The following is a 72089-nucleotide window of genomic DNA, read 5'->3' as shown; positions in this document are numbered from 1 at the left end:
GTGAAAAGGGATGGATAATTTTGGTCCTTAAATCCCACTTAAATTCTTAACTGTACCCCAGAGATGGTTTACATAGCCAGACCAATCTGAAGTTTTGTAAAATAGAGCTCATAATTAATACACACCATATTTCATGTATAGCACATTAAATCTGTCCAACAAATCAAATAAATCTTCAGAGACTGCCTGTTACTCATTTGTTTGTCTATGTGGTAAACAGGTCAGGCTTGTGTCTGGATAACTTCCTGCTGTATAATTGGCTTCTGTGGAGTTCTTTGGAACAGTAGCAAAAGATTAATTTTATGTTGAGTTTAACAGTATGGCAGAGCCTTGTTAACTCACACTTTGATAATCCACACAACCCACAGTCTGCACACCATAAACAGCAGTTTCCCCAGAGATTTAATAGCTGACTGCTGTAGTAAGGTTTCATTTACAAAGACATTTTCATTTTCATTTACATATACATTCATGAAGTATACCAAAGAATATTTACTAATATACAATATAATAAATCATAAATAACTGCAATTTTAGAATCTGTCTCTAAATATCCATGTTAAGAGAATTTGTCACATGCATTCAAGTTGCTTTAGTCCAACCTCATTAGACCTCTAATTAGTTTAATAATGTTTTGTTTTTCTGAACACTATTTAATACCAATGAGGGTTTGCAATGAAACCCATGTTATTTATAGTTGCAAATTGTGACATTCCTTAGCTTGCGGTCTGTGTCTGTCTCCGGGGAACCACCTGAGCAGCGGCTGGTGTGGCTGGCCCAGGGGACCGCCTGAGCAGTCCTGGGGTCAGCCATACTGGCCGCTGCAGAAGTCACGGAGGTCACCGAAAATCATGGAATCTGTGATTTCCGCGACCTCTGTGACAGACATGGAGCCCTAGTTATATGCAAGCCAAGGAATGTCATAAGGAATGCCATTGAATCAAACGGTAAACCCTGTTTATAATGGAAACCACTTCAAGCCAGGGGGTGCTGCCACACCCCTCTCTCCTGTAGTTCCAGCACCTATAGTCCTGGGGCAGTCCCCGGCAGCTGGTGCTGCTGGCTCTGCCCCCCCCCCCCCCAAGCAGCAGCCCCCCGCTACCCCCCACGGCAGCAGTCCTGGGGCGGCTGGAGCACTGTCATTGGCCCCCGGCAGTGGTCCCGGGGCAGCTGTAGCAGCCGCGGTCAGCAGCCTCCGTCAATGGTCCCGGGGCGGCTGGAGCAGCTGCTATTTGGTGGCCCCCAGCCGCTGGTGCCACTGGCCCCAGCCCTCCTGAGCAGTGGCCCCCAGGCAGTGGTCCACAAGCCCAGTTCCCTCAGCCTCTCCTTGTAAGTTATGTGCTCCAGCCCCCTGATCATTTTCGTTGACCTCCACTGGACTCTCTCCAATTTGTCCACATCCTTTCTGTAGTGGGGGGCCCAAAACTGTATGCAATACTCCAGATGTGGCCTCACAGTGCTGAATAGAGGGGATTAATCACTTCCCTTGATCTGCTGGCAATGCTCCTACTAATGCAGCCCAATATGCGGTTAGCCTTCTTGGCAACAAGGGCACACTGCTGACTCATATCCAGTTTCTCATCCACTGTAATCCCCAGGTCCTTTTCTGCAGAACTGCCGCTTAGCCCATCAGTCCCTAATCTGTAGCGGTTCATGGGATTCTTCCATCCTAAATGCAGGATTCTGCACTTGTCCTTGTTGAACCTCATCAGATTTCTTTTGGCCCAATCCTCCAATTTGTCTAGGTCACTCTGGACCCTATCCCTACCTTACAGCGTATCTACCTCTCCTCCCAGTTTCGTGTCATCTGCGAACTTGCTGAGGATGCAATCCATCCCATCATCCAGATCATTAATAAAGATGTTGAACAAAACCAGCCCCAGGACCGACCCCTGGGGCACTCTGCTTGATACCGGCTGCCAACTAGACATTGAGCCGTTGATCACTACCCATTGAGCCTGACAATCTAGCCAGCTTTCTATCTACCTTATAGTCCATTCATCCAATCCATACTTCTTTAACTTGCTGGCAATAATACTGTGGGAAACCGTATCAAAGCTTTGCTAAAGTCAAGGTATATCATGTCCACCACTTTACCCATAGCCACAGAGCCAGTTATCTCATCATAGAAGGCAATCAGGTTGGTCAGGCATGACTTACCCTTGGTGAATCCATGTTGACTGTTCCTAATCACCTTCCTCTCCTCCAAGTGCTTCAAAATGGTTTCCTTGAGGACCTGCTCCATGATTTTTCCAGGGACTGAGGTGAGGCTGACCGGTCTGTAGTTCCACGGGTTCCCTTTCTTCCCTTTTTAAAAGATGGACACTACATTAGCCTTTTTTCAATCATTCAGGACCTCCCCCGATCGCCATGAGTTTTCAAAGATAATGGCTAGTGGCTCTGCAATCACATCAGTCAATTCCCTCAGCACCGTCAGATGCATTAGATCTGGACCCATGGACTTGTCCACGTCCAGCTTTTTTAAATAGTCCTTAACCTGTTCTTTCATCACTGAGGGCTCCTCCACTGTGTTTCCCCGGACAGCAGTTTGGGAGCTGACCTTGTCTGTGAAGACCAAGGCAAAAAAAGAATTGAGTATTTTAGCTTTTTCCACATCATCTATCACTAGGTTGCCTCCCCCATTCATGAAGGGTCCCACACTTTCCTTGACCGTTTTTTGTTGTTGCTAATATACCTGTAGAAACCCTTCTTGTTACCCTTCACATCCCTTGCTAGCTGCAACTCCAGTTGTGTTTTGGCCTTCCTGATTAGACCCCTGCATGCTCGAGCAATATTTTTATATTCCTCCATGATGATCTGTCCAACACGGTGATCTATTCATTATAGAGCCTGAGCAGAATGGTATGACGGACTGAGCATGAGCTTTTAGAACAGGTGGTCATCAATGAGGTCTGGTCCTGTCACATGATGTGGTTGACTGGTGACTGTGTGTGTGCAAGCAGCTCTGGATAATGACACAAGCATAATTTTAATCTCAATGCCAGTGGAAACTAATATAACTTCTTGGCTACAAAAAGGGACTTCTTGTCCTGCAGTATAAATAGTTATAGTTCTGTATCAGCTGTGGTTCAGGTTGAAATATGCAATATTTTTACTCTGTTTCTTACAACATCTGTTTCAAGGATTTTATGTTTTACACAGAGAGGAAGCTAGAATAATAGAGAATTGTACAACCCAAAAATGGAATACAAAAACTTTCAAAAAGCCTCTTTATTATAATGTGTCAACACTAAAAGGGGATTGCTGTATAACTAGGTACGATCACTATTTATATTCTTTATCAAAATAGCATTGTTTACATGCCATGAAATGTATAACAGCAGGCTGAAGTTAAGGAATCATAACTGACAGGGAAGAATTTCTTTATCGGATTGTCTGCAATTTGGAGAAGTATATCTACGGTGAATAGTCCCTAAAAACGCACAGCTGTCACAGCATGATGGAAAATGAGTTTTTCATCCTGCAGAGAATTTTTACTTTTCATTGTAAGCCTTATGCCCTGAAGTCTTAAGACAGTACAACTGTTGGTGAACAGGGAAAAAGAGCAATTCAGAGTTGCTTATGAACGCCAGATGGACAGAAGTTCCACTGGGGGTGGAGGGGCTCTCTGCTCTATTTATTTCTGAGCAAGGGGAAATAACCAAATGGGCCAGGTCTCATTTAAATTTCTATTATGTGTGACTGATTGTGTCATTTTGGTCAAAATTCAGTTAAGTTTTTAAGTGTTGGCATAATAAAATGTTATTACCCCGTTGAGTAATGAAAGCGCAAGAGAACTGGGATGAGGGATTACCGTGACCAAAACTGCAGTCTGGAATAATTAGGTAGCAGAGCATGGACAAAGCCAGAGATGGGAGGTCCTTTCTTCCAATCTTCTGGTAGGAGTGCAACCCAGGATCCTGTGTGTCCTTGATTCTTCTCTTGAGGGTTTTGTGACGAGGTGGCACAGAGGTGGGAGACAATGCAGAGATGGCTCTATGACCCAATGCAATGCTCAGGTGGCTTTCATTGAAGCCACAGAGGGCAGCAGCATAACTGAGTGACTCTGGTGAGGGTACACCTTCCCAGCAATCAATAAAGTGTAATTGCTACACCTGAGTTAGGTGGTAGAGTCCCTGGAGCAGACCAGGTAGCGCATCTCTTGGGGCTGGATATGGATCTGTCTGAACTTTGGACTCCATCAACCCTGAATAATGGACAGTGAGGGGGCGGAGAGATGCAGCAGAGGAGTGGGAGAAGGAAGATGGCTATTGCAGGAAAATATTGCCTTATGGGATGGATACTTACACTGAAATAGAACACTAAATGTAAGACTATTGCCAGAGTGCCCGGGGGTGTGGGAGTTGATTAATTATTACTGGTTTTCCCAAAGTTTACTCTGTGCCCCTTTTTTGCCCCTCAATACAGTTGTCTTTATTTTGCCCAGACAAGAAGTGGGCTGTAGTCCACGAAAGCTTATGCTCTAATAAATTTGTTAGTCTCTAAGGTGCCACAAGTACTCCTGTTCTTTTTGCGGATACAGACTAACACGGCTGCTACTCTGAAACCTGCTGAGCTTTAGTTCATTTGCAAATTTGACACCATCAGATCAGGATTAAACAAAGACTGTGAATGGCTAGCCAACTACAGAAGCAGTTTCTCCTCCCTTGGTGTTCACACTTCAACTGCTAGCAGAGGACCTCACCCTCCCTGATTGAACTAACCTCATTATCTCCAGACTGACTCTTGCCAGCATATTTATACCTGCTCCTGGAAATTTCCACTACATGCATCCGATGAAGTGGGCATTCACCCACGAAAGTTTATGCTCCAATACATCTGTTAGTCTTAAAGGTGCCACAGGACTCTATTGCTTTTTACAGATACAGACTAACACGGCTACCCCTCTGATACTTTATTTTGTAGAACATTCACTGCTTATGGGGGGAAGTATTGCTGATCCAGGGCACCCAGGGGAAATAATTTAGTGTTCCAAGATTTCTGGGTAAAAGATTGACCCAGTGCTGTTTGATAAATTTTCAGAAGGAACTCCTAGATAATGGAACCTGGCCCATTTTTTTTCCTGCTGACAACACCTGGCAGAAAGGTTACATCATCAAAAAAAGAAAAGAAAAAAAAGTAGGGTTGCCAACCATCCAGGACTGTCCTGGAGTCTCCAAGAATTAAAGATTAATCTTTAATTAAAGATTATGTCATGTGATGAAACACAGTGATCCAAGCCAGCCACAATCTTAGCCTACATAACCAAAAAGAAGACCAAGTGGTAATCACTAGAGCTCATCAATAAATTGTCCTGTCTTCCAGCCAGCTCTAGTAAGCACAGTGTTACTTACAGGATAAATTGGTGTGTAGAATATTTTTTCCTTGCAAATCTCTTTGATATCTCCTCTGTGCCTATCCTGCAGGAAATTATGCTGATTAATCATTCTTAGTCTATGTGGTTCCCTGTATCCTACTATGGGATCTGTGTGTATTTGCCTTTCCAACATTTAACATTTTCATCTCTTTTCTTGTAATTTTCTCTTTGGGGTTTTAGTTCCTACCCCAAAAATGTTGCAATAGCTGCTGCTAAGACAATTGCCTCCAATTCAGCCTTCAGTTACTGCATTATTATCAATGCCTATTCATTGTTACCTCTTGATATTCCATCAAAATACAATTTTGCACCAGTTTCATAAATAGATTTGCATTTCCTTCTCTGTATGTCTCCTTTTATTATCACCGGGGACTCGGACATGCTTTTGTGTTATTAGCAGACCTGGCCGGAAAATGGAATTTCTCTCCTACGGAAAATTTAGATTTTTGGGCTGCAGGGAAGTTGCCCTGAATTGGGATAAAAAGTTTAAAAAAAATGACATTTTTTGCAGGAGGAAAAATTCTGTTTTTGAGAGAACTGAAATGTAATTTTTTTTGGCTTGCTGCCCAACTTCCCAAGGAGCTGTCTGGAGGAGTCAGAAAGCCCAGGAGGCAGATATCTAAGCAGTCAGGGAACCAGTTCTCTGAGCAGCTGCCTCCCTGGACTGCCCAATTCCACAGGACTCAAGTAGCTGTGGGAAAGAGCTGCCGAGGAAATTAGGCAGCTGCCTGGGAGTCAGGGGAACCTGACTTGCCAGGGAGGTGAGCTGACCGGTCTGCCTGATTTCCATAGAAAGTTTTAACAAACTGACACATTTTCTTGCAGAACATTTCAATTCCCTGTAATCAGCATTTTCCAATGGAAAAGTGTTTCTGTTGGGAAATTTTTGACCAGCTCTCTTTATTACCTCATTTGTTCTTCTTGATCAGGTAGCTGACCATATTCTGATCCATTTACCTTACTCACTCTCAGAAACATCCTTGGCCTGATAAGAGGACTCTGCACTAGTCGCAGGTTCACCCTGAAGTGCTTCTTTAAATGACTTTCAAATCTTTCTTTGCAAATAGAATTGCCCATATCATTTGCAAATTTTCAGGGACGGAAGCTCTCCTCCGTGCCCCGCCCCCCTGCTTCAGCTCGCCTCCTCTGTTTCTCTCCCCTCCCAGTGCTTGTGCCGCGAAACAGCTGTTTCTCGGGGGGTGGAGGGGGAGGAGGGAAACGCCGTGCGCTGGGGGAAGAGGCGGGGCCGGGGGCGGGGATTTGGGGAAGGGATCCAATAGGGGAAGGGAGGAGGTGGAGTTGAGGTGGGGACTTTGGGGAGGGGGTTGGAATGGGGGCGGGAAAAGGGCGGAGTGGGGGGAGGGCTAGGGCGGCAATTATTTCCCGGCCTAGGGGCGGTAAAATTATTAATCCGCCACTGCTCTGAGGGAAGAAAGAATGTTTGTATTGCACAAATCTAGAGTGATTTCAAGTCTAAAGTCAGGGTTGTAAATAGAGTCATTTTAAAAAAAATTAAAAACAAAAATGTTCATAGAAAAATGGCCTTTATCCAAAATTGATTTTTTTCCCCAAAACATTCCAATTTTCAAATTATTTTTACTTTCTGTGAAAAATTAAGAGCTTTTTTAATAACTGGAGTGCTTTTAAATGAATGAGAAATCCTGTTGAAGTCAATGGGACTTATTTTAACTGTAGTTAAAGTTAAGCACATGCTAGGTGCTTTGCTGGATCAATGCAAAATACCTGATCCTTTTTCTGGGTCTACACTTTGTCTGCTCTGTAGGGGAGGTATTTACCTCCAGAGGTGATATTATGTCTATATATAAAGCTATGATTTAGTCAGGGGTATTTTTAGTAAAAGTAATGGACAGGTCACGGGCAATAAACAAAAATTCATGGACAGTGACCTGTCCATGATTTATACTATAAATACCCCTGAATAAATCTTGGGATAGGGTCGCTGCTGTGGGGGATGCCTGGGGGGGCCACTGCTAAGGGGGGGCGGGGCCAGCAGCCCTGGGACCACTGCCTGGGGCCGGTGACAGCGGCTGCTACAGCTGCCCCAGGACCACTGCAAGCAGGTCCAGGAACCCCCTCTGATCTGAAAGTGATAGCTTGCAATTCTAACACAGTCCTCAATATAACAGAATCATCATCTGGGATGAAAAAACAGACAAAGGTTTTCCAAGGGATTCAGGTTGCAGCCAATCAAGCACTTCAGAAAAGTTTAATGTTCTTAATCCATGTACAGCTCAGCAAAGGGTTGCCATATTGTCTCCTAATCACACAGTTTCTTTACATTAAAAAAAAAAACAGATTCTCAAAATGCTGCCAGCACAGAAGAGTGTTAGGGCTGGTCCACACTAACCCCCCAGTTCGAACTAAGATATGCAACTTCAGCTACGTGAATAATGTAGCTGAAGTCGAAGTACTTAGTTCGAACTACAAGGTACTTACTGCGGGTCCACACGCGGCAGGCAGGCTCCCCCGTCGACTCCGCCTACTCCTCTCGTGGAGCAGGAGTACCGGGGTCGACGACAAGCACTTCTGGGATCGATTTATCGCGTCTAGACAAGACGTGATAAATCAATCCCAGAAGATCGATTGCTTACCGCCGAACCCGGAGGTAAGTATAGACGTACCCTTAGTTCAATGAGTTAACTGAATCTCTGACCCATCTGAATTTTGCCAACTGCAAGTTGCCTCCTCAATCACCGTACAAAACCTGACAGTTTCCCATGCACACTTTGATACTGAGATATTCCTGTTAATTATGATTTTTATGTCTGTTTCAAGCAGTGGCAACATTTTACACTCACTTGCCTTTCCACTGACTATGAAAAGAGCTCTGCTCTTTGTTCTGCTGTAATATGCTCCACCTTAAATCTTTACATTATTTTCTGAGTTATCCCCTGTGTTGGCTTTAATGTAATAGAGGCAGAAAAGTATTCTGGAAAATGCAAGCTATGTTCTAATCCATGTTTCATTTGAGGGCAGATGGGAATGAACTGTAAATATCACAATCAATTAAAGCAGAAGAATGGAGTGTTTTTTTAGATAGCTCTAACTCATTTACAAGACTAAGCTTGGTGCTGAATTTCTCTCTTTTTATGGGGGTTGATTTGCATTGGAAGAAGGATCCATTTGCCAGCATAATGGAGACTGGTACAGAAGGAGTGATGTATAGAGTTTGAGACTATATTTATATTTAGATGATAGTGATAAGCTTTAGTTACAGTTACAGTTTTTCTGTGAATTGTGCAAGCAGAGGAAGCAGCCAGTAGTTATTTTCTTATACAAACTCTGCATTCAGCCTTGCTTTTTCTTTTCTCAGCTATTTGTGCATTATACTTTCCCTGTGCTATTTCATGTTTCCATCAAGTCTTTGTGACAAATATGTTGTATGTTCATGGCACAAAGCTCGCCACTCTTCAAAAACATTATTCTAAGACGACCCTTGTGGTTTACAGAATGTCTGGATATACTTCCTAACCAGAGGCAACACGATCAAATACAATTATATATATATAAATTGTCATTCATAGATCTCACAGTGTGTTACAATGAAGAGTAATTATCATCATCCCTAATTTACAGATGGAAAAATGGAAGCTTAGCAAATCAGTTACTTGTCCAAGGTCACGCAGTAGCTCAGTGACAAGGCTGGGTATAAAACGCAGGACCTATCCACTGGACCATACTGTCTAGCTTTGGGATGTGTGTGTTTCCATTGGAAAAGTCACCACAATTGAAACTGGGTGCTCCAGGATTAATGTTATGTGAGGCCACTCAGGCCAGGTTACCTGATCACATGTGATCAATGAGCTAGCTGTATGAGTAGAAAATGGAAAAAGATCTAACTGTTGTGAGATGAGAGAAGAGACTCAGATGAAGCAGGAAATGTCATGAGTGAGGTCAAATAATAGTACAGCCGCCAGCAGCCATAAAGAGACAGATAAGTCATAGCTTTGTATTAAGAGACCAGAAGAGATGGTATAATCCTGACCTTTGATTTTGTGCACCTCATATGCACACCTGAGACACTCCTTCCCTGTTGACCCTTAACTGCAACCTGAACTACTACTTCAGAGGACTCTGCAAAGCAAAAACTGCTTAACTTGTAAATCAACTTTCCTACACTGTTTTGAGATTATCTGAAACCTCAGCCTACTACAGACTGAAGCAAAGTGAAGTGGAAGAATTGAAAACCCTTATTGCAAATATTTCTGGAAGAGAATCCCATCTCATTCTCTTTTCAGATTAACAAACTTCCTGTTAATGTCAGTGAAGATTAATTGGGTAGGACATTGATTTGAGGGTTTAATTGTCTGGGGATAACGGAATTTTCAAGTTAATTAATTTAGAAAAGTTATTAATGTTAATTATTAAGAACTACAGTCACCTTTTCTGAAATAATCATAGTTGATGAAATAAAATCCATTGATGTGATTGCAATTCACCGGTTGTAAATTGTTAAAGTTCAGATACTACTTTGGGAAAAATTTTGTCTACCAAATGTGTGGAGAACCCAAGAGATATATATACTCTTCCATTTGTGTAATGGAATAAAGGCACATCTAGATAGTGATTTAGTTGTATAATAACTCTGTTTTATTCAGAGAATTGAATATGGACATATTATTAGAAATAAGAACTGTTAATGGAAACAAATATCGTAAACTATCATATTTTTTGCTATAACTAAAAAGATGGGATGGTCTGTAATTTGGGGATTAGAGGTAGGTAAGAGATTGGTTAATGAGCCATGTGGTTAGTAATAATCAGATTTCACAAATATCCTTGTCTTATTGGCTGTAATAACAATGCTAAGGTTGGTAAATATCCTATAACATAACTTGGTGCTGAAATTTTACCACTAGTAGGCAACAGTTACAAAATGATGCTGCATAATTTCTCACAAACTGCTATGAAAAAACTTCAGTCACGTGACTCACAAAGTGTATGACAATCCAATTAATATGCAAAAAATGCTTAGCAGTGCTACAATGTGGAAAAAAGGAGGCTGGGAAAAGTCATTAGTGGATGTCAACACACCTACATGTGAACAAATCTGATCTCTTATAAAGAAGACTATCATACCAACTGTGACAGGGCGGGGCCTTGTTCCTGGCTCTCTTCAAGCTACAAGCAGCTCAGAAAGCTTCTGGCCAAACACCTTGTGGCTTATTTCATCATGTTCTCCCTACTACCTATACAAACTCGTGAAGCTTTGTATTTACGATATCATACATATCACTCAGCCAAGGAATGGGGAGACAGAAGGTATCTGCCCCCTGAGAGAGCTCTCCTGGTCCTGACTCAGAAAAATCTGCCAGTCTCTCTCTTCCTCCTGAGCAATTACTTCCTGTGCTTTTTTTACCTCTTGGGTGATGGGATAATTAGCCTTTTGGGCCTTCCTCAGCCCCTCTCAATCCACCAGCTAAGTACATTGCTTCCTAATCAGGACTACTCCAGAGCAACTACTTGTGGCTGCAGTGAGCAGACTGCTGCACCAGTTGCTGTTTCCCAGCTCTCTGTCATACCAACGCTTCGGTGCTGTCACGGAAAAGGGACTTTGAACAAGAAATGACACTTGAAGGAGTATTCGAGTTATCCACCTCGAAATCCATTTTGTCTGGGACGTATAAACTATAGTAATGATTTTACCAACCTCTGAATGGATGGTATGCTAGTTAGACAAATAGCCATGAATAAAAGTCAGCTAAGAACGCATGTATAGGAGCATTAAGGCTAACCTTTTCTAAAACATCTGCTGATTTTTGGTTCCACAATTAGGATCTGATCCAATACACACTGATGGAAATGGAAAGGCTGCCAATGGGAAGTTGGATGAGGCCCTTAATGAGTATGCAGCACAAGCCACCTGAGTCATTTTGGACTGGGCATCCAAAACTAGTAGATACTTTTTTTGAAAATGTTGCTCTAAAAGTATTACTTCGGGCATGATTCTCAGCCTGGGACATCCATTGTGCTGCCTGCACAGTTGTTGCAATGAATGACTTGGCTGCTTCTATCTAGTTATCCCCAGTACTTGTTCATGGGGAGTTTCACTGAAGATTTTCATAACATCTGAGTTTGGAAGAGAACACAGAATGATGTCTGATTGTGGGATCCCATCAGGCACTTGGACACATGGTAAGATCTTAGTTAATGTCTTGTCCTCAATTGCACTGGCAGTGGGACCCTCTTTGCTTGTAAAAATCATTACCGTGAAGATGCTTGGTGGAAAATGAAGTGGTATCTTATGCTGCAAGACTGGACAGTGGTTAATTTCTTAAATGCCCCCTGGAATCATAATCTACTATTCCATATGCATAATAAATTGCAGCAGTAAGCCCCTCCTCCATGCCATGTGAACCCCTTTGGAGAGATCATATGCTCACAGCTCTGGTCAGAGGGAGGGTTAGGAGGACCACAGAGCCAGCATGTGGCCAGATATCAATGATACATGGGTCCCAATGCCATTGCCTGTGGATTTCTGGCATTGCACGGAGAGTGAGGTCTTCACCCCTGCCTGTTCTAAGCTGTCCTCAGCTAATAAGGGGAGCCCACAGAGGATTTTTTTATATTAAAATCTCCCCTTTGTGGTTTTTAAGGGGGAAGAGAATAATGCCTCCTACATACAAACCCTGCTTCACTGCAGCAGGTCTCCTGGACGTAGAACTACTACACTGTATCTGAAAGCCCTGCTCCATTGGGGTTCTCTGGGCAGTAGTCATTTGGCCAAAGTAGACTCCATGGAGTCGTTCCAGAGCTATTCCAGCAACTTCCCTCGTATCATTTCTGCCCCTGTATATTTTTCCAGCTCCAGGCATAGCTACTCAAGCCAGGCATTGTTTAAGGCTTTGTCCTTGACTGAACAGTAGTGTACTTCCTTCCCTTGATGCTGTGACCCCCCAAAATCTCTTGTGACTCTTGTAAGCATTTTATGTTTCCTATGAAATGTTTATGAAGTAAAATCCCACCCTTCCATCCAGCTAATCTGTGATCTATCAACCCACCAAACCAAGATGGGTGTTTCTATCTGAGTCCCCGTCTATTGCAAATGAATGTGATGAGATTTTTTTCTGAGCGCAGTAGTAGATCTCTGCTAAACCCATGTTTTATTTTTAATTATTTTTACCTTCGCTATGTGGCAGGCAAAGGCATGAAAAGTAATTGCACATTATTTATATGTTCCTGGACCTTTGAATTACATTGTACAGAGACAAGAAGATGACAATTAATTCCTCTCTCCCTGATTTTAGTTCCTCAAATGTATTTTACATTCCTCATACAGAGTTTCTCTTATTTGCAAAGAATTAGATTTTGAATTATGATGATGCCTCTGCCATGTTGCACTCCTAATGCTAAGCTAGATTAAAGGGAGGCATGCAGTAACTGACTGATGCATATGCTAGATGAAGAGAATGTTACAATCCAGCATGCTGTCCTTAATTCAAAATGTGAGTATCTGCAGACCCCAGGCTAAAAGACTGGTAAAGAGACCCCAGATTAAAGACTAGATCCTGCAAACACATAAGATTAGTGAGTACTTTATACATGCTTATGTACATAAGTCCACTCCTGTGATTAAGTGTTTGTAGAATCAGGCCATAAAACGTCGAATGTGTATGGCAATACGTTTATTTTATCAGAAGTCTTTCTACTAATTTACATCTATGTAGCGAGATGGTCACCCTGCTCATGTCCTGTAGGGCTTAAAGCAGCCCTGGGAGAGGGCTGGGGTGGGGGAAAAACTAGGCTGATTGGGGGAAAGCAGCCACAGGTGGGGCCACGCCCCAATCAGGCCACAGCTGGCCCTATAAGAGGGCTGAGGGCCAGAGACTAAGACACACACTCTCACTAGCTCCCTAGAGAGAGAAGGACCTGGCTGCCTGGGAAGCTGAGGAGGGTATCTACGGTGGAGCAGTGCTGGGGAAGGACAGAGGGAGCTGGGGATCTCCAGCCTAGCAAAGCCCCAGGCTGCAGGCCAAGCTAAGGGCTCACAAAAGGGTACTAGGGCTGCAGAGGGGCAGCCCACATATAAACAGAGGCAGCTGGTCCAATTCTCCTTGCTGATAATGAGTGGTTTACCGACTGCCGTCTGCCCCAGTCAGCAGGGGCTAAATAGAGATGGGCAGTAGCCACTGAGGCAAGGTGGAGATAGGGGATTGGGGGTTCCCCTGGGAGGGGAGACCCAGACAGAGGGGGTACTGCGGTGGGCAGAACCCCTGGGCAAAGGGCACTGGGGTCCGGGAGGGAAACAGAGGCCAGCGGCAGGTGAGAGAGACATCAGCTGGCAGAGGGCGCTCCGGAGCTGGAAAAGAGCTAATTCCCTGGACAACCAGCAGGAGGTGTGTGCCGGTGAGTCATTGCCCTGCCACAGTCTAATTTTTCTATGCAAATAATTTACATAAGAATGGTCATACTGGGTCAGACCAATGGTCCATCCAGCCCAGTATCCTGTCTTACAACAGTGGCCAGTGCCAGATGCTTAAGAGGGAATGAACCAGAACAGGGCAATCATTGAGTGATCCATCCCCTGTTGTTCAGTCCCAGCATCTGCAATCAGAGCCTTAGGGACATCCAGAGCATGAGGTTGCATCCCTAACCATCTTGGCTAATAACCTTTGATGGACCTATCCTCCATGAACTTATCTACTTCTTTTTTAAACCCAATATTCTTGGCTTTCACAACATTCCCTGACAATGTGTTCCACAGGGTGACTGTGCATTGTGTGAAGAAGTACTTCCTTTTGTTAGTTTTAAACCTTCTGCCCATTACATTTGTAGACAAGACAAACTTTTTCAAACCTCCCCAAAATAAACTCACTGCATATTTTTTAGGCATCTGTGCATGGAAAAATGCAATCAATCTCAAATGGGCAACTTCTCCTAATGTTTCCACAAACCCTAGTTATGTGGAATATGGTTTTATCTGGCATCCTAAATTCACCCTGTATTTCAATTGGATATCATGCTCTTCTTCAGTGCTCATTCTAAACTGTTGACTAGGATTTCTGTACACTGTAGATCAGCTTCCATGAGGCTTGGTTTTTATATTGCTGTTAAAGAGCTTTGAGATGCTCAGATGGAAGGCATCAAAGGAGGGCAAATTTTGCTATCATTACATATCCAGAAGGATTCATTTGAAATTGGAGATCCATGCTGTATCTTCTTAATAAGAGAAGGGATAAAAGTAAAACATTCTAGTGAGTCTATCCATTAGTATGCGTTTTACAAAGTGTCAGTTCCAAATCATTATCCTCATCATTTTCAAAGGGATTCATCCTTCTCATTAGCACAGGAACATAGTCATTTAGTTCAGGGAATATAGTTTAAATTGATAATGCATATTTAGTTCCCTTTTTGTAAGAGGATCAAAGGTTTGTAAATGAGAATGTGTGAAGAACAGGCAAGGAATGGCATTCCTTACATCATATAGGTATATAATCATGATGGATCTGATATGACGCTATGAACTACAGCTGTGTGACATAGTCTCATTGGAAATCAGGACCACTTGGACTCAGCTGGAGGTTCTCAAACTTCAGCCCATGTTCTTGGGAAGTTTAGGAATACAGGCTGAGATTGTTCATACCACTGCACCCTGTGAGCCCTGACCAAGCTGCCTCTCCTCCACAACCATTGTCTCCACTCTCACAAGTCCAGGAAAATCCCCATCCCACACCAACATCATAGCCTCCTGCAGGACATTCCTCTTGGGGAAGCCACCCATCCAAGTGATGCTGCAGGGGGCTGGATCTCTTCCAATCCTGAGAACCAAACTGTGGGGCTCAGATGGTAGACCTACTGTGGGCTCAACAGTTTCAATAACCCTTATGCTAATGTTTTCCCAAACAATGATAATAAGCTGTTTAGTTCAATTTTGATAATCATCCAGAAGTGCAAATGTTTATTGACGCCCCGGGTGTTGGATAATGGTATGTATGAGACTCCACTGGTTTCAATTGTAGTAATCTCCTTCTAGTCATGGGAAAAAGTTAGGTCCATGTAAGTCAGGAGTAATTCATCATCAGCTTTTGATACTATTGGCCATGTTGTTGATTAGACTGTGGATGTTGGCAGGGATGAATGGGATAGCATTTGAGTGAGCCTGTTCCTTCCTTTCAGAGTGACACCTGAGACATATTCAAACAAAGGGCTCCATTGTGATGAGCTCCTCAGGTTTTTGCTGATTGTGTATGTCAGACCAATAGGAGGGCAGGGGAAAATGAGATTGTTTGGGCCTAGAACCTTCATTGTGTAGTTCCATACCACTCTATGGCTTGTTACCCATCAAAGAAGAATGGCATAGTATCTCTGTTTCATTTCCTGGCTGATCTAGGGGCTTCGATGAGAGTGAGTTGGCTCAGTTCAGACTTAGTAGGGTAGATGGTGCTGATAGTTTGGGATTCGTGGCAGGGCTAGAGCATAGTTGGGATTTTGTCAACCTTTATGAGTGAGTGTGTCACAGAGCAGGGCTTCTCCCCAGCTCCAAACACTTGCGCCATAACTAGTTTCCTTCCTCTTAACACAGGCATGTAAACAAACAGTCCCCAGTCTTTAAACTCACACCTTTCTCTCAGGCTTCAGGGCCTCCCCTGGGTCTCTGCTATCCTACTCCTGGCAGCTTTCCTGTTTGAATCAGCTCTACTTCCTTCCTAGTACAGTAGTTCCAGGGCTGCTTCCCTGAGCACATAGCCCCTTGCTTCAGAAACCCACCACAGGAGTTAGCTCCACTCTACCATGGCTTCCCTTGCCCAGGCACAGCCTGTCCCCATCACTCTCTTCCACTCCCCATTTCCTACCCTCTGGCAGGCCTGTATAGGCCCAGTGTAGCCCTGCTCCCTTTAATTGGCTGGATTGGGTTCATCTGCTCTGACACAGGGGAGCTGGGACCATTTCTACTCAGAAGGGCCAGCTATGCTATGACAGGAGGAGTACATGCCATGCACGCCTATGTGATTATCAATTAAGGGGCAAGTCTGAGTTTTTGATTATCCTTGGTCATCTATACCAGGGGTTCTCAATCTTTTTCTTTTGGAGGCCACCCCCACATGCTATAAAAACTCCATGGCCCAGTGGGGGGCTTCTGCTGGGGCTTGGGGAACTGGGTCTCCAGGCTCCAGCCGCCCAGGGCATCTGGGCTTGGGATTCCGAGTGACCCTGCTTGGCGGATGCCCTGAAACGGTTCACAGTCCCGCAGTGGGCCATGGCCCCCCAGATGAGAACCACTGACCTATCCCTTTTGATGTGATGATTATGACCACTTCTCTCTGATGTGGACCTTGCCATAGTCATCATGCATGTGACCTGTGCCTGCATCGTACCTGGAGTTACTTGAAGGCCACTGAAAACCTACAGCTGGTACAGCATACAGTGACCTCCTTGCTTACGTCAAGATCTTTCTCTCTTTGTCTAGCCCTATCTCTAACTACAATATATAATATATCCTTAGATACATACTGGCACATATGCAGATTCAAGTCCCTGCTCTGCAATGAAAAACTCTGCTCTGAATCAGGTAGAGCAGGGCCTAGAACCTGCATCTTCCACATCCCAAATCCCCAGATGCAATTTTGTTTTCATAAAAATGTTAGAAAGGTTTTGTTTTCATTCCAACGTGGAACAAAAACAAGTTTTGAAACCATGAAAGTTGCCATGAAATGGAATTGTGATCCTTCAATCAGTGCGTGATCCTTTCTCTCTCTCTCTCCCCCTCCCCCACCCCAGCAGGGTCACAATTCTTTCTCTCAGAGGTATGTCTAAACTGCAGTCGAGTGGTATGATTGCAGCCAGGGCCGGCTCTAGCTTTTTTGCTGCCCCAAGCAGCAAAAAAAAGCGCCGCCCGCCCAAGGCCCTCCCGCCGAGCACCGGGCCGCGCCGCCCCCCCCCAGCCGAGCGCCGCACCGCCCCCTGCCGAGTGCCGCTGGAACCCCCACCCCCAGAGCACCGCCCTCCCGCACNCCCCCACCGGGGCCGCCGGGGCGCCCCCGAACCCCCCCCCCCCGGAGCGCCGCCCCCCCCCGCCGAGCGCCGGGCTGCGCCGCCGGAGCGCCCCCCCCGGCGGAATGCCGCGCCGCGCTCCCCCCGTCGCCCCTTACCAGGTGCCGCCCCAAGCATGTGCTTGGGTGCCTGGTGCCTGGAGCCGGCCCTGATTGCAGCATGTGTTAGGCACACCTGAGCCAGCTCCCTAAAAACAGCAGCATTGCCAGGGTGGCGCAGGTGGAAGACTGGGCTAGCTGCCCATGTATGTACCAAGAGGGATTGTACTTGAGCAGCTAGCAAATGCCACCATCCATGCCACCTTAGTCACTCTGCTGTTTTTAGCCTGTGACCAGGCTTACACAAGCTAGCTCAGGTAAGATCCTAAGCGTGCTGCAGTCACACCTCCAAGCTGCAGTGTAGACATATCCAGAGAGACAGACATTTAGAAATCAAATGCGTGGGAAACAATATAAAACCTTTTCAGTGAAAGCATTTATAAATGGTGGTGGACCACTATTACTATAAATTGCCATCAGCTGTTATCTAATGCTACATTACAATGGGATGCCTAGAGAATCATAAGCATGCCATGAATCAGTTCCTCATTGCTAATGTGGTTGCACTGGATTTGAATTTCAAGTGATCGGGGGGTAGGGTGACCATATGTCCTGTTTTGGTCAGGACAGTCCCCTTTTTAAGCCTTGTCCCAGCCATCCTGACCTTTTTACCAAAAGGATGCATTTGTCTCATTTGCTCTTGCTGACTTGATCAGTTGGCAAAAACAAACAGGACTAATGTCCACTTTTGTCAAAAAAGTAGGGTGCAGTGTGGAGGAGTCGAAAGGAGATGCCAACCCCGCGCAGGGGGAAGGCAGGCCTCGGATGTGGGGGAAGCAGTGTTCCAGCATGAGGGGCCACCACAGGGTTCCAGTGACAGGGCAACAGCTTCACGCGGGGGGTGGGGGCAGCGTTCCAGATGGGGAAAAGCGTGGGGGGGGGGGGCGCCTCTGGCGAGCGGCTGGGATTGTCCTGTTTTCTCTCTAGGAAATATGGTCACCCTATCAGGGGGAAAGGAAAAAAGTAGCAAAGAAAGGGAACTTTGTGGCTGTGATCCCAACTTACAAATTCTCTAAGTGTTATTTGCATTCCAAACTACAGTTCATTATAATCATAACTTTCTGAAACAAATGTCTCGTGCCATAATGGGGACTATTGTGAGAAGATACAGAATTGAGAATGAGAATGACAATGAGCATAGGATTTCTGGTGATGTTTCATTTTGGCACATTGGCTCTTAAGACAATTTTAGTATTGCCAAACTGTAAACATTTAGGAACATGAGCAAGAAGCTCATGTGTACTGCAAAATAATGCAAGGCTGCAAAAATATGGAAATAACTCTAAGATTGTGTTATTGGACTGTATAAAAATTATCGACATCTGAAAGGTGGCTTGAAAAGAGCATTTTCAATTTAAGAAAGAAACAAAATAAACTATATCCGATTTTATTTTTTTAAAGAAATGAAAGGGAGATTTTCAAAGACATCTATAGAGTCTGTATACCCAATTCCCAATAATGAGATGGAAATTAGGCATCTAAATCCCCGAGAGAGCTTTGGATATCTCTCCCATATGTAATATTATTTGAGATAATAACCAAGGGGTTAATGCAGGTACTGCTGGGCCAGAGCCGGTGGGCAGCCTCACAGCAGATGGGAGAATAAAAGAGCTGGAAAGCAGAGGTGGGGCAGCTGCCAGAGGAGCAAGCAGACTGGAGAAGGAAACTTTGGCCAGCAAGCAGCAGAGAAGCCTCACAGACAGGGCTGCCTCCAGGCACCAGCCTGTCAAGCAAGTGCTTGGAGCGGCCACTCTGGAGAGGGGCGGCACATCAAGCTATTTGGCAGCAATTCGGCGGATGGTCCCTCACTCCTGCTTGGAGCGAAGGACCTCCCGCTGAATTGCCGCCGCAGATCACGATCGAGGCTTTTTTTAAATTTTTTTTTTTTAATTTTTTTTGAGACTGCTTGGGGCGGCCAAAACCCTGGAGCCGGCCCTGCTCACAGAGACAACATCCTGAGAAGGGACAACTGGATTTACAGGCTGGAAATTCCTGCAGAAACTAGGGAAGGTAGAAAGGTGCTCAGAATACAGAAAGAGTTGGGGAGTCTGTCTTAAGAGCCCTGAGCTAGATCCCATTCGAGTGGGTGGGCCTGGGTTCCCCTAGCAACTCCTGAGAGATTTAAGGACCTGAGGGGGCTTCCAGACCCCCTGAGCACCAGGAGTTGCTGACCTCATCTAGTAGCAGGGGCAAACCCCATACTTCAGTGGAACTCAGGCAAGGGGAACTGACCAAGCCCCCCGCCAGATCAAGTGAACTCTGGTGCAATGCTCCATCTGGCCAAAGGTGCTGTTGCATCAACACATCAGCTCACAGGAACCCCTTAGTTGGGCTTGGATATGTAGTGAACAGATGTTTAACCTTGGGGATAGAATATGTATTTTTTCACTCAGCCTGTCTACAGTTGATTATTGTCCCAATTGAAATACCTAGAAATCTCAGTCTGATCTGAAAAGTAAGAGAAAATCACTTAGCTCCAAAAGATGTGGTATATGTGTGGCCATTGTGGTTACAGCAAGTACTAGCAAACCTGCGTAAGGCAACCGAGATGGTTGAATATTGGAATTTTTGGTATGCTAGCAACTATAAAACATTTAAAAGTTTCATTTGGTTCAAACTGTAAATCCTATTTTTCAAATTTTTGGTGAATTGAAAAGTGAAAAAAAAAAGAGCTGGAATGAAACAATGTTTTAACATTTCCAAAACATTTAGATTTTATTTTTGTGTAGTTGAAGCTATTTGGCAAACTCCACATGAATTTGTGAATAGTTTTGAGTCACCCCAAACTGCATATTTCGGCGAATAAACTATTCGCCCAAACTTTTTTGCCCAGCTCTTGCAATAAATGGTCATCTCTGAGGAATCTGACTTAAGAACTTCAGGCTGTTTATTATGGTTCCCTTCCCTTTTCCCATCACCCTGGCAATGCTGCTTTTCTCAATATAAGGGTAGATGTTGGTGGAGACGTTATAATGGACTATATAACAAGCATGCTAATGATCAACAAAGTGCGGTTTTATCTACTATTTCAAATCCCAGTCTCATTTTCTGATGAATAGATTTTGTTACTTTAAATGGGATTTTTTATGAATGTTACATTTGTTCACCATGCACCCCATTGTCACATGGATGGAACTGGACGCAGACGTACCAGAAATATCGTGGGAACTCCAGCTCAGTTTCCCGACATCAAAATGTTTGAATGGTCCAGATAAACATCCAGATTTTTGAGCACCTAACCTAACTTATTCTATCCTGTAAACCTTTAGAGGTTCACCTAGTATTAATTACTTTAGTGCATGCTCATTGACTCAGAAGATGACAGTATGTTTATAACCACAATCGCAGTGATTATGATACGGTGGTCGTTTCTGTTGATGTCACTAAGAGCTAGTGTAGACTGACCTCACAATGTTGCTTTCTAGTCCTCTTATCAAGAGGTTGAAAGTCCAAAGAAGAGTAATAAAAATGATCAGGAAGCTGAAGGGATGCTTTTGTGAGGAATGATGAAAGAGTTATAGATCTATTGCTTGACTGAGTGATGACTTGCGGAGGTAGTGACAGTTTTGAAGGTGATGTAAACCCCAAGATGGAGAACAAATCGTTAAGGTGACAGAAGAGGATATAAATAGGTATAATCATAAAAAATTAAGAGGAAAAAGATAGGCAGACTGTCAGGAATGCTTTCTTAAAGAGGTTGTGGAAAACTTTTGTAGGAGTTTGTTTTTCTAGACTGGAAAAAATATTTGAAAATCTACTTTAAAGAACTGTACTACAATTGCAGGAAGATGGACTAGAAAACCTAAATGGTCTTTCCCATCTCTAACATCTATGACTGTATGATTTATAGACAAACAAGTTGGGTGAGCTAATATCTTTTACTGGATGAACTTCTTGTGAGAGACAAGCTTTTTTCTTCAGGTCTGGGACAGGCATGCCAAGCGTCATAGCTAAATGCAAGGTGGAACAGATTGTTTGGCATAGGTAGATAGCATATATTCTAAGGAACCATTGCACTCATATATGATTCATATAAGGCAATTTCATTCTTAATGCCTGTGAGTGGTCTCACTAGTCATTGATTGCAGGTGAATTGTTTAAACGAGCATATTCTCATTCCTCTAATCACTGTTTTACAAAAGAATTTGATATAAAGTCTAGCTTTGTTTTGTATTCCTACTGTTTTATGTGACTCAGAGGTTCATTTCATGTCATGCTATAAACCCTCAGCAACTGAATCATCATTAACCTTCCATGCCGAGTCAAAAAGATTTGAGAAACGACTCTAAATTGAGCTGCAGAAAGCACATTTTGGCCAATTACCTGCATCCCAGTGAAATGTTTTGGTGCAATTTCGGCACAGAAAAAAATAATGTAGAGTGTCTTATTTACTGGAAGCATTTCCCTCCTTTTCATTTTACTTGTCTCATTGAAATCCTTTTAGCGAAACCTGAAGCTTGGTATTTTCTCTTCTTGATGAGTAGTAGAAATATTGTTGAAACGTCTACTCTGAGTGTTTTCAGGGAGCATTTCAGGCAAATGTGTCTTCTGATTTGTACCAACTCTTGAAGCTCTCCATCTCACACACTTCTGTCAATAGCTACTCATCATGTTCAGCTCTGACATTTGACAGCAAGAAGTTTTGATAACATCAGCTTATTTTGAATTTTGTTAATGGTGATGGCAAAGCGCAGGTGTCTGGACTCTTGCATGTACAAAATATAAGACCCATTATCCCCCTCCTCCCGTTTCTTCTAAACCTCTGTTTGTGCTTTCCTTGTAGTCTGTGCTTGCACTGGTGAAGAACCATGACAAAATAATATACAAAATATACATAATATACACACAATAGCAGATTTAAAGGTAGCCATCCTGCAGCAAAAAAACGTCAGGACCAGACTTCAAAGAGAAACTGCCGAGCTTCAGTTCATCTGCAAATTTGACACCATCAGCTCAGGATTAAACAAAGATTGTGAATGGCTAGCCAACTACAAAAGCAGTTTCTCCTCCCTTGGTGTTCACACCTCAACTGCTAGAAGAGGCCTCATCCTCCCTGATTGAACTAACTTTGTTATCTCTAGCCTGACTCACTCTTGCTTGCATATTTATACCTGCCTCTGGAAATTTCCATTACATGCATCTGACGAAGTGGATATTCACCCACGAAAGCTCATGCTCCAATATGTCTGTTAGTATATAAGGTGCCACAGGACTCTTTGCTGCTTTTACAGATCCAGACTAACACGGCTACCCCTCTGATACATGCCAAAATTGATTCTTGTGGTATTTCTGGCCCAACCAGAAACAGTGGCCAAGGGAAAATTCCTGAGAAAGCTGCTTCTTGTGACATTTCCAGACATATTTTGCAAGCTCAGGAGCAGAACTAGTCAAATTATTCACTAGAAATATATTACCTGATGGATTTTGCCGTTTTGTTCTGTACGCAATTGATTTCTGCACAAATCCTGATAACTGTGTGTTTTACAAGTATTCACTAACTAGTTTGGATAAACCGTTTTCAGCCTGTGGGCTGTCTGCAAATGTTTGTTACTCATTTGTGGTGTGTGAGTGGTTACCAAAGTCGCTTGGGTTTTTATTTTCTGCCCTCTGATTGGATGAGTAAAATATTTTATATAAGGTAATCAATAGGGATGAACGAATAACAAACACTCTTGTTAGCACGTGAATACTCTCGTTCATAGGTGTGAATACAGGCATTCAAATGAAGAACTGCCATTCTCAAAATATTTATGTAAAGAAACTCCCATTAATGCACATGTCCACAGACAGCAAATAAAAAGCAGTATGAATGTTCTGGAAATGAATAGTTACTGTGTTTTTGAACACTGGGTTTTGCAATATTGAACCAGCTCTACTCAGATGGGAAAGTAAGCAATTTTTCAGTAATTCTGTGCTGTGACACTTTTGTATTTTATGTCTGATTTTGTAAGCAAGTAGTTTTTAAGTGAGGTGGAACTTGTGGGTATGCAAGACATCACTGTTGGGAGTTGGGGAATGAGGTAGTGGTAGAGATTAACTGCAGGGTGGTGAAAATGGTGGAGTTTCTAGTACAATTACTACATTTAACTTCACAAACTTTGACTTTTTGGCTGCCCTGAAGTTATTCTGGAAAATGTATTGCTTTCGATTGTAACAACCTTTTCAATGCCTCACGATCCCTTGATTGCCTTTTGTGACCCCACCAGTTGAGAAGCACTGAACTAAATGAACCATAGGTCTTTCCATCTGTAGTCAGTAAGCCAGATACTAGATGCCCTTGCATGGGAGTGCAAAGAGGCGAGAAGGAATCATCCTTAAGGGATGGGCAATTAGAATCCCTCAATTTGTATTCTTTGGCCCTGATCTGAAACTCCTCAAAGTCAATACAAGTTTTCCATTGTCTGCAATGGGCTTTCCATAAAGCCCTTTGAGAACATGGCGCAGGAGTGTTAGGACCATCAGAGATGCTGTATACCTCACAAGAGATGTGGCTGGGCCAGGTTGGGGATATGGTCATCCCCATCTCTTGCACATAGACTGGTCGTCCAAGGTCACCACTAGGAGGAAGTGCATTCTGCACAGGAGAATTGCTGCTCCTCAGCTTGCAGGCAGAACATCTCTGAGAGCCTCTGTCCTCTGCAGGCAGTTTGCATCCAGCTGCTGGCATGGGGCACCTAGGCACTCACGCATCCCCATGACAGCTGGTGCAGTGAAAGCTACAATATACTATACTGTATGATCTAGACTTCCTTTCCAAAACTGCTTTTGCAAAACGTAGCCGTATGTGTTTCTCTTAACTTTTATAACTAAACTATTACCTGCCTGGCTTCATTGCTGGAACTGATTGCATGCTCTCTGTCATTAACAATACTCTCCGGGTGAAATTCGCTCCTGTGCAGAAGGCCAGCTCTAGGCCAATGCACCACATGGCCTTAAAAAGCTGAAGTGAGACTCACATAATGCTTTGGCCTTGTGCTGTTCCTCTGCATACAGTGAATTTCACCCTAAGAAGCATTAGCTCAGCACACAGCACTGACAGTTCAATGAAGCCCAGTGTTAAAAATATAAAGACGACTTATGTTTTTCTAATCACACAATTCTAAATAAAGCAACAGATGTACCAGTAAGTAAGACAGAATGGCCCAAACAATTCGTGGCTTTTTGTGTGTGTGCACATGAATGTGAAATAATAAGATGCAAATTCTAAGTGTATTATAAAGGAACTTGATAGCGTGTGAAATTAAAACTACAGACACTTAACTTATTGATAGGAAATCAAATAACACATTTTGTAATTGTATTACACTTCACATTTAGATGGTTGTTCTATAACAAATTTATCATGATATGCCTGAACTCCTTTAGTGGAAACAATTGAGATAACTGAAATTTCCCAGCTAAGACGAAATCGACCCTGTATAACTACCTGGCTATTCACATGCCTTTTCTGGTTCACACATCGAGAATTGTTAACTAAATACCCCTGCATAGTCTTTATGTTAAATTGATTGTACCAATAATACACCTCAACTAAGTCAGGGTAGCGTTTGATGATGTGTCATCTAGGATGGATAGTCTTGTGGTCAAGGCATTCCAGTTCTTCCATAGACTTTTTGTATGATCTTGAAAAAGTTCCTTAACCTCTATAATTCAGGTTTCAGAGTTGCAGCCGTGTTAGTCTGTATCCGCAAAAAGAACAGGAGTACTTGTGGCACCTTAGATACTAACAAATTTAGACTCTCGTTGGAGTCTGTTTTCGAAGTTTTTCTGTTGTAAGATAGCCACCCGCAGGTCTGTCATTGAATGGTCAGACAGGTGAAAGTGTTCTCCCACTGGTTTTTGAACAAATCTGTACAGACACATGCCTAGAACCCCGACCAGGGGTATTCTATTTGCTACCCAAGATCCATAAACCTGGAAATCCTGGATGCCCCATCATCTCAGGCATTGGCACCCTAACATCAGGCTTGTCTGGTTATGTGGACTCTCTCCTCAGATCCTATGCTACCAGCACTCCCAGCTATCTTCAAGACACCACTGACTTCCTGAGGAAACTACAATCTTTCAGAAAACACCATCCTGGCCACTATGGACGTAGAAGCCCTCTACACCAATATTCCACACAAAGATGAACTACAAGCTATCAGGAACAGTATCCCCGATAATGTCACAGCTAACCTGGTGGCTGAACTTTGTGACTTTGTCCTCACCCACAACTATTTCACATTTGGGGACAATATATACCTTCAAGTCAGCGGCACTGTTATGGTACCCGAATGGCCCCACAGTATGCCAACATTTTTATGGCTGACTTAGAACAATGCTTCCTTAGCTCTCGTCCCCTAATGCCCCTACTCTACTTGTGCTACATTGATGACATCTTCATCATCTGGACCCATGGAAAAGAAGCCCTTGAGGAATTCCACCATGATTTCAATAATTTCCATCCCACCATCAACCTCAGCCTAGATCAATCCACACAAGCGGTCCATTTCCTGGACACTACTGTGCTAATAAGCGATGGTCACATAAATACCACCCTATACCGGAAACCTACTGACCGCTACACTTACCTACATGCCTCCAGCTTCCATCCAAGACACACCACACGATCCATTGTCTACAGCCAAGCTCTAAGATATAACCGCATTTGCTCCAATCCCTCAGATAGAGACAAGCACCTACAAGATCTCTATCAAGCATTCTTAAAACTACAATACCCACCTGCTGAAGTGAAAAAACAGATTGACAGAGCCAGATGAGTACCCAGAAGTCACCTTCTACAAGACAGGCCCAACAAAGAAAATAGAACACCACTAGCTGTCACCTTCAGCCCCCAACTAAAACCTCTCCAGCGCATCATCAGAGATCTACAACCTATCCTGAAAGATGATCCTTTACTCTCACAGATCTTGGGAGACAGACCTGTCCTCGCTTACAGACAACCCCCCAACCTAAAGCAAATACTCACCAGCAACCACACATCACTGAACAAAAACACTGACCCAGGAACCTATCCTTGTAACAAAGCCCGATGCCAACTCTGTCCACATATCTATTCAAGTGACATCATCATAGGACCTAATCACATCAGCCATGCCATCAGGGGCTCGTTCACCTGCACATCTACCAATGTGATATATGCCATCATGTGCCAGCAATGCCCCTCTGCCATGTACATTGGCCAAACTGGACAGTCTCTCCACAAAAGAATTAATGGACACAAATCTGACATCAGGAATCATAATACTCAAAAACCAGTGGGAGAACACTTTAACCTGTCTGGCCATTCAATGACAGACCTGCGGGTGGCTATCTTACAACAGAAAAACTTCAAAAACAGACTCCAACGAGAGACTGCTGAGCTGGAATTGATCTGAAAACTAGATACAATCAACTCAGGATTGAATAAGGACTGGGAATGGCTAAGCCATTACAAACATTGAATCTATTTCCCCTTGTTAGTATTCTCACACTTCTTATCAAACTGTCTGTATTGGGCTATCTTGATTATCACTTCAAAAGTTTTTTTCTCTTACTTAATTGGCCTCTCAGAGTTGGTAAGACAACTCCCACCTGTTCATGCTCTCTGTATGTGTGTGTATATATATCTCCTCAATATATGTTTCGCTCTATATGCATCTGAAGAAGTGGGCTGTAGTCCATGAAAGCTTATGCTCTAATAAATTTGTTAGTCTCTAAGGTGCCACAAGTACTCCTGTTCTCTATAATTCAGTTTCCCATCTGCAAAATGGAGTAATAATCCTTTCTTTCTCCTAGGCTTTGTCTGTCATGTCTAATTAGAATGTAAATTTTAGGGGAAGAGATGATCTCTCATCATATGCATATACAGACACCATGGGGCCTTGATCTCACAATAACTCAGAAAGAACCCAGTTTGTCTTTCAGAATCTGGATCTGTTTGCATTCTTCCACTTGCAAGTTAAGCAATGAGAGGAGCTATATATGCAAAGCCCTTACAGCATCAGTTTATTGGGATAAAATAAAAGTATATGAAAGACAATAATCATAAATCTTCCACCACCAAGCCATGCCTAGAATCACTTTTTGAAGTAGAACTATATTTTAAGATTTCCAATATATTTTGCTTGAGCATCAACAGCTACCCTGAATTAGAGGAGGTTTATTATTGATACAATCAATTTAAGAAAAAGAATATGCATGAGGATTTAGTTAACAATTCTCTAGATGTGTGAACCAGAAAAAGCATGTAAATAGCCAGTTAGTTATAATAAAAAGAAGTGTAAAAGTTAAACTGTCCAAGCTCCCATCCCCAGAACGTGCCTGTTTCCTTTTTGCCTGGCATGAATTAGTCCAAACAAGCATTTGCTTTAAGAAATCCCTCAACCTTAGAACTTCCTTTACTGACACTGAAAACGAACACAAGTAAATCTTATTTTTAGGGTACATCTTCACTACCCGCCATATCGGCGGGTAGCAATCGATTTATCTGGGATCGATATATCACGTCTCGTTAAAATGTGATATATCGATCCTCGAACGCGCTCACCGTCAACTCCGGAACTCCACCAGAGTGAGCGGTGGTAGCGCAGTTGATGGGGGAGCTGCGGCCCCGATCCCGCGCCGTGTGGACCCCAGGTAATTCGATCTAAGATACTTCGCGAATAGCATAGCTGAAGTTGCGTATTTTAGGTCGACTTACCTGGTTGTGAGGACGGCGGTGAGTCGACCGCTGCCACTCCCCCGCCAACTCCGCTTCCGCCTCTCTCTGCGGTGGAGTTCCGGAGTCGATGGCAGAGCGATCGGGGATCGATTTTATCATGTCTACACTAGACGCGATAAATCGATCCCCGATAGATCGATCGTTACCCGTCGATCTGGCGGGTAGTGAAGATGTGCCCTCAGGGTGTCTTTCCAATTCCTTGGTTTTTCCCTGGGAGCTTATTTTATGCTGTCTGAGTAGCCTTCGATTCCCTGCCCAGGGACTACGTTTTCCATTACAGACCTCTTCTCTAGAGGCATAAACTCCTTTCCTTCCTTCCTGGGGAAAAACCCTTTAGTCAGTTCAGACAGCCTTCCTTAGAAGGATCAGGTGCTTCACCCCTAATGGCCAATAAACTACCACCTGGAGTTCCCAGTTACACCTAGGGGTAGCTCAGAGTTTTGACTGGCAAGCAAGGCCTTTATGCCCATTGAAGAGTCCCTTGCCCCCTGACATAGACCCATTAGTTATCATCCAGCCAAGATAACAGAGCTAAATTGAGATTTTTGTGGAGTCCTTCGCTCCCAGGTTACAAGGCCTATCATGCCCACTTAATTATAATTATTGCACATGCAAACACTAAGTGTATATGCATAGGCCAATTATATGCACAACTGACCAGTTGAGCTCACACAATTGCAAAAGGCTGTGTCTACGGTACAAGCTGGGGGGGGGGGGTACAATCCCTAGCATTCATTAATTTTAAAAGGCTTTGGCAGAGCTTCCGAATTCCTGTGCAAACAAAACCCGCAATAAAACAGACCTGTCATGTTTTTTAAAAGTCTCCGAAACCTCCCAACTCCCCCCATCACTTAAAGTCACATCTAAATACATTTTTGATATTTAAATCTTTTATTTTTAATTATGCTATTAATTATTATTTTTATCTGACCCAGAAGGCTTAAGAGTGATGGTGTGCCGTGCAATTCATCACAGAAGAGACATGCTCTGGTGATGTATAGTTCTAGGTGCCATCACTCCAGTGATGTATTTTAGTGTAGGAATATAAGAATGAAGTTGAAAAATGAAGGGCATATATTATGTATTGTTGAAGGATGCTGATGAAATCCTAGGTAGAATCATTATTTATCTCAACATGTGCCAGACTCAGGGAACCGGCCTGCTCATAAGAGCCATTTTGTAAATCAAGTGTTGAATTAATGAGAATTTCTGTATGTACTTTCTATGGTGAAATTACGCTTATCCTTGTTCACACTCACTCACTTTTATATATTTATTTATAATGTTCCCCTCTTTCCACTTCTAAGCAAGTCTGTATCATCTTTAAAACATCAAATAGTCAATTTTTTACATCAAAACATGTCAAATTATGAGACCTACAAAGAAAGGACCTCTGAGCAAAAAAGAAAAACAAGTTCAAACAAATTATTCAGACCTCTGAGCGAAAAAAAAAATTCAAACAAATTATTCAAATCCCTTTTCAAAAATATCCCCCGGGAAAAAGCCTGAGAAACTAGCAAGGCTTTATAGCATGCCCGACAGGGCAACCAACTTTGGCTATGAAAGCCCCTTCCTTCAGGAAGCAAGTTCGAGTTGAAGGCCTTCTGCTGAGAAGCTGCTTTGTCCAAAAACCTAAGCCATACAAATGTAGGGCAAATTTTCAAGAGATCTGCACCCACATACCATAATCCTCAAGACAGAGATGCATTTGCTCAATAATACTCTAAGATCTCTCTGAGGAAAGAACGGAGTGATTCAAGTATAAGTGTTACAAGAAATTCTATTTGAACACTTGGAACTGTTTTAATGAACTTTTGCAATTATGTATTAGAAAGCCTCTTTTCCATACTAGACTCACCTGGGACCCTGACCTTGTGTAGCTAGACCACTCCACCCATTTAGCTATATGAGAAGGGTAGGTGGTCACATCTCCTTCACACCTATTTGCCACTCCCAGGTTGAGAACCCACATTTGATAATTATTGTTAGAAAAGATGAGCCGGATTGTCTCCTGCCTCCATGAGTAAGGAAGATGGAAACCTAGAAGATCCCTTTTGTGAGTCCACAGAAGAAAGATTTCTGGGAGGATCTTCTGGTTTGTGGGGCCAATACTCTGCTTTTTCCGTGGAGTGAGGCAAATTATGACCCCACTAGCCAGCAGTGGAATGATACCAGGGAAAATTCAGCAAAACAGATGAATAATTCCTACATAGGGCACAAATTGACCATTAATATATTAATATCAACTTGTATTTATTCCAAAAATGATTTATTTCATCATAGTTAATGCACTACAGCACTTAGGATATTTAATTTTATCAATTTTCTTTTTTTAATTGGGTGCATCTAAAGTACTGTTAAATAAAAAACTTACTAAAAATTGCAAATGCCCATGTAAACAGTATTTTAAGAAGAGATTCAGAGGAAAATTTCTTTCCCACAAATATTAACCCAAAATATATTTTGACATAAAAATGTTGCTTATTTATAGATCGATCATATAAAGATACAATGGATTATCTATCTATCATGCGTCTAATGAGCCTATTGCTGTAGTATCTAGGTATATTACATTGTTAGCATGTGTGATCAATAAGTCAATAAAAGAACTGATTCAAAGTGATCTAATGCGGCCTGGAACTGAAAATGTACTGGGAAGGTCCAAAAACTGTTAATTTGTATCCATTAAAATATTAATTTCAAATATTTCTTCTGAGTCTTTCTGATAACTTATCTCCTGGTACTTAAATGCTATTGCAATCTTATTACATCAAGATAATACAGTTGTTAGACAGCAGGGAAAGCTCTGGGGTGTAGTCTCAAAACAGAGATTAAAGGGATCCATTCTTGCCTCATAAATGAACCAACCAAATTAGTTTGTCTAAAAGCTCTTTTTCCTGGCAAACGTCCAGAAGATTTTGGAGAGGAAATGCACCACTCCAAAAAACAGTGCATTAATGAACTAGTAGCTGAGATATGCGACCAGTTCAAACAAGCTAGTTTGATAATGATGCCCATCTAATAGCAGCCACAACTCAATCTAGGAAGGACAGAAGTGAGGGAAAAACCCCTTTTCTACTAACATTAACTTCACCCATCAGTGAAGGCATCAGACTTCAAATCACTAAGGTGGTACAAAGCCTCTAGGTCATGCTGGACTGATCCTGAAGATGAAGATTGGCACAGCAGTGAGGACTATCTTAGGCCATCTTTTACTAATCAGCAAATGAACCCTCTCCTCTCAGAAGAGGTCTTAAAGTCCTTAATGACTGAGGCCACCTTCAATCTTCAGCATTTGGTATACACCCGATGACCATATGACAAGTCAAACTGATGAAGATACGTCTTTACAACCCCATAAATATGGACCTTGACTTACGTAATTCACATATAGGAGAATATGGATCTTTCTGCTCCTCCGGTCTGATTCACAAAGAGATTTATTAGTATAATTGGTACAAGCTTTAATGTGTGTGTGTGTGTGTGTGTGTGTGTATACTCATTAAAGCTTGTGTGTATACACACACACACCCCTCTTCTTTTTATATGTGTGTATATATATCTATTTATAGATATATATACATGTATATAGTGTGTGTGTGTGTGTGTGTGTATATATATATATATATATATATAGTGGCACTTTCAGAACAAGGAGTTTTGGTAACCATATCACTACCTAACTATGCATTTAAAATGCATAATTTCAAAATTATTCATTTTTTAAAGTATATTGCATGCATTGATTCTGTTTCATAGTGTATCTTACTAAAATTTGGCATTTGCTACTCCCTGTTATTAATCTTTAAACATTTTGCAGGGGTAAGATAATTTTCCTTTTATGTATGCTTGAAGAATCTGAAGCACTGAGATGGTGATAGCCAGTATAACTTAATTTCAAAGGTAATTAATGAGGCTGCATTTTAATGAGCTTTTTTATATAGTATTGTGAACTGGGCTGTTTCATGATGCCATTGTTCTCTCACTGCTAGAGGGGAAAAAAGCAGAACTTTGTGAAATTAATCTAAAACAGACGTATCCCTCTGTCCCCAAAATAATCCTATGCAGCAGTTTGCATTTATTTTTCTTTACAGGTGATTTTTGTAGCAAATTGGCTATTATTTCAAAGTTCTGATGGGGGAGTTGTAGATTCCTGTCATACTCTTGTTTATGACCTTTCGTTCATTATTTTGTGATTTAATATTCCGTTTCCCCCCAGTTTGCAAAGGAATCAGGTCTAAACAGAATCAGTGGTGGCTAAAGGAAGTAAGCAAACCATTATTTTTATGGCATAATTTATTTTCTTCATCAAATGATTTCTGAATCGTAGTGTCCTTTAACTCTTTGTTAATAGTTTATGCAGAATTACCAGTATAGTGACAAGGTGTGTGGGGGGGATAGGTTATGCATTCTAATGTTGAAATTTAATGAATACCATTATCAACTGTATCTCCTAATGACTTATACGTGGGTGTAAACATAACAGAAATACGTGCATAATAGTTTAGGGTTGGGAAAACCCAGAGCTATTTTGTTTCTAATGTGGGATCTGTTGTTGGCAAGAATGCTCTGCAGCAATCTAGATATGATCCAAAATCACAACCTCGGCTTCAAACTGGTTTGTATTCCAAAAGATTCAGATTCAAATCTCTGGAGCCGTACCTGTCCCTATTGCTATGGATGGAACTTAAGACAGAAGGGGCATATTGTCCAGTTCTAGTTTGGATGCAGCTGGAATCTCATAATGAAGGCCAATCTCGTGACACATCCATGATCTAGTCTGGTGGAAGTCTCCCAACAGCTGCTGAGTTCATAAGATTTCTGCACTTTGGGCCAAAAATATGCAAGAACAACTTGAGAAATTTTGGTGCAGTCAAATCTCATTTTAAACACAAACCCTAACCCTTGTTTGGCCTTTTATATTAGTTATATATATATATTATATTAATATATTGGCCTAAATGGTCAAAGGTGCTAACAGGATCCTGTCACTGTCTGATATAAAACTGGTTTAAACAAGGTTTGGGGTTTGGTATAGAGAGACCTCAGCACACTTAATACCATGGCAAACACACCATTAAAATTATTTAAAACCTTTTAGTAAAGATTCAGAAAAGAAGGAAAAACGGTTAAAGCATTTGAAATATAAAGCTCTACAACATGTTTTCATATTAGCAACATCCCTTGTTCCCTTTCCCTTTAGTTGGAGAGAGTTTTTAGAAGGAAAATTTCCTTTGTTTGACAGTCTCCATGGTATCAAAAATGATAAATATCCTTTTGTGGGAAAAGAGGAGTTGAGGCAGGCTGGAGCTTTTGTTAGTACTGTTGTTGTTCAATTCTGATCCTGTTTCCTAAGAAGACAAAACAAGACAAACACACAGAAAAGGGGAGGAAAAAGAAAGCAAAGATAAAAATGCAGCTTCCATCTCAGTTGCTTTCCCTTGCAGCTTCACTGCTGGAGAAACAAAGACACAGCACAAGGTCGTATCAGCCACTCTAAGACTTGGCAAACTTGTACCAGCACTGACCTGTTTAGGGCCAGGACCGGCTCTAGGATTTCTGCCGCCCCGAGCAAAATCAATTTTGGCCACCCCCATTTTTTTCTTACCCCACCCCCCGGCCCCGCCTCAACTCCGCCCCTTCCCCAAATCCCCAGCCCTGTCTCCTCCCCCCAAGCTCTCAAGCCTGGGAGGGAGGGTGAGCAGCGGCGCGCGAATCAGCTGTTTCGCGCGCCGCGACCTCTCGGATCACCTCCTCCCTTCCAGGTTTGAGAGCCTGGGAGGGAGGGGGAGCAGTGACACGCGAATCAGCTGTTTCATGGCGTGGTGCGTGGTGGCAGCAGCGGAGGTGAGCTAGGGCGGCCGGGGCACATTTTTAGGGGCAGCATTCTGGCGCCGGCCATGCCGCCCCTAAAAATGTGCCGCCCCAAGCACTAGCTTGTTTTGCTGGTGCCTAGAGCCGGCCCTGTTTAGGGCATTGTTTTTAGCTGCCTCTCTGGTCAGAGGCTTAAAGCAGTGTTGCAAAGTGTGCAGTCTTGGCTGACTAAGCCAGAGTCTTATTAGATAGAAGGCAAAAGGAGAGGGATAAGAAAGAGAAGAAATAAAATAGGGAAGGAAAAGGACAACTGGGAGTATAGGGTGAGGTGACAAAGTCTCACATCTCAGGTGATACTTGGGATTTAGCTGAAGCCAAAAGAGTTGACAATATCATCTGACAGGTTTCAGAGTAGCAGCCGTGTTAGTCTGTATCTGCAACAGGAGTACTTGTGGCACCTTAGAGACTAACAAATTTATTTTTAGGCCCACGAAAGCTTATGCTCAAATAAATGTGTTAGTCTCTAAGGTGCCCCAAGTACTCTAATATCATCTGAGTCTCTTTCTCTTTCTCTGGCCCCATCTGGTCAGGACATCTCTTAGGATCAGGATGACAAAGGCCTGGGTCCAAACTGATGATGGGATTGGCAGCCATCAGGGCCAGCTCTAGCTTTTTTGCTGCCCCAAGCAGCAAAAAAAAGTGCCGCCCCCCAGGCCTCCCACTGAGCGCCGTGCCGTGCCGCCCCCCCCCCCCAGCGCTGCACCGCGCCACCGGTACCCCCCCCCACCCTCCGCGGAATGCCGTGCCGCGTTCCCCCCACCGCCCCTTACCAGGTGCCGCCCCAAGCATGTGCTTGGGTGCCTGGAGCCGGCCCTGGCAGCCATGATGGTGAAGCTCACTCCAGTAACCATTTTTTTCCCCAAAGTGTTTTTCTTTAAGGCCCCAAAGGGAGTGATGGGTAGAATAGCCCATCCCCTCATTTTGTCTACCAATTAGACCTAATATCTGACATACTGATTTTGGTTTATTCATTTTCAGTCCTCCCCTCCTTTTGTTTACCAGGGATGATCTAAGCACAGTCCTTGAGTTATGTCAGGGGCCCTTTGTGTTTGGACTAATTCAGTCTGCCTGTCTTGTCTCCCTTTTGCAGCTTTCCCCATCAAAATGTATTATGTGTTATTATGACAGCTAATGAACTTTCATCCACTTTTTTACACTGGAGCTCACAGTTAGGGTAAATTTGTAGGCCCAATTATTACACAAAGCCTCAACCCCTGAGTACTGCATAAGGCTACGCTGGATCTGAACACTAGCTCTTCAGTCCATTTTCAACAGAAATCAGAACTTGCAAAACCTAAACAGTGGACAGAACATAGTGCATAATATGGAATGTGTATGCAATGCCACTCTTTAGGGGTCTCCGTCAACCAGGGCCAGCTCTGGCTTTTTTGCCGCCCTAGGCAAAAAAGCCACCCCCCCCAGTGCGGCAGGGGAGGGCGGCGAGCCCGGCCACGGGCCCGCAATCCCCGACCGGCCGGAGCGCTGGGGGGGAGGGCAGTGAGCCCGCCGCGGCTCCACTCTCCCCGGCGGCCAGAGCACCAGGAGGAGGGCGGCGAGCCTGGCCGGGGCTCTCCACTCTCCCCAGCGGCCAGAATGCTGGGAGGAGGGCGGCGAGCCTGGCTGGGGCTCTCCTGTCTCCCCGGCGGCCGGAGCGCCGGGGGGAGGGCAGCGAGCCCGCTGCGGCTCCGCTCTCCCCGGCGGCCGGAGCACCGCGGGGAGGGTGGCGAGCCCAGTCACGGCCCCGCTCTCGGGCCGGAGCGCCCCGCCGCGCCACCCCCCTCCAGGCGCCGCCCCAAGCACATGCTTGGTGGGCTGGTGCCTGGAGCCGGCCCTGCCGTCAACAGAGAGCTATTATAATGCTTAATGTGTGAGAAAAGAAAATGATTTCCCTATACATTGTGTTCTTGGAGGGTATAATAGAGCCCATGCCATCTCTTTCTCAGGGAATGTGGGATTAATGTTTGCATTTTGTATGGCTTCTATCTTTGCTTAAAATAAAGAACTATTAGACAATTTCTCAGAGTGAGTGCCATATGACTTGCGAACATGCCGTGGCCAAGAAGTCTCCATCTTCAACTGCTAGACTATCAAGACTGTTGGTTTAATCTACCCCACTCTTTAGTCCACAGCTAAGAAGCAGACACAGTCCCACAGAAATTTCACTTTGTCGCACTATATATTTGTGCTTAAGTCAAGCTGGCTGCTACATGTATGAATCGTTTTCTGTTGAATAAAGGGAATGGCTTATATGTGAAAACTGTATCATGGTATTACTATTATGATTTATGATTTGTATTACTGTAGTACCCGGGAGCCCTAGTCATGGGCCAGGAGCCCACTGTACATACAACAAAAAGACAATCCCTGTCCCAAGGAGCTTACATAGAAGCTCTTGTCATAAAAGTGGAATCTAGCTGTTCTCTGCCATTAACACTAGGCTTCAGGCTTTAGGCGGTGAAGGGAGGAAGCTTGTCTTCTACTGGAAACTGGGAACAGAAGCTAGAGAGAAAGTCATTACTCCAGCTGGACTTTGACAGGGACACTGAGGGCTGGTCTACATTTAAAACGCTTTAGCGGCTGCTGTAGTGCTTCAGTGAAGCTGCTAGTATGTTGGAGGGAGAGCTTCTCCCATCAGTGTAGTTAATCCATCTCAGCCAGAGGCAGTAGCTATACTGGTAGGAGAAGCCCTCCCGTTGACATAGCGCAGTCTACACAGGGGATTAGGTGGGTATAACGCAGAGTTTTTTCACATTTTTTCACAACCCTGAGCGACGTAGTTTTACCCATGTAAGTTTATAGTGTAGACCGGGCCTAAGGCTAGCATCCCTGTTCTCATGTGAGGTAACATATTTTCAGCCCTCATAGAGGCCTGGATTGATATGGGCAGTTTGGAAGTGCACCTCCAATTTTAAATTGAACAAAACGCACAATATGACAACATTTTAAATGTGCTACTAGGATGCAAAAATAAACACTATTATCAAAAATGTGGCTTGAGTCTAACACAGCCCCCACATGCATGGCTCAGTGATTTGCACACATGTACCCAGATGAATGTGCAGAAGTAGGAACGTTTAGCATGAGTGCAAAGGCATACCTCTTCGGGCCCTAAAAGTCAAGCACAGAATTTTAAATGATCATGAATAGACATGACCTCAGTTCTACATCTCACAGAGAGCAAAAACCTCTAGCAGCTATGTACCTGCCAGCACCTGGCTTCAAACAGTTAACAGCTAGTTTGATAACATATTGATAAATGCTTCACACTTCTACTAATTTTATTTTCTAGCATCTGTGTTTTGTGATTGTCAGAGGCAGAGCTAAATTGTGTGAGATCAAAATTACCATTCTAGCAACATAGTAGTGTGTTTTAAATGCTCCAAATAGGTTTAAACAGATTCCTGAATGGAAAATATAGCTTTCTAAGAGATATTTTAAAAGAAATTCTTCACAAGACAATTTTTGCCAAATAGTTTTAAAGGTTTTTGAAAAAATAAAGTTTTTTAAATACTAATACTGTGTCAATGAAAATGGAGCACAGGTCCTTGTAATATGGAGATTATAGAATGCAATCTGCTACTAATGGGGAAAGCCTCTTAAAGTCACTTTGCTAGGTTTGAATTTATCTGTGATCATTACCAGGAACGGGCTCAAACCACATAATTCACATCTGGAGTTTGAACACACCGAGGTGTGAAAGTGTTTGGATGTTCGGATTTGTTTCAACCCATGGGAGGTGGAGAGCAGAGGCTTAGGAAAATTCATATCCACATCTGCCTTCAGATTTCAAACCTGCTCAGAGATGGGGATATAGTTTGAGTCCATCTCTAGTAATTACCAGAAATCTGAGATTCTTAGGAGCTTTCTTAACTCAATTCAACAAACAAAATGAAACCTTGGTTGGTAAATACATGGAAATGTCTTTTAAAATGACTAAATCCCACTTTATCACTCATTGCAGGGCTAGCAGACCCTCTCCCAATCTCATTAGTTATTACTTTCTGTGCTCTGTAGGGAGCAAGGCTTCTAGAGCATGTACAATTTGCACACAATATGCAATCTTCACATCACAACCCTGGGTAAATGCAGCTGTGGAAGTTAAGAGGGGGTGGAGATTACTCTGGGGTGGTTTCCACTCTGTTTCAATGTTGTAGTGTTCCAGTTACACTCAATCACACATGTGGCACTCCTTAATTCTAAAAGTAATAGTGATAAATGATATAGGGGTAATGTCTATCCCCCCTGTGTAGGTAAAGAGGGGAAGGATTTGCGGAGGTAACACAAGGGAGGTGAGGGACTGTACACCTCAGATCTTTGGAAGCACCCTGCATACTGTTTCTCCGAGGGGATGTGGTACGTAGCTATAGAACTGTAGGATTTTTTTTCTTGTGTATTGCACCTTTACATTTTTACAAATCTTTCTACGTGCTGGAAGTAGCTGCCCTTTTGTACTCTGTTCAGATGTGATCTGTTGCAGAAGAGAGGTACACACTGTGCCATCTCAAGACTGGACGTAGGTTAATTTGTGGCTCTGATGATATTAATTTGTGTGGCTCTGATTATATTAAACATTCATTTGGGTTCTTAAATAGTGATTGTAATTATTATCCACAAAAAAATTAATGCCAAACGATGCTTGAGCCCCAATCCTACAATTTCTATATGCACACGTGTGCGCACACACACACACACACACACAAAAACCTCTCATAAAAGTCTACGGGTTTTCTGAGACCCTTTCATTTTGCATATGCAGCTCTGGGGTACCTTCTTGGAAATTTTCCTTACTCCTTAAAGCTCTCTGTTGGTTAATGGAGGCATAGATCAAAAAGAGCTTTAAGTTAAAATGAGTTTTTGAAGGAAAAATGCTCCTTGTAAGAGCTCTAGGCGGTCTTTGAAAAGGGAGCAAATAACAACCACAACAAAAAATTGCATTTATTTAGCACCCATCACAGCATAGCTATCCCTGGGCACTTGACAAAACTTGCTTGTTTGTATTAAAGAAAAGCTGAGAGATCACTGAATATGAATTTATGTAAATCACAATTTAAACTTCCAAACGACTGCTTATAACAACAGTTTTATTAAGTCACTCTCTCTTTGAGTTTAGGGGAAGAGGCAGGTCACATTTCAGAGTTTTCTTTCTGCTTTCAAATGTATTTGAGTTGTGTGCCACGACGTGTATGAGTTTGAAGAATTCAGGCTTGGGAAGGTATTTGGAGATATCATCGGATTTATAAGAGTGCCTCTGCAAGTTGTCAAGAACAGGAATGAGCAGGAAGGTTTGTTTATTTTAAGGAGACACAAGTTGCTACTCCTTGCCTTTTTTTAAGCTGTATTCTTCAATAAAATCTGATCATCGCTTTTGGGAGACTCATGAAGTTTCCATCTGTACCGCAGCCAGTCAGAACCTGTCAACACAATTTTTGGAAACTGTATGAAAAACATTAGCGGAATTAAAAGCAGTCTAAATATATAATCGGGGAGCATGTGGATATAAAAGGATTGCAAACACCTTATTTTTTTGTAAACAAAGAAAAGGATTTGATATTGGATAGATTTGAATGGCTAGGCAGTGTTGGAGAACGTTCTGTGTTGATCACAACATGTAAAAACTACAGTAAACAAGATGAATTAACTCTCCAGTTATGCCAATATATTCAGAAGTAGCCAAGTCACTCTTACTATCAATCTTTCACATTGTTGTGAATTACTGTGCGAATAAAGGGCCAAATTCCTGGTCCATAGGGGATTTTGGCCAGTCGACCTGCACTCTTGCAAATCCTCTGGCCTCACCCCACAGCTTCCAACTGCCCACTCATTTACCATAGAGGGAGCTGCTGCAGAGTGCTGGTCCTTAGCATGCTCAATAGGGGGTACAGGTTAGATTCATCCCTGCTCCAATGCAGAGCCCAGCAGAGATGTAGCAATCTGGTGAGACTGTTACATGGCCTCCTTGTGCCCAATTTGCAGAAGACATGAGTCTGTTAGAACCCCTGCGTCTAGAGTGTGGCTCTTAAGCTCAAGCAGCAGAGACTTATCTGTTCAGCTTATGGTTCAGTCCCCTTGTGCCAGTCATCACCTAAGTGAGGCTTGCTCAGAGAAAAAGTGTCTCTGTCCAGAGGGAGTTCATAACCCACAGGTCGGTGTGTGTTAATGTCTCTTTCTGACCCCACCCACAGAGGCTGTGGGTCTGCGTGAGCTTGAGAGGCTGAATCTCCAGCTCAAGCTGCAGTGATTCATGCTTTTAGCTGAAGAGGTCCCCACTTTAATCCCCAGTGTTGGCCAAGATGGTGGTCATCACATGGACCAAAGGGATGCAGCTTGCACCTTTCCTATCCTAGGGCTGCCCAAGGGCCAATCCAATTCCCAGTGCAGTTAGGGCAGTCTTGAGGGATGCTGTAACTTGAGCCCTGGCTGTCATGGCCTCTGTGGGCTTTGTTACAGCCAGATAATCGCTGGCTACCACTTCTGTTGCCTGGAATTCATCCTTTCGTGACCCCAGCATTTCTCCAGAACTATGGGCTGCTGTGGGGAAGACAGTACAGAGCAGGCTATGTTGGCTCTGTACATAGTGGAGAAGGCCTATTGCACTGGGCCTATTCCCCAGTGGGGAAACAGTTTATAGCTGCTATGGTACTATTTGGACCAGCTTATTGGGCATAAAGGGCCCATAGGACAATGAAGAATTCTGCCCATAGCCTCCATTCATACATCCCGGCTCCACCCAGTGGCTTTTTGCTGAATTTAGGATCTTGCTCTGATATGGCAGGGAGGCAACCTTGGGTCCCAAAGTGTTTGCTGAATATGCCAAGACCCCTTTCGTTCTATGTGCACTAAGTGGAGTGATGGAGATTGTTGATGGATTATGTATGTATTTTGTGCTCGTTACAAACAAAATGTCATGACAGAGAAGTGTCACCTGCTAACATCTTCCAGTATAAGATTAGTGATTGAAAGGAAGGGGAATACAGTCCTGTGAGTGATTGTCAGATGAAGTTGAAAGAATTTAACAGGAGGGGGAAGAGGAAGGAGAACATTTCACATGTGATGGATTTTTGGTGTTTTGATAATAAATATTTAATAAATTCCAGACCCTGCAAGTTGTAATTCCCAGCTCAAGGATGTGCAGCTATGGCAGCGTGACTGGTGGGAGGGGCTAAGTGCCCCAAGTATAATCCTGTCCAATACCATAGGTACGTAATCAGGGCATCCAGCCCTGCCCACCACTTGCACTGCCACAGCTACACTTCAGTTTTTAGTGTGGTAGCTCAACCAGAACTAACGAGGGTATGTCTCCTCAAGTTGGCATTTACACCTTCCAGCTCCCATGAAGACAGCTCCAGTGTAACAGAAAAATCAGGATGCTTTTGGTGGTGACGGGGTTTCCCATACAGGGCGAGTACAATTTGCACTACAATTACTGCACAACACGTGGTATGGTAGACACTATGTAACATGCCCTGCACATAAAAACCCATGAAGGGGAAAGAAGACTCTAGAAGCACCCTGTGCTTGTGGACTTTCCATCAGAGGTTACATTTGCTGTCAAATTGTCAGAATGTTCAGTCCCTGACCCATAGATTTCCCCCAAGCTCTATGGGAAACTTGGAAGGACCCACACAGATCTTAGGAGAACCACTGAGCTCAAGAGCAGCCACCTGAAGGCCCCTTTCCTGAGTACTGTTCTCCTGGCCTCCATGGAAGTACAGTGACAACGTCACACCGAGCAGCCTTCACCTCTCCTACCCCACCCACAATGACATGAATACATGAATGAAAAGAAATGAGATCAAGTGGTCCTAGGCACGTAGATACCATGGGGGACAATGCCACAGAGCCAGCATTCCACCCCTTTCCCTTTCTTCTTCCCTCAGCCAGATATGTCTGTCTATCTAGGATTTTATACTAGGTTTCTCACTATCATATCAGAGTTTTTAGCTACACGTGATTTGGTTCCCCTTCACTCAGGAAAGTAGCTGGGACCATCCGGCCTGATATTAGAGTCCAGTTACCATGCAAAAATCACTGAAGTAGTGCCAGTGTAGCTGATAGAAGACTTTGGGATGTACCAATAAACAAATAATAGCCTGTTAACATTAGAGTTGAAAATGAAAATGGCATTTCAGTATATAGGGGCTCAGACACTACCATGATGGGCACTAATACCAAGCCCAAAGATTGATAATACAATAAAGGAACAATTTCTACAACTTCTCTATCTTTAGCTATTTCTACTGGGAAAAAATAAAACCAACAATTTAAGCGTGAGGCTAAAAAAATAACACAAACACCAATATCTCTTTCATGTACAGAAATGACAAGGAAGTCATGCCACGCTGCACAGTGGAACAAATTACAGGGTTACTGAATCAGCAAAGTACAACACTATTTGTAAACAATGCCATACTGGGCTCTGGAGAAATACAGAGGGAGATCTTTTGGCACTATTTGATGGCCTACAAAAAATATTAAATCATTAGTTCAAGCAATCAGACAGGGCAAATAAGTGAACAGACTTTCTGCTAACTGACAGTGATGTTATGTGCTCAGTGTTGATTAGGGTCTTAATTTTAATCAGCTGAGAAATACTGCAGGGGAAATATAAATACAACAATAATTTGTTGTTTTGGAAAGAGTTTTTCTTTGTGGTGTTTCAACAGATGGTTATTTTTGTTTACTGGAGACAGTACATGTGCAAGCCATTTATGCTTTGATTTAAAGTGGAAGGTTGGTGAGGCATTTCTGAAATTTGCTTCCTCCCACCCCTCCAGTATAAATTCTTTGCATTCTGATCTGGGTTCACACCACTGATGCTGCAAAGAGAGGAGTAAAATGAATGCAAGCATCTGTGCAGATGCACAGTGTACTTGTGTGCTATGTGTCAATTCTATAAAGAGCTCCATAAAACAAAGCAGACTGAATATTACTTGGGCTTATTCTGTAATGTTTGCTGTGCCAAAAATTAATAAATTCACTTGTTATGCACTCATAAATTTCAGCAAATTAGGCTGAGAAACATGCCAAGCGTAATGCCACATGTTCCTACTTCCTACCTCCTCCAGTGTCCTCAGACAGGAATAGATAACTCAAGAGAACCTTATCTAAAAACTCTTTTATATTTTGAACATAGCCTGAGGGTCCTTACTTTTTTTTTATGCGGTTCTCAGGCAAACTCACACTGAAGTAAAAGCTGAGTGAGGACTTTAGACCACTGTCAGGGGTCAGCACCGCCATGTTGCATGACGAACACGTGACAAAATTACCATACTTACTGACAGACATTGCGGGGTTTATGTCATTCAGTCATTCAACGTTTCTTGAAAAATTACCATGGACCTCAACATTTTTACCACAGACACTTTTGTCTGTGTACAGACACATTGCTGACCCCTGACCACTGTATCTATACTTTACTGCTGGTAACATTAAGCTAAGCTGGCTGTTGTATGTTGTTTTAATCTGCATACCACATCTCGTGAGAAACAAATGCCCAAGATTTTCAAAAGTGATTAATGGCTTTGAGGGCTCGATTTAAGATACCTTAAAGAAGCCTGGTTTTCAGGAAGTGCTGACAGCCTGCCCTCTGAAAATCTTGGTCCTTTGGGGCATCTCAAGTTGCCCCTGCTCGATACTCAGAATCAAGGCACTGAAACCACTAGTTACTTTTGAAAATCATGAGTAATAATTGTATTTAGAAAGTGCCCCTATTACTTTACCCTGCCCAGGGGTCTGCACCAAAAATGTAAAATAACTTCATCTCATAAAATGAAATACTCCCAGTTGCTGGCCCAACTGTGCTCTGTGCAAGACTAGGGGAAGGGTGGGGAAAGAAAGATCCCATTAGGTCACATTTATATTCCCCCAATCCTGGGGCCAGCTGCAGACCATTTCTACTACTGCTGCAAGTGAAGATACATCTTCCCTGCAAAAAAAAGGGTGTGTTTTTAATTCGGGTTAAAAATAGCAGTGAAGACTTTGTGGGGAATGTCACAAAAAGGGTTTTAGAATTTTTATCTTTGCAGAACCATAGAGTTTATCACTATATCCTGCGAGAGATGGAATAAATCCAGGGAAGAATGACAGATATAACTGAAGAGAGGGCCACGGTAGTAGTAGTCTTCTGCCTAATCTCCTTTCTTATCTCTCTCTGTTTCTCTCTGATTTGAGCTTTTTATAGTGACTCTTGACCTGCTCATACAAAATCATAATTCCTCCTGTATTGGGACTTATTCTTTTGGGCTTAAAAAACATTGTTCATTTCTTAGGAGAGATTTTCTGGGCATCTAAGTCTGTAGTTAAGACATACATCATTAGTTTTAGCTTCCTTTCCCTTTGTTAACCTCGTGTTTTGAACATACATTAGCCAGAAGGGTAATTTCTTTGATTCATTTTGTTAGCCTTTGTAAATAAATCCTTATTGCTTGCCTTGTTGTCTATTTTTCTATATTAAACAGCTCTACATGTCCTGCAAGATTTTCTAGGGAAAGTCTTTATATTGCATATTAAGCTTGTCAGAAGTCCCTTCATGTTCCAAGGTTCACCAAGTGCTGTTACTTATTGGAATTAAACCACTGTAGTATTTTATCCTTCTTTGTATGGTTGCTTTTGAACTTTTTAATTGTTTCTCTTTATACACATAGGTCAGTGTATGATACTTCCTTTGCATAATAATAATAGTGACATTTCTGTAGTATATTTGTTGTGCTTTGTTCTTACCCTTGTGGAAAAGGTCTATAGAAATAAACAGAAAATGAAAACTTTTCTACAGGTGCCTTATGCCATCCACCAGAACATCATAAACAATTATATCCCCTGTTGTGGAATTCTATAGGATTGTTAAAAAACTATTCAAAATGTATCATTCTCTATTGAACATTATGGGATAGATCCTCAGCTGGTGTTGGCATAGCTCCACTGAAGTCAAGGAAGATATGCTGGTTTAGCACAGCAGAGGATTTGGTTTTGAGGGTTTTAAGAATATTTTCTATGGAAGCTTATTTGATTTCTGAAACGTCCTATTGCTCTATCCCTCATTAAAGTGTTTGCTCCCCAACTACATTTCCAATATTAATGACAGTCCAAGGCAAACTATATAATAATTCTGGGTTTTCACTTGGTGGGGATGGATCCTATCAGCTGTGGGAGATCACCCAGGTGTCGGATTCCACTTCTTTTCAAACAGGATACAGCTTCTATGTCAGGGGACTGCAGACACTAGGTGGGGCCACCTAGCAGACAAAGAGGGGGAAATGAGTAAAAAAAAAAGTTTTACTTTTTTCTTCCCAAGTGAAATCTAACAAACTGATTACTTTTCCCAATTTTCTGTTCCTTTAGAAAAAAATGACAGAAATGTGATATTATGACCCAGAAATTACACACACACACACACACACACACACACACACACACACACACACACACTTTTTTAGGAAATAAGGGGTCTTCATTAACCAACAAGTTTGGGAAAGTTTGGACCTGTCTGTTGTTCCTTTGTTTAACCTAGCGATCAGTGAGCCTAGAGACTTAAGGAAATAGGTCCCACCCAGGCAAAACTTCCTTTGTAGCTAATGAGAGTTTTGCCAGAATTGGGACTGCAGAGTTGGGCCCTTGGTTATCAGACATATACCAGAAGTATTCATTTGAATATCATGAATGATTTAGCTTCCTATGTTTATGACACTGCAGTAATTGGAAAGCCTACTCCTCATAATACAGAATTATTAATTACTATTTTCTCTCCCATCTTACTATAAGTCATTATTCATATCATGCACATTATCACAGCTTTCTTGGTTTTTCTTTTGCTTTCATGGAATTCTCCTTAAGGAATTTAGCTATAATGCAAACTTTGTACATTTTTTAATTAGCAAAGTATTCTTTAAACATGACTTACAACAAGATACTTGATGCAGAAATCACTGTAATAGGTTTTAAAGGTGGCTACTGGATTTTAATTGCACGCTCTGATAAATCTGTAATCACAACACATCAGCTAAATCACACGCAATAGATATGGAATAGAATTCAGGGCTATCGTTGGGTGAAGGGTTTAAGATTTGGTGAAATTGTTGATCTACATTTTGGGTTCATATAACTTATTTGAGTTCACAACTCCTTGTAATTTAAACACATGAGGCCAGACCCTTAGTTGATTTAAATCAGAGAATGAGCTCAATGGAGCTATGTCAGATTATACCAGCTGAGAATCTGGCCCATTTTTGTTTTTCAATAGACACTGAGTTTTAAAACAAACCAGCATATTTTTCTAGCTGAGGATAAATCTGTGCTCTGTATGGTTGTTATTACCTATGCAGTACCTAAGATGTGCCCATTGCTTTACATACTGCTATTTATTTCGTACATTAAAGAGCTTGCAATTAAGACCCAGATAGTAAAATGGGAATCTGCACAGAGTCTCCCCATGTGGAAGAGATTGCAAGATCTGCGCCTAAATGAAAACAATACCAATAAGAGTAGACGACACAGCAAGGGATTATGAAAGGAGGAGGCAACTAGAGTGAATCAATATGTCAAGCAGTATGAGGGCTAGAATGGCCCTCTTCATCCATACACCTTTTAGGCTGGCACAGGTGGGTACTTTGTGTGGCCAACCTTTTGAAAAAGTGACTAGTGATTTTGGATGCCTCCATTTTTAGATGCTCCTTTTGAAACAGCTTACTTGGTCCCGAACGTCAGGGGATGGGTGCTGAGCCCCTTTTGAAAATCAGGCTCCTATAAGGTGCCTCAGGTTGGACACCCAAAATCATTAGTGACTTTTTGAAAATCTTGAGCATTGACATACTCTGTTTAATTATTCTCATCTTCTCTCTTATATCCACACTTCTTGTATTTGTCATTTTCCACTCTGCCTCCTTTCCTCTATGTTCACACTCTTTACTTAGCAGAATGTGAATCCAATAATGTGTAAGTCTATGGCCAGTATTTAAAGCTATGGTGTTTGTAGGGGGTTTGAAATAGGCAGTACAATTTTTCCTACCCCTGCTTGCATTATATCTCATAGAAATGTTATGTTACTCTTACTCTGATGTACAGTGATCACCATTAAGAAATCATTTGCAATGGTACCTAAGACATCACAGTACTCCCTAACAGCTAAAATCACTGCAACATCTCAGCTGTTGTAGTGTGGTAGCTTTTGCTAAATGTTGACATTTTAATGGCAGGCACCATAAATTCAGGCAGAACAATAATGAGAATAGGAAGGAACTCTGGCCCTGATCATGCACTTTCTTTCATCTATAATGTTTATTTGCTTATAATTTAATTAAAGTACTTTAAAGAAAGTTTAGATTTTATACATCTGACATTGTGCTCCATACACTCAGTCCTCTATCATGGAACTAAAAGGCAAATTTTATTAGTGGTTGCAAGTGATTATTATTATTAATAGTTTGTTCCACACAAAACAAATATACAAGGCCTCTTGCCCTGAAGATCTTCCAGTCTCATTTAAAGATTGATTTAATCCACATTTCTAGTTTAAAGATGACACAATGAGGGAAAGAACAAACAAACAAAAGAGGATAAGGGATGGGAAAGACAGAGGAACATAAAGAGATTTATGTGATGACTTTGGTCAGTTTGTGTACATCTAATGGACCATAAGCTTTTAAAAAATATATCCTCTTGTTTAATTTGTTTACTGTGGCTTTGCAGCAGAAATAATTTTTTAGGAAAGATATGAATTAGCAAAGTGTGGATTGGTTTTGGGATGGCAGTCCAAATATAAGAGACTGCATGTAAATAGGCACAGGTTTATTCGTAAACCCTTTGCAGACTGGCCACTAGAGGGCAGTAATTCATGTACACACATTAATTATAATCAAAGCCGTGAAATTATCTCAAATTATTTTCTATTTCCTTAAAGGTATCCTTATCTATACTGTACCCTCTTACAGCAAGTATTACATAAGTTCACTTATTATTTGAAAAGGAAGTGCAACAATTTAGGTACTTAGCTAATTAGACATTTCTGTCTTTTGCTTTTGACATTTACATCAACTTGAAATTTAGCAGAGTAGATTACTGAAAGAATTTAAATTGAACGTTCTAGTGATTAAGCATTTAAAACTGAATACTAATGCATTTCAAACTGGGTTAGAGCTATAATGAATATAACATATTTAGTGTTAAAGTGGACCAATTAACAACTAAGTTTCAAGTGGAACTTATTTACATGTGCATTAAAAAAAATCCCCAATTACAGACCTAAAAGTCACAATACTCCAACAAAAAAACTTCAGAACCAGACTCCGAGAAACTGCAGAATTGGAATCAGTTTGCAAACTGGACACCATTAAATTAGGCTTGAATAAAGACTGGGAGTGGATGGGTTATTACATAAAGTAAAAACTATTTCCCCATGGTAATTTTCCCTACTGTTACACCTTCTGGTCAACTGTTGGAAATGGGTCATCCTGATTATCACTACAAACGTTTTTTTTCTCCTGCTGATAATAGCCCACCATAATTGATTAGTCTTGTTATAGTTGGTATGGCAACACCCATTTTTTCATGTTGTCTGTGTATATATATCTTCCTACTGTATTTTCCACTGTATGCATCCAATGAAGTGGGTTTTAGCCCACGAAAACTTATGCCCAAATAAATTTGTTAGTCTCTAAGGTGCCACAAGTACTCCTCGTTCTTTTTGCTGATACAGACTAACACGGCTACAACTCTGGAACCCAATTTTTGAGTGGCTAAAGTTGAAGTTGTCAATTTGGCACCTCTATGCTGTTGATGGGAATTTGCTGCTCCTCTAATTTCTCCAGATGCCCTACCACTATCTCTTATCCTTCTGAGGGGTCTTCTCCATCCCCTGGAGATTCTTTCCAGCTCCTCTCCCCTAAATCAGAAACTGCTCTAGGAATAGAAGATAGGGAGGTCCATCCAAACAGACAGAATAAAAACCCATCATTTCATTAACAGGAAGGCCATAAGGATAGACATTAAGAATACTTTACAGATGTGTGTGTGTGTTGGATGAGTTTGACTGGCTTGGCTTCCATTAATGATTATGGGGCAGAGGCTGCTGCTGTTACTCGCATTGAGATTACTACACAGGTAGTCCCATGGATTTCAGTGTAGATACTCACGGAGTAAGGGAACTATACACAGTGAGAAAGGGTGTCAGTTTTTGGCTCTAAGTGAATAGCTTGGATAATCCCCATTTATTGTTTTGAAGATGTGGACATTTTAAACTTATTTACAAATGGAGACTCACTGAGAGCCCACCTGGCCAAAGATCATCTCTTCTCCTGCAAAGCCTTTCTTTGGCCTAGCCTTTACTCTGCACAATTCCTGGAGGCACTGGAAACTTTTGACAAAAGACAGGTGTCTTTTGACAGCAGTATCTTCACAGGGTGCAGCTGTGTTAAGACTGGCCTAGTTGTTTTTGACTCAGTTGCAGGAAGCCTCATGTTATCTTTCGCAGCATATACATAGAGAAGTTAGATAAAAACATAAACTACTATTGCTGGAAGGCTGCAACATAGCACAACTTTATTTCTTAGAATTCAGAATTACACATAAGAACCCAAAAACAGAGAGATCAAAAGTAAGGTGCTCCCTAAAACACCAAGGAAACTCCCTGAGAATTTAAAGTGATAGATCACAATTTTAAGAGTTTTCAATAAACCACACCTAGGAGAAAGGCATACCTCTTCACCTCTCCCCTCATGGGACAGTGGTAACCTTTATTTTACTCCTCCTCCATCTGTACTCAACTAGCACAGAAGAGGACTAGGAGGTGATATTCCCTTTAGAATACATTTGACACCTATGTGGCACTTTATAATTGTTGAATTCCAAGAGGATTAGCACAGTGTTGGCCCACTTGTCAAGTAAAAACACCAGGTTTAGTTTGCCCCTGGACTAATGCTCTGAATGTATACACTTTTACACTAATATCACTAGACAGGTTTCCACAAACATATTTTAATTCCAAGGGAAACAGGGTTTAAAAAAAATAAAATAAACATTCCTCCTGCAGCTTCCATTCATAGATTTTTTAGGATGCCAGGAACCACTGTGATCATCCAATCTGACCTGCAAAATACACGCCCAAGGATCTCATCCAGTAATTTCTGTATCTAGCTCAGAACTTGTGTGATCCACACACTGCAGCATTGAGTTATTACATAAGACACTGAAATGGAAGTTGATTGGAAGCTAAGTACAGGGAAAAGTAAAAAATGACTAGTTCACTTTCATTGTCCAAGTTGAAGAGAAACGATGAAGGGTAAACAAGGAGCAGAAACCAATGATGAGTAAGATAGACTTTTAATTTTTTTTTGTATTGATTTTTTTAACCTAAAAGTCTCTGATTCTAATAGAAGATAATTGAAGCCCCCTGATATGTACTGAAATAATTTAGCATTGGGCATGACTTGATCCCCCAGTTCCATGCTCCAGCCTTGTTGATTGGCAGGAGATCTCCCCCATTTATTCTCTTGGCTCATCTAGCAAGGCCTCCATCTGCCTCAGCCTTCTCTCTTTTAGTTCATGGCCAATTTGCAGCCTTGACATCTCTCTCCAGTGCTTACCAGCTGTAACCGTGCAACTGCTTAACAGAGCTTGGGTTCTGTTCAACTCCAGCCTTCATATCTGTCATCACTAGAGCATCTGCCACACCCCAATAAATCCGGCATGACAGCTCAAGGTGGGGGCTAGAGCATATTTAACAAACGGGCTAGACTAATGAGATGATCTGGAGCACACACACCCTGCTGCTGTGGGGTGCAGGTAACTTTGTGAATCTAGGGGAGATGCTGTGATTCTGTATTCTGGGCACTGCCCTCCTAAATGGAAGGAGATTCTCTGCCCCTCTGCTGGGAGGGTGGAAGAAAGGGATAGTGCTGTGAATCCTGCACTGAGAGAACATCACCCGGTGCACATAATCTCTCACTAGGCTTTTTTCCTAAAATAGGCAACATATTATTATTTATTATTTGTATTATTGCAGGCCCAGATTCACAAAAGGGCTTAGGTACCTAACTCCTACTTTAGGCACCTACATTGAAAATCGGGGTGTCACTGAGATCCTCCAAACCCCTGCTCCTCTGCTACTTAATCCGGTAAGTGCCTAAACTCACAACAAAATTCCCTAGATGTCTAAATTTCTGCCCCTGGGCAAGTGAGAATGCCTCACTCTAGGCATCTGAACACCTAAGCCCCAGAGGCTACGTCTCCTTAGTGATAATGAAACCTGTGACTGGCCTGGGTTAGTTGACTCTAAGACTCCAGAGCTGAAATATTGCTGTGTAAACGCTTGGGCTTGGGCTGAAGCCCAAGCTCTGCAATCCTGCGAGGGTGAGGGTCCCAGATCTCAGGCTCCAGTCCCAGACCAATCATCTACACATTGCAGTGATGTTTAGTCCCGTTGAGACATTCCCCAGGGTACAATCCGGATCGGTGAACAGCTGTGTCTCCTACATTCTCCAGCCTGGGGTGCCTTTTACACTGCTTTGCTATGGGAGCAGCCACTCCTCGTCTGTTCATGCCCAGCTTCCAGCATGTAAATTACTCCCAGCTATACAGTCTGAGTGCCAGCTACTCTGGAATGACAAGAGAAATGGGTTTTCTACGAATGAGGAGAGCTGGTGCTTTACATTAAAGGCTATTGTGTTTTCATGTCCTTACAGATAAAAACATGAGTTTGAAGAGTCAGCTGATAGAATCAAAAGGGACCTGATTCTTCGGAATGACACTGGTTTGACACTGCCATCACTGCACTGATAGGGAGACCGCATGGTCCAGTAAATAATGCACTGATCTGAGTTTCAGGAAACCTGGGATTTAATCCTGACTCTACCACTGACCTGCTACGTCATCTTGGACAGGTCACTAAATGTCTCTGTAGCTCTGTTTCCCTTCCTCCGCTTCGTCTGTCTTGTCTATTTAGAGAGTCACCGATTCGGCATGCATTGTCTCTTACGGACCACAGTGGAGCTCTGCTCTCAGTTGAGACTTCCAGCAGCTTCTGTAATACAAATGAATAGTAATCAATGGAGCTATTCCTGGTTTAAGCAGAATGGCTGAATGAAAAATCAAGCCAACTGAGTTGTTTAGATTGGTAGCCTTTCAAAAGACAAAAAATCCCATGTTAATGCCTTATTCTTCCTTTGGCATGTCACCCACTCTAGAGTGTTGTGAGCACCCACAGCACTGTATAAACAGTACATCGTTTGTATCATTGATAGAGTAGTATAAGCATACACACAGCCAGACTGCATTGATCTCTGCCAAATACCAGGCACCTGGCCCAAAGAAATCTAAAGACAAACGTAAACACTACCAACCAGAATAGAAGGCACATATTGTGAGACATGACGACTCTAGCTATCACATCTTAATGAAGAGGTGGGGATTGTTTTGAGTAGGGAGTGAGAGGTTTCTTGGTGTATAATAGATAGGAAGCCATTTCTCATGTATGAAATAAAGCATGGACTAAGGACCTGAAGCAAGGAAACATGCACAAATCATAGGAAGCAGAAGGAAATGCAGGAGGAGATTAAATATAAGCAGGGTGAAGTAACAGAGAGCTTTGAACATAAGGAGCTTGAACTTCATACAGAAGGAAAGTGGAGGTTAGTATAGTTTTAGGGCCAATCTGTCAAAACAGACAGGAGTAACTTTACTCATCTGAGTAGTTATTTTACCACCAAAGGGTTTGCATAATGGAGGCTTTAGAATAAAAAGTACGAGGATTGATTTTTCCCCCCTTCTCTCTCCTATCCTGTTGAAATTCCCCTGTATGTGATTCTTATGTCATTTATTTTGACTTGGTATTATATATACTTTTTCTGGAATTGCTGCATTTCTGCATTCTTTTCCATACCCCTTTTCTATTCCTTTTCCCTCTATGTTGATTATAAAAAAGCATTGAAAGTTCTAAAGGTGATAAAAATCACAACTCGTTTCTGCCAAGTTTACGAGCTTATAATAAGTCTTAATAAACGTAAATGGAGAAGTTCAAAATACCAGGGAGAGAAAAAAGAAGATCTCAAGAAGGAAAATTTGATTTTAGTTGTGTGGTGAATATTTTCTTAGGGATGCTTTCAACTCATTCCAAGTAAAGGAACTGGCATTGGAGTGTTCTGCAGATGGATGGCTCTCTGTTGGCTGGCATACACACAGCTGGGAATGTCTAACAAACAGGTGCTTCAGTTTGTAGTTGTTAGCAGGCAGAGTGGTGCCAAAAGTTTTGCATACACTCTCACTGTGTTTGCAAAGCGGGTGGTGGGGGGTGGAATTACTGAAGAGACAGCTGGCAGTGTTATTGTTTGGTTGGTTTGTGAAGTTATCTATGAGTGAGTGAGGTGAGAGGTTGGGCAAGTTGGTCATGAGTTGCCGGGTTTACAACTGAGGTTCTGGTTTGGGTCATTACTAGTGGAAGGCAGAGACAATTTATTGCTCCTTAGGGCAGATCTACACTTACAATGCTGTATTGGCTCAGGTGCAATGCTTAAGTGAAGATGCTCCCGTGCCAACAGGAGAGCTTCTCCCATCAGTGTAGTTAATCCACCTCTGTGAGAGGCAGGAGCTATGTCAATAGGAGAAGATCTCCTGCTGACAGCACTGTCTACACGGGGGAGGGGGGACAGTGAGGTTGGTATAGCTACATCAAGAGCGTGTATTTTTCACACCCCTGAGCGATGTGATTATACCGATATAAGTGTGTTGTGTAGACCCGGCCTCATTAATTTAGGCTTCAGAGAGCCCAAGAGTAGCGCTGGCTGGGAATTATTTTTTCCATGGAAAATTTTTGATTTTTTTTTTGTCGAAAGCCCCCAAATCAAAAGCCTTCAGCCAAAACTTTAAAAATCCATTGGGAAAATTGAAATGGAATATTTTGTGTCAGGTTAACCTAAACAGAAATATTTTCATTTATTGAACTGAATTGAATTGCTTAGTTTTTGGAGTTAGTTTGACATGCTCCCAATTTCTCCTGTATGCCAGATTTGATCTTCCATTGTGCACCACAATCTCAAATCATTGTGACCTGTTGCGGTGTATCATAGGACTCATATGGCTGAGATTCATCAGGGAAGATGTAGTCTGGACAGGGAGCCTGGCCCACAGAACAGAGTGGGGACCTACGGCTCCCAAACTACAGCTCCCATGAGGGACCAGGATTATTCAGGAGGACGCAGTTTAATGTTGAACTGAGCTGGAACTAAACATTTTGATTCAGGAACACTGAAATATTTCATTTTGATCACAAATATTTAAACCAAATGTACAGAAATTTCTGAACAGAAATTTTGCTTTTTGTCTGAAACACTAAATACATTCTTATAAGAGTAATACCTATTTTGAGTAACACTAACACATAAGTAAACTGGTCTGGTCTCCAGCTATGCGTTTATCAATTCTTAGCTAATGCCTGCAGTCTTGGCAAGAGCTGGCATCTGGCCCGCCACACTCCTGCAAGAAGAATCACACGGTCCTCTACTTAGCTGGGATTGAGAGCTAATAATAGATGACATCAAGCAGGCTGAGGTATTTAAGGCCTATTTTGCTTCAATCTTCATTAAAAGGTATATTGTGACCAGATACTTAACACAATTAATATTAACAACAAGGAGGAAAGAACACAAGCCAAACTATGGAAAAAGCAGGTTAAAGAATATTTAGATAAGTGAGATGTATTCAAATTGGCAGGAGCTGATGAAATTCATCCTAGGGAACTTAAGGAACAAGCTGAAACAATCTTGGAACTGTTAGTGGTTATCTCTGAGAACTCATGGTGGACTGGTGAGGTCCCAGAAGACTGGAGAAGGGCAAACATAGTACCGATCTTTAAAAAGGGGAAAAAAGGAAGACCTGGGAAATTACAGACCAGTCAGCCTAACTTTGATACCTGGAAAGTTACTGGAACAAAGTTTTAAACAATGAATTTGTATGCAGCTGGAGAATAATAGGGTGATAAGTAATTTGCCAAGAACAAATCATGCCAAACCAGCCTAATTTCCTTGCCTGACAAGGTAACTGGCCTACAAGATAGGGGAAAGCTGTAGGTGTGATATATCTTGATTTTAGTAAGGCATTCTCATAAGCAAATTAGGGAAATGCATCTAGAGGAAATTACTATTAGGTGGTGTCAAGGCTGATTCCCCACTCTGGCACTTCGAGTGCAGAAGGTGGGGGCCCGCAAGGACTCTAAAAATTAATACAGGCTTGTATTAAACTCCCAAGGTTACAGCTTTTTCTGACATTGGATTGGTAAATGCTGCTATCACTCAAGTGCAAAACCCGTTTGAGAACCCAGGAAGGTGTGCTTGGGAATTCCTTCCTATGGGGTACTCTCAAGCCTCATCCTTTCCCCCTCTCTTTTCCTGGGGAAAAGCTGAGAAAGAAAAACAAAGGAAATCAGCTGTTGCCACCAGCTAATTAAATAACGTGCACAAACTTCTTAGGACACAAAAACCCAATCCTGTTCTTAAAAAAGGCAAATTTTATTAAAAGAAAGAAACTACATCTGGAAACTCAGGCTATTGCTAGATTTAAAAAAAAAACACTTACAAGGATTAATCATCAAGAATAACTTTCTTGAGGTTCAGCTTAAAGGTTACCAGCAAAACAAAAGCATATGGGGTTAGCACAGAAGAGTCCACAAGCCATAAAGGAATAAAAGGAGGTAAACCTGATTGCGTCTTCCTAGACATTTCCTGACCTACTTACATATCTGGGGTTTCAAATGAGTAGTTTCTAGGTATGATACTGATGATTTTTCATACCTGGCCCCAAGTTTCTTACAGCATACCCTGTTTCCCCGAAAATAAGACATCCTCCGAAAATAAGGCCTACTTACAGTTTTGCCTCTCGTTGTAATATAAGGCATCCCCCCGATAATAAGACCTCCCCGATAATAAGGCAAAAAAATGTGTACCGTATTCTTCTTCATTGAAAAATAAGACATCCCCTGAAAATAAGACCTAGCGCATCTTTGGGAGCAAAAATTAATATAAGACACTGTCTTATTTTCGGGGAAACAGGGTAGTTGCTCTGTGTCGGCTTCTCCCCAAGAACAACAGACAGACAGATAAAAGGGGAGTCTTGTTTCAATTTTAAAAAGTTCTAGCCTTCCCATTGGCTGTTTTGGCCAGGTGCCCACTCACTTCCTTTTACCTATGTATCACAGTGACTTTTAACCCTATACAGGTAAAGCAAGTAGAGAACTGCTACTAAGAGGGATTTTATAGCTAAGTGGCTGGCTGGGTCCTTAAAGAGAGCTGCTCTCCCCTCCTTCATTTATCACAGGTGGTATCATGGTTCAGTTGAAAGACTGTACTCAAAGAGTAGTTGTCAGTGTTTCACTGTCAAACTGGGGGCACATATCTAGAAGGAATGCTCAGGTCCTGGATCTGGCACTATTCAATATTCTCATTAATGATTAGGATAATGGAGTAGAGAGTATGCTAATAAAATTTGCAGATGACACCTTGCATCTGAAGAAGTGAGGTTCTGACCCACGAAAGCTTATGCTCCCAGTACTTCTGTTAGTCTCAAAGGTGCCACAGGACCCTCTGTTGCTTCATGCTAGGAGGAGTTATTAGCACTTTGGAAGACAGGAATAGAGTTCAAAACAACCTGGTCTGAAATCAACAAGATTAAATTTAACAAAAACAAGTGCAAAGTAATATACTCAGGAAGAAAAAAAAATCAAATACACAACTACAAAATGGAGAATAACTGGTTAGGTGGTAGTATTGCTGAAAAGGATCTGGGGGTTATAGAGGATCACAAATAGAACATGAGGCATGAATGTGATGCAGTTACAAAAAAGGCTAATATAATTCTGGGGTGTTTTATCAGGAGTGTAATTGACCTGCGCTAGTCAGCACTGGTGAGGTCTCAGCAGGAATATTGTGTTCAGTTCTTTCAGAAAGATTTGGACAAACTGGAAAGAGTCCAGAGGAGAGGGACAAAAATTATAAAATCTTTAGACAAACTAACCTATAAGGAAAGGTTAAAAATAACTGGGCATGTTTAATATTGCAAAAAGAAGACTGGGGGGAGAAGGGGGAGGCTGATAACTGTCTTCAAATATTCTAAGAGCCATTATAAAACTATGATCAATTTTTCTCCATGTCCACCGCAGGTAGGACAAGAAGTATTTGGCTTAATCTGCAGCAAGAGATATTTAGGTTAAATATTAAGAAAAGCTTACTGACTATGACAGTGTTTCTCAAACTGGGTTGCCGCTTGTGTAGGGAAAGCCCCTGACGGGACGGGCCAGTTTGTTTACCTGTCCCGTCCACAGGTCCGGCTGATCGCGGATCCCACTGGCCGCGGTTCACTGCTCCAGGCCAATGGGAGCTGCTGGAAGCGGTGCGGGCCGAGGGACTTACTGGCCACCGCTTCCAGCAGCCCCCATTGACCTTCAGTGGCAAACACTGGACTATGAAGATAGTTAAACACTGAACTAGGCTTCCAGTGGAGGTTGTGGAATTTCCATCTGGTGATAGATATTAAAACACCTACAATTATTTTATATGTTAACAAAATTCCTATTTATGTTGTGTATCCATAAATTTACTGCCTATACCTATTAAAACTGTAAAGTTCTCCATCCTTCAGCTGAGCCCCTTAGTATGTGAAGGGAAACACGACTCAGAAATGGACTGTGTGTAATCTTTTACCCTGCTCTTACTTATAGCCCAGATGTTCAGGAAAGGAACCCTTAGTGTTAACAAAGAGTGTCTGTCACTACAACACGTTATAATAATTGTTATAATAATCTAGTTGTGTTGTTGTGATTGATAAGGGATATTTGTTATCTTTGAAGTTTGCTTCATTTTACGAAATAATGACCCAGTGAAAAATGTTTTTAACTCATTAGGACGTGCTTCTTGCAAGAGATGTTCTGAATAGTAATAACTGAATTAGAACTCCCATTAGCTTATCAATCATGTAAACTGAGATATCATAAAAAACCCTCCATAAGTAATGAGGTAAACAGATCTTAAGAACAGATCAATTGTGGGAAAGTAACTTTTCCCTCCCCAGAAAGGAATTTCTTTGTCTCGCACCCTATGAAGGAAAGAGTTTTTGGGGAGTTAATTTGGGAATGAATAAGCTGCCATCATTCCACCACTTACAAATGAAGGAATCAAACTGCCGTCTCATCACCATTTACACAGAGTGGTAAATATACCTTTTTTCTGTATTCTGTATAGTGCCGTGTTAATCTTTGACTAATCTCTGATTAAACAATTCCAATTGAGCTGATTATTTTGACATCTTTAATTGTTCTTATTAATTACATTATGATTATTTAATTTGATCATTCAACATATCATTGGACGTTTTAATGAACAGGTTGGACAAATACCAATCAGGGATGGTCTAGGTTTACTTGGTCCTGCCTCAGCACAGGGGCTGGACTAGGTGACCTATCAAGGTCCCTTCCAGCCTGACATTTCTATGATTCTATGGACAGACTTCTGGTGCTGTGCAGAGTTCTGCTAACTTTACTGGGGATCCATGTGAATGCAGGGAACAGCCCAGGAAGTTTTTTTGCAGGATCAGGTTTTCAGAAATTTGTGTGGTTACCATAGACTGGTAACAAAGCTAAAGAAGGTGTGTGTGTGTTCGGGCGGGGGACTGGTTTTCAAAAGATTCACTTTCTTGTCATGGGATCCTCTTGGGAGCAAAATAGTTTTATCTCCATTTTTACTCTAGCAATACAATTTATAAACAATACTAATTTGTCATGATATAGCTTATTTTAATGTATTATGTCTGATTTAACAATATTGTAGCAGGTCTCACATTTGTAAGAGCTCAGTGAATAGACAGAAGAACTTTAAGTGCCCAAATGTCAAAAGCATATATGCATTTGTAGATTAATAAGAACCTCAAAGGTTTTCATGCTAACTAATTCTTTATGAGCTATTATTAGAGCAGGTCAGTCATTTTTTCATAATGGAGCTAGCTAAATATTATTGCATATGTGATGTATTCACTTAATTTTGCTATTTATTCAATAATTATTTTGCATTATTTGACCTTCCGTTAGCTGATCAAATACTATTCATTAAGTGATTCAGTACATATTTTTATTAGATTAGGTCTAATTATGGATTGTGTTTATTCATATTAATTCACTCTTCTTTTTGGTTAGCAAACCATTTGCAAACTGATCATTGTTTACTTTGAACACGTTCACTGTTTTAAAGGGTATATTTAATAGCTTCAACAATTGATTTCTCCATGTATGGGCTATTTGCAAACTGCTCACTTTGACTGTTTTCCATTGGTTATTCTTGTTGTGTGGTTGGTCACTTAAGTCACGTTATCATTTTTGTTCCCTCTTTGAATGATTGAAACTTTTTAAACATGAAAACAAGTAACAAATAGCAAATAAGGCACTTCCAGTATGAATTCATGGATGAATATTATTTTGTGCTAAGAATCCAGAGAACCAGGAGTTGTCCAAGTTCTTGTAAATAAGAAATAATGTGACACTATGAATCACAAAAGGCTGATTTTTTTTGCTTTTATTTGTGAAAATATTTGCAAATATTTTTTTATTTATTTAGTACTATTTGATCAATTCTAGCTGTTACCAGCTAATAACAGATGGGCTCCGTCTTGCACTGGGACCCTTCAGTGGATCATAATGAAAAGTTGTACAAGTGACTGCAGAATCAATAGAAAATGGTTGGTTATGGCAATTCAATTAACACTTTCCCTCAGGGCCACAGGGTACATTTCCTGGTTGATATGACTGAAGCATGGGAACTACATCACATTCTCATAATTGAACAAGACAGATCTGTGGATTTACAGCTTTGTCCTATAATTGTAAGGAAACAAAGGGTTAGTTTCAATGCAATGCTCACTATTTCATTTTTAAGACTAGGATTTTTAAAGGAACCTAGAAGAATTAGGTTCTAATAAAGGAACCCAAACCACGCTGACTTTCAACAGGAGTTGGGAGTTCAACGCCTTTGAAAATCCCAACCTAAATAATTGTTTCTAAACATACCCCAAGAAAGAGCCTGCACAGTTCCTAAATAATTAGAATAAAAAACCTGGTCACTGTTTCAGAACCATGGCTGTACTATGGGTTTAAGGAAATAAGGACTTCAGTGAAATTGGTGCTTCAAGTTTTTTCTCTCCGATTGTCTTTAGCACATGTCATTTACTGGGATATTGTGTTTCCTAATGATGCATGCCATCTGCTTTACTATCCTAGACTTTAATTCAGAGGCAGTGATCACTCTTTCAACCTATTCAGCAGAAAAGTGGTCTTACTGCAGGGTCTTCTTAGCCAGTTCTGAAGGTCACCCTGAATATCATTAAAATATTTCTCCCTCTTCCTTTGTCAAGTTCTTAGGCTATGTCTACACTGGCGCACACACCTGAATACTGGATTGTATTCATGCTCACATGTGCTCCCCTTACTTATGCCTGAGAGCCCATGTATGCCATGCTAGGCATGGGTAAATGCAATCTACATGTGTATACTAGCATCCGTGCTGCCTCTGTTGGTATACAATGTTAGTGCTACTATTTCAGGCGTGGTATCCCAGGATTCTGTGCATCACAGGAAGACACTGAAGGAACGAACCTCTTTGTTGTGCTTTGTTGGTACTATTCCCTGCTTTCACACATTTGCCAATGCTTGTTCCTGATCATGTCATGCCACACTTATCCCTGCAAAACTGGATGGAAAACATGGAGCAAATGGATGATGATCTGGTTCTGGTTCTGCTCCTGCTCCTTTATGTGGGAGAAATGGCTATGCAGTGGTGTAGATGCTTGTCAAGATGTTGGATGGAATTTGGGCAGCATTTTCTGACACATCAAAGAGGGCTGACCTTGAAGTACATAACAATTCATTCAGATCACACTGTACAGATATAGTGAATGCTGGTATTTTTACGGTATGCCCCTTGGCTGACTGTCACTTCTGGTGTAGGAGAACCAGCACAGTGGTGGGATCACATTGTTTTGGACACCTGAGATGACCAGCAGTGGCTTCAGAACTTCTGAATGAGGAAACAGACCTTCATGGAGCATGAACCAATCCTTCAACACCAGAACACTCAATACAGGGAAGCCATACTGGTGCAGAAGAAGGTGTCTATTGCTCTGTGGAAGCTGGCAACACCAGACCACTATTGATCCATTGCAAACCACTTTGGGGCTAGAATGCCAGTGTCAGGGTCATGGTTGTGCAGATTTGCAAGGCAGTTAACATTGTGATCTACACATGGGTAGTTGCCGTAAGAAAAAGTTTCAGAAATAATATCTGGATTTCAGATGATGAGGTTTCCAAACTGTGCAGGGATCATCGATGGCACATGCATCCCAATACTTTGCTCACCAAATGGGGCAATCTAATATGTGAACCAAAAAGATTATTATTCTGCAAGGCTTAGTGGACCAAAGATTCATAGATTGCAATGTGGGAAACACTGGAAAGGTTCATGATGCCAGGCTGCTGGGGAGATCAGAATAGTACTTGAAGTGGGAAGGAGGGACTTTATTCCTCAGAAACAATATGGTTCTCTATGGTGTGGGTCTGTGCCAACTGTATTTTGGGTGACCTTGTATACTCACTCCTAACTTGGCTCATGAAACCATGCCCCAACATCAATGACCCTGGAAAAAGGGAATTGAATTACAAACTGAGTGGCTGCAGAATGGCTGTGGAGTGCACTCAAGGTAGGCTGAAATCTAGTTTGTACTGCACTGTGCTGCTGTAAGGTCTCCCATTTTGTTGCTCTATGCTGATGGGAGAGAGCCCTTCCATTGGCATAATTAAACCACCCCCAATGAGCGGTGGAGGCTACGATGGCAGGAGAACGTCTCCTGCCGACATAGCGCTGTCCACACTGGTGCTTCTGTCACTGAAACTTATGTCGGTCAGGGTGCGGTTTTTCACATCCCTGACTGACAAAAGTTTTACCAACTAAAGTATAGACATAGCCTAAGATGCGTCATCTCCTGGACTAGTTGTTTAAACGAAACTAACTGCAAGCACTTAGCATTGTACAACCAAGGGAAAGAATATAATGGACCATTAAAGTTAATGGAAGACACTGAAATGGAAAAGAAAACCCCAGTACTGGAAAACTAAGGACGAAGGAAGTTTTCCCTGCTCTGTGTAACCATGAATTATTATAGTCTGAGGGCAAGTCAACACTTAAAATGCTGCATCGGTGCAGTTGCACCAACACAGCTGCACCACTGTAGTTGTTTAATGAAGACACTCCAAGCCGATGGGAGAGAGCTGTCCGGTTGGCATAGTTAATCCACATCCCCAAGAGGTGGTATTCTCCCGCTGACATAGCGCTCTCTACATGGGGGTTAGGTCGGTACAACTATGTCACTCAAGCGTGTGGATTTTTCACACCCCTGAGTGACCTAGTTATACCAGTATAGGTGTGTAGTGTCGACCAGACCTGAGAGAAAGGGGGGAAAAAATCTTGCAAACTCTTAAAAGGGAAGAGGGTTTGATGTGAAGTTGATCAAGAAACTGAGAGCCAGCATCTAAGCAGAGTGCTGTCCAGTGAAACACTGGATCCCTTATAGGGCAGAAGGCATGCTGGAAAACTGTTCAGAGGCAACAGGTAACTTGTATTAAAAAGAGAATTTAGGCAACATAGAATTGTAAAGCCTGCGATTGGATCTTTACGTTTATTTTCTGTGTGTGTTGTATATGTTTGCTTTTCCTTAATATTTCATCTTTGAATCTATGATTTTCTATTAAATACACTTTTTGTTTATTTTTACCCCAGCCCGGTCTCTGTTGTGCAAACTGGTTGGAGTGTGGGTGTGTCAAAGTGAACTGATAGCTGGGAGGCAGGTTTAATTGCGTCAGGGGTGATGAACCAGAAGGGAAAAGTCTGAGTGTCTGGTAGTTAAGAAATTGGGGAGATGGATTTGGGGATCACCCAGACCAGTAAGGGTTCTGTAACCACCTGCCTTGTAACTTTGGGTGCCTTAATGCTCTGCTGTTGTGGCTTAAAGCTCTGACACCAATAGCTAGCCTACAAGCATAAAGGTCTCCACCCTGGCTTCCACGTGCCCCGTTAACTCCTTGCAGCATGACCCCACTAGCCCTTCTGGTTCCAAATCCCCTCAAATCCATTTTCCTGAGCTCTTAACTACCTCTGAGACATTTCCCCTCTGGTTCAGCTCTCCTGAAGGAGTGAAATCTGCCCCTAGTTATCAGTTCACTTTACACATGTCACACAGGTTGTGACTGATGTGCTGGTTTGGGGGTCTTGGCAGCAGGTGGACACTACTCTTTTGGTTCCCCGTTCAATTAGCCTCTCCATTGGGAACTATTCCCGTTTCCTGAGGTGTGACTCCATCTCCATTAACTGGTTCCTAAGTGTCTCCTCCTGCTGAAGAGACCACTCTTCCCATCCCCTGAGAAATTCAAATTGCTTCTGGTTTCTCCTGTACACCCCTCTGAGTAGCAGCTCCTCCATTGTCCTTCTCCATCTGCTTCTGCTGTCTCTGGGGTGCTGCTTCTGCCTCTTGGTGGCATGGTTTCGCTCTCAGGAGCCGAAGGTGCTGCCAATGCAAAGAGAAGGAGATCATTATATTTCTGGCCTTTTGAAGAAGCCAAGATATCCTCCAAACAGGGGTGCTGGAACAATTTGTATAGCGGGGGTGCTGAGAGCCATCGAACCAAACTGTAAACCCTGGATATGATGGAAACCACTTAAAGCCAGGGGGTGCACCAGCAGCCCTAGCACCCCTAGTTCCAGCACCTATGCCTCTGTAAGTTGGTCGTGGAAGGCCATAATTCTGATACTTTTCAGCATTCCAGGAATGTAACTGTCCTATCCTTGGTTCAAGATAATTTTTGCAACCCATGAGGCATGAGCAGAGGCTGGTAATGGTAAGAAAACTGTATTTGTGTTTTTAGTAATGTACAATGTTCATACTTACTCAACAGGAATAGGGGGAGATGGGGCAATTCTTTCAAATGTTACCCATTTACAATTTCTTCCCTGAAAGTCAGCCAAAACTCGGAGAACATAGCGGTCTTCAAAGTTCCAGAATGGAAAAGAGAAGTGGCTTTCCAAGACTGCAGAGGAGATCAGTAATCTGTGCCAGAAAGATGTTTCTGCTACTGGTCACCCTACTGCATATGGCTGAATGGATTGGTCTGGTCAGCTTTGAAGGTCGACAAGGCAGATTTGCACTGTCAGTAAACCTGAAGAACCAGGTGGAGTTTTGCTGCAACAGAAATTTGCTGAAATATGCTTGCACGATTGGGAGGTAGTTCAAATGGAAATTGACTACATTGTCAGCTACCATATGGAAATTTCATGCAGAAGGAGATCTGAACCACCAACCATCACCACCTCTGGGTTTACCAGAAATTTTTGTGCCTGCATGTGGACAGGAAAAGAGAGACATGCTGCAGCTTCATTTGGTTTCCTGAAGATTCAGCTCAGCATCACAACCCTCACCTTAGACAACTGGAAAGTGACACGGTTTTGTTGTCGAAAGCAGGCTCAGCAAAATGCGGTGGGCGGGACATGTGGCCCGACTCAGTGACAACAGATGGACTGCAGCTATATCTGAGTGGTATCTGCGAGAACTGAAACGGCCACTCGGTCGGCCTCCAAAGAGGTGGGATGATTTCTTAACAAGGAGATATGGACAAACATGGCAAAGGATGGTCAGAGCGACAGAAGATTGGAAGACGTGTTGTGATCGGCTCAGTCTTAACCGATGAAGGACCGACAGTCTACGCAGCCAGACTGGATCTTTCTCCCACCCCTGCTACAGCTGGCTTATATAGCACGGCTCTGTGAAGGCAAAGAGACAGAGAAAGACTTTGTAATCTTCCAAGGGAGAAAAGACTGCTGTAGCTAACTTTTCCTTGGACAACCAATTTGTAGGTTTTCTACAACTGCGTTCTGTTCCCTTCCTCATCTGGGACCTTCCCTCTCCCACCCCATCTCCTGTTCTATGTGGCTCTTGTTTGGAAGGAGACAGGTAGATCAGGGGGGTGGGAGAAGCCCTGAAACTGTGATCGTTAAAGGGAGAAAAAAGACTGCTGTAGCTAACTTTTCCTTAAACAACCCACTAAGTTTTCTACAACTATATTCCCTACCCCAACTGGGATCATTCAAAACCCCAACTCCCCGTCTGTGCGGCCTCAGAATCAACACTACCTGACTGCCAGATGAAAAATGCACAGACATGGGCACACTGGTTGTTTTTCTTTTATAAAGTGTTTGGAAAAAATAGCTTTAGTTATGTAATGCTGTGGGTCATCAGAAATAAATAAAGTAATTGATTTATAACTGTCTCCCTTGAAGGACCATTTTGGGGTGGAGCAGTATGGGGGCCAAATGAAGGAAGAAAACCTGAATGAGTTTGGTAAGAAGATGGAGCTTGACAAAATATTGGCTTCAGCACTGCATGGCATATTATCCAGGGAGGAAAAGTCAGAGTACAGTACTTCAAATACGCTGGATCTTAAGATCAGGAATTTAGCACCAGTGCAAGAGGAGATATTGGTGCGGGTGGGAGGTTGGGACACCATTGTAACATACCAACCTCGAGTTCCTTCTGCAGTGTAGGGTTCTCCTCAGGGAGGCTTCTTCAACTTGCTCCTCTGGATAAAGGAGTAGAATGACATGCTTCTCCTTCTCCAGGTCTGGGGCACCCTCCATGGTCCCTGCTGCCTCCTTGCCCATGTGCCCTGATCAGTGTCCTGTCGGCCAATTATAATAATATAATATATGGAGATATACCTATCTCATAGAATTGGAAGTGACCCTGAAAAGTCATTGAGTCCAGCCCCCTGCTTTCACTAGCAGGACCAAATACTGATTTTTGCCCCAGATACCTAAGTGGCCCCCTTAAGGATTAAACTCACAACCCTGGGTTTAGCAGGCCAATGCTCAAACCATTGCACTATCCTTCCCACCAATGAGAGAGGTGGGGCTGAGGAAGGGATCATCAGCCACTCCAAGTTGTGTATTGGGACCTTGATAGCACCGGTCAAGCTCCTTGTAGAAGTGGCATGCACGATGAGCCCTCCTGGACCAACTGTTTGAATCTTTGACCTTCCTAGGTAGGTTCAGTGTATTGTGGTGATGGGGATGGAGGACTATTGAAACTTGACAGCTGGTACACTTCTGTTACCCCCGTTCACACTGCAGACTGGCATGGATATGCAGTCATGCCACAGCTAAGGCATGGACTTACCCACACCTCTCAGGCATGCTAGCTTACTCGCCCTCTACTCTCCCTGAGACCTGTTTTAGGAGTTTAAGTGTGGATCACAGGAGGGTTCTGGCACAAGCCCACTCAGGGACATGTGTACAGTTGATAGTGTAGACATACTCTTAGTTTGACTAACTAAAAGGCTCCGCTGCCTGCTCCTGCAATAAAACCCCAGGGAAGGAGTTGAAGCAGACAACATCTCTGTGTGGGTCTCCTTGTGGCGTTTTCTGCCCACTCGTTCTGGTGCAAGAAGCAGAGTTTACCTCCCTTGGTGCCCTATTGAAAAGGTCCTGAGGCCATTCTCCAAACCCCACAATTGGATTATAGGAGATCAGTTGGAGTCTAGGGCCACTCACACTGAGGCCCTGTACCTCCACACTGGCTCCAAGTCTCTGGTAGAAATTTAAGCAGAGACAAAATGTAGCTGGGCTGACATTCCATATAGCCATGCTGACTGTAGCGATCTTGCAGCCAGAGGTTGCCGCAGGAATGCCTTTTAAGGGGACTTGCCAACATAGAAGGGCAGCACAGACTTCTTATTCAGCCTATGGCTGTATTGTCTTTTTGTCCACAAGGCTGATGGGTGGGAAACAACAGGCATTTTTCTCTGTGGTCACCTAGGCTACTCCTGACTCTCCCCCTCCCATTGCATGGCCCTTAGGACCTACAGAATGGATCCCTCTGGCATGCCTTAATGAAAAACACTGACATCTCCCTACTCCTCCCCTCCCCAAAGCCAGACACCATCCTTTCTGAATGGGAGCAGGACTGCTAGACAGTATGATCAGGCCCTGAGTAAAGAACAGGTTTTTAGTTGGCAAAATGATGCCCTTTCTAGCTATCTTGAAATTATTGCACTCAGCATTCACAGCTAATCATACATGTATGATGTCCTGGTCCCCAATGTCCATGAATATGAATTGCACCAGTTTCACCAGGACAGTGAATAAAGCTAACACTGTTTCAGTTCCCTTACTGGTGACCGTGCTATCGCATTCATACACTGTGTCTCTTTACACTTCATCATGCTGGCTGTCATTTTATGCTAAATCAGACTATTCAAGCAATAGAAGAGGAGGAGAAAAGGGGTTCACAAGCACTTGAGGATACCAAGCAGACATGTTATCACAGGGAGCGGAGAAAGTGTCAGGGATAGGTCCTGTGCTGAACATGTTTGTCAGCAAAAGCTGCAGCATCACCGAAAAGACACAGCATCTGGCTCTCTATATAAGAATACCAAACTTATACAAGGACATTCCCGAACATGGCTCTAGGGGATAAACTCAAACATTTAGGAATCTAGGTGACAGAAATTGTTATGTGCAATGACATTTTGCCTAACATGTATCTAAAACAGTACAGTTGGGAGAAAGATTAAAACATATAGTGGAGCATTCTCATCAGGTAAATAGCTTGCGGCAAATAAACCGAACAAGAGTTTCCACCAGTTGTGTTCATTTCCTTTGAATATAGGACACATGAATAAAAGAGAGATTGCCTCTGTGTATTCCACCTGTGCTTACCACCTTCCCCAGTGCCCTGACTGAGTGAGGGCATAGTCACAAATAAGAGCCCAGAAGACAGATTGCCGTGCTGCAATTAGGCAATGGGCAAGTGACAAGTTTGTTGAAACTACCGTGATCCAGAACTGAAATTGCCTGCAACAACAGGGAGGCTTATGTAGTTATGCTGAACTTCAAGTGGCTCAGTTCACTCTGCACAAGCACCCCAAAATACAGATTCTTATTCAAAACTCTTTGTTCTGGAAATCAGTCTGGAAAGCTTGTGAGAATAGGGAATTGCTAATCACTTGCTGAATTCATCTGGGCTAATAAAATAGGCTCTGTGACATTATTTTAGTATTTCCTGTCCTGAAAAAGAGGGCATGCAGAGGTACGTAGAGATGTGAAAAAAGGATGTGATTTTTTTAAAAGAAAATTTAACCCAGAATCCTTTCTCAGCAGCAATTTTGCATATGCAAATATTTGCAAGTGCAAATGAGGGCATCAACTGTAGATCTCTAAGTACCTGATCTGCATGCACAATCAGGTTGTTAGAAGTCTTTTGTGTCTTCATTTGTCTTGGCAAATAGTTGCACTTATAAGATTGTGCTGGCCATTTGGGACAAAAATTCTGGGTCTAAAAAGGAAATCCAGTTTTTGAAAACAGAGTCCAAAAATTTGCTAACCTGTTTCTACCTAAAAAAGGGTGCTTGTTTCAGATTAAAGCATAAACTGAAGTTCAAACTTCATTCTTATTTTATTCTAGCAAGTTCACACTTCCTTCAACCTGTCCAGCATTCCAAACAAAATTTTCTCTTTAAGGCAGTGCCTACTAAGGTCTTTCCCCAAAGTGAGGCTGTCACAACTCTTTTGACATGAATTTGGTTCATTCTTCAGTACATCATGCTGGAAGGTTTGTATTGTAATGGGACAGACTGTATGTATTCGAAGGAAGAGTGGGATTAGAGGAAAGCACCATAAGTGAAGAGAGATTCTTTTATATCTCCTGAATAAGGATTAAGCAGTGAAGTTACAGAAGGTTCTGGTGACTTTGCAGTCAGGGTACTGCAGCTGAATGCAATACCTCTGTATTTAAACATTATTACAGGTCTATCACATCTTACGCGCATTTAACATGAGCAATTTCAACTTTACGAGGTCAGCAAAAAAAAAAAAAAAGAGAAAAATAACAATTTTAATAGTATACATTTAGTGCGGGTGATTTCGCTCACCATTGAACTCAATGGAATTTTGGCTATACGCGGTTTTCGCTTTACGCGCTAACCATGGAACGGAACCCCCGCATAAGATGAGACAGACTTGTATTGGAATGGAACCAAATTGTTTGACTTTCAACAACAACCATCATCAAAAAATCCACCCACTCTTCAATATTTAATCTTTTTCTGGTGCTTTTATTGCCTGATGATTTCAGTTCCTATTAATTCATTAGCATTAATAGAAAGAATCTCTTTAATTTTTAATTATTAATTTTTCATTGGCCAAATTCTGTTTGGGATTGCAGCAGTGTACATTGAGAGTAACTGTAAATAATCTAGAATAATCTAGATTTTATCTCAGTGGAGTTATACTAGATTTACACCAGTGTAACTGAGAACAGGATTTGATCCCATATTTCCAGATCCATACCAACTACATGATTTTTATTTTTCAGATCTGCAGACTATATATTTCAAATATAAACCTGGATTATATTAGCACTGAAAGCATATGTCAATATTTAGTAATACTGGAGCCTTCCATGTAGTTCATTCTTTTTTAGTCCACATGAGAATTTAGTGCTGAGAAGGAACGAGTATCACTGAACGATCCTCACATGTCCGCCTTTTCATTTCAATTCTGCCCCGCCACACCAATGCTCTTTTAGTCCTGGGCTATTCTTGAATTTTTTGATGTCAGACATTATAAATTCTCTCATCTTTTAAATCTATAAGGGATCCTATACATTTTCATCCTTTTCTTTCTTAGGCTGCTTTTCTATATATGGGTCTCCAAGTCTGTTTTGTTTCTTTGTAAGTCATGTATAGTGTGATATGAACAAATAAATATACTCAAAAGTGTTAAAGGCTTTCTCAGGTCAGTCATGGTAGTTAGACGAGTTACATTTAGAAGGAAAATGATATAGTCTTAACTTATTATTATTTATTAATATGTATTACATAGCACCTAGAGACCTAAATGAGACCACCCCCACTGTACTAGGTGCTGTGCAGACACAAGTAAAAGACAGTCTCTTTCCTGAAAAGATTACAGTCTAACAAGACAAAGGGTGGGAGGGGAAAACAAAGGCACAGAGAAGTTAAACCACTTGCTAAGATACTCACTGTGACTCTTCACCCCATATTCTTCATAGAGTTATTGTTATGATATGAATATGGCATAACTAAGATGTATTTTATGCAAGATGGGTCATGTGTGATATCATTGGAAAGGTTATAATTTACTGAATATCATTATTCTATTTGTATGCATGTATCATTTATGTATCAGAAGTTAGGAATATGGACTATGTATCAATTACAAGAGGGTTTGCACCTGGGGAATTCCCACCAGACAAAATGCACTGGTTCATCAATACACCACTAGAGAGAACAATAGGACTTTGAAGATGCGAATCTCCCTCCTTGCTGAGAAGTTTCCTGGGATGCTGCTTTGACACTGCAGAGTCAGGCGATCATGTCACTTGGTACTGGACACCATCTTGGACTTCTAGTGTTTTTCCATTAAGAAGGGGTGGGGTCAAACTGGGATTCCCGCCATATGCAAATCCTATTTCAGGCTGGGGTGTGAGTTAATCTTGGTTCATTTTTCACTGAATCCCCACCCCAGATGACTGCTGGAAACATCTAAAAAACAAAGACAAAAGGGGTGGGGGGGGGAGTACTGAACCCAGGCTGGGAATTTTAAACTGTAAGCAAGAGCAGTTTGTGCACAAGAAATTCTGCAACCTGCCTAAAACAACAATTAGGGTGATAAATTACTAATTGTAGCCAATTTCTTTAGTGTATTAAGCCTAGTTTGCGTGTTTGTTTTATTTGCTCAGTAACTGCTTTAATCTGTTTGCTATCCCTTATCATCACTTAAAATCTACATTTTGTAGTTGTTAAACTTGTTTTTGTTTATTCTAAGACCAGTTTATGTAATTCATAACCGTGAGGGGGGAAAAGCTGTGCAAATCTTGAGGGAGGGGGTGGATTTCATGAGCTTACGCTGTACAGATTTCTGTGCAGCGCAAGGCAATACAATTTTGGGTTTACACTCCAGTGGGGGTGTGCACTTGAGTGCTGAGCAATCCCTGAGCTGAGTCATCCCACACAGAGCTGATCTCAGTGTCTGTGTCCTTTTGCAGCTGGGTGTGGCCCTACCTGGGTGTGTGCTGCTTGAGGAGGCTTGTGAGCCTGGCACAGCAGAACAAGGTGAGGGAGCCCAGGCTGGTGGAACGGGCAGGCTCAGTGGGACCCAGTACATCAGGTGGTACCCCAGAGTGAGGGGGTAGCCCATCACACCCACCACTAATACCCACACCTTCATCTCGGTGCACTAAGTCTTTATTACACATTCATCTATCTAAGGTACTTATATGGCTCCCATCACCACAGTATATGAACATCTCACAATCTTAAATGTAATGTTATCACATTACAGATGGGGAACTGAGGCACAGGTAGACTAAGTCATTGGCCAAATGTCATACAGGAAGTCTGTCGTAGATCAGGGAATCCAAATCAGGTGTCTCAGGTCCCAAGAAAACACTCTAACCATTGGCTCATCCTTCTTCCCCCTCACTATTTGGCTAATTATGTAAATCCTCTGGGTGCCTGAAAATAGATAGCTTCCCTGGTACATGTCCCCTCCCACTCTCAGGCATACCTTCAAATGGCCTATTTGCAGCCAGACAATAGGATAACTGAACTGAAAAAAAAAAATTGCCTGAGCAGACCTACAACTCTTTATATTACTGTGTGCCTCAAGACATGGTAGCCTGGTAAGAAACATTCTTACTGTAACATCATTTGTATGGGAAACTTTAGGGTAAAAAACAATTTCTAAAAATTGATGGGGTTTGACTGGCTTTACAAAAATGGCTGTGCTTGTTGCATGAAATTGGATCATTTCTTCTACTACTTAATGAGAAAGGTACAATGGAACCTTTTGAAATTATGGGATACTTGTGGAACTGTTACCCTTCCCTATTACACCCATGTAACAACTAAAGTTGATCAACTTCTGTCATGCAGAATAAAGAAGACAGT

Source organism: Trachemys scripta, chromosome 6, assembly GCF_013100865.1.
Source record: "Trachemys scripta elegans isolate TJP31775 chromosome 6, CAS_Tse_1.0, whole genome shotgun sequence".
NCBI classification, from domain to species: Eukaryota; Metazoa; Chordata; order Testudines; family Emydidae; genus Trachemys; species Trachemys scripta.
This window is presented reverse-complemented; position numbering follows the sequence as displayed.